We start from the raw sequence: 72,089 nt of genomic DNA on the forward strand, positions 1-72,089 counted from the left end.
TCGTATTTCCGAAAAAATCGATTTTTTCGTATTTTAAAAAAAAAATTGATTTTTCAATTTTTTAAAAAAACTCGATTTTTCGTATTTCCGAAAAACTCGTTTTTTTGGTATTTTCAGAAAATTCGATTTTTTCGAACTTTTGAAAAACTCGATTTTTCATTTTTATGTTTTTTTTCTTTCTGCAAAATATTTTAAAAATTTATATTTTTTTGTGATTTAAAAATAATAGACCAATTAAATTTTTATGTTGGATATGGTTATCCAAAATATGGATTTGGTTAAAACCATATTAATAATATATCCAAAATATGAATTTGGTTAAAACCATATTGATAATTAACCGGTTTTTAATAACCGGTTATGGATATGGATATGGATAAATCCAATAACCGGTTTATTTGAACATCCCTACTAACGCGGATGACAAGAGAAATAATAATCAAACACAAAATCAAACGTATAAGAATATGACGAACAATTCACGTAATAAATCGAGAAAAAAAAGATATTTATAAGAGATGCGGAACTTGAAGCGAAAAGAAAGAAAGACTTTGATCACTTGAAATAACAAATAAATAAAAAAAAATAGATTAAAGACCCTCAGAGGAGATCATTAGGCTGGACCAGGTTAACTCGGATCCAAGGCCCTCACTCGGGTTAGGCATTCACTTGGGAAGGAGAAACCCTAAAAAAACAGAAACAAAGCAGAGCTTCTTCAAATTCGTCGTAATGCTCCTTCTCACTCGACTTCTCACTCTCTCTTAAACCTTCAATTCCAATCCAATGGTAAACACGAAGTATTCATGAACAAACACACAGGTTTGCATTTCTTCTCCATTTCACACTCGTTCTCTGATTTGACAACAAGAGGCAGTAGCGTGAAAGGAGAATCCCGTGATTCGAGAATCCAAATCGCCCCCTATTTTCAGTTCACTTCGATCATTATCCTTTTAAACATGGTATGACTACCAAAGGAAATGAGGAGACGAGATATCTAGGCAAGAAAGGATTGGTTTTTCACTTTAGTCAACTAGTCTCTGTTCCGAATCAAGTGAAAGCAAGTTTTCACGATCGTACTTGGATCATCCTCTGTCTAGTAAGTTTATGATAAAGCGTTTATTAACACAGTTTATATTTCAAAAAAAAAAAACACATCCATAACGAGACTGTTTTATCGCTTATGCAGGAAAACTAAGACGACTTAAGGTAAGAGTGAAGACTTATTCGGAAATATGCATCACCTCAGCACCAAGGAGTTTCATCTAGTGAGCTTCTCCATAGGGCTTTTCATCGGTGAACGAACAGAGAAAAAGAAAAAAAAAACGACAAAGGGAAAAGAAATGAACCAACTGTAGCTACAAGAACTCTCTTCCCACAGTCAGTCTACTGGTTCACATCAAGACAAAAAAAAAATGAGGTATACAGATTAGCTTTTATACCTTTCTTTTCTGTTTTTTGTTTGTTGAATCTTATTCCTCTAGTTCTGTATGTTTGGTTGAATGCAGGGGTTTAGGCTCAATCAAATAGAGTTTCATTGTGAAACTCTATTGATTTTATGGGAGCAGAGCCTTTAGTGAAAGGTTTTTTTTCAGAATTTTCCTTGTGGTGGCTGTCAATCCCCCCTCTTCTTAATGAAACAGTAAATATATAGTACTTAGGTTTGGGGATGATTCTAGGGTTGGATGGATATTGTTTTTAGGTTTGGAAACAGTTTGGGAAAATATGTAGTATTTCTTCACACAGCAGCGTTTTGCCTTTTTGCCATTTTCGTGCTATGTTCTAATTTTCCCATGTGCTTCTGTTTACTCTTCACAAAATTTGAAATTTCTGGTTTGTATTAGTTTGTGAGCATTGGGCCTGCACAAGCAAATCCTTTGTTGATTTATTTTTTATGCACTTATGTGATGGGCCTATCATGAATTTGAATTCATTTGGTTTCATGTTTGACAGATTTGGTGGGCTGGTATTTCTTGCAAGGGAGGATACATGATGAATTATAGATACTCTTGAGGTAGCTTGAGCAAGGGTCCTCCAGAAATTAGAAATTTCTACTTGAATTCTGTTAGGTTTTTCTAGTAAATTGTAAAACCATGTGGTTTGTTGTTTTTTCTTTTGAAGAAATTTGCAGCAACTTTGTAAATCCCTTGCTGTCATTTGGTTGTACTTAATTCGGCCGATGGATGTAATTAACCTTTCAGATTTATTTGATTCAAAATACAACTTATGAACCTTTTCATGCTAGTTTGTTTAGTGAAACTAAATGCTCTTACTATCTAAAGAAACAAAACTTAAGTTTAGTTCAAAAAACCAAATTTGCTTGATGTGAATCGAAGAAAAAAAATGGAAAAGTCTAGAAATGAATGAGAATGAGGATGATAGTTTCAACAAGGGCAACCCTTTAAAAAAAACAGATTTTCAAACTTTAGTTAATACTTTTGACTCTAAGCTTGCAATTGGATCAATTCTTATGAGATTAAAGTATTCAAAAAAACATGAACAAAATAATGGACTTTTGGACCTAATATTTAGGGGAAATGAAAATGTATAATGCATGGAATTGCGTATGATGTAAATTTGGCACATTCCCTAATTAGACTCTTAATAAGTCAAACCATTGGCTATTATATGATGAATGCCTATGAGATCTCACGATCAAGCAAATAGGATTGTGATATGCATATGGAATGTGAGAACCTTTATGCAAATGGATCGGACTGATATTATGATTATATAAAACTCAAATACCTAAACTTTAGACATGAGTAAAAGGAGGGGTAAAAATTGGGGTATGACAGATGCCCCTATTTAATTATCTTCAGCCAGATGGCATTAAGGACATCAATGGCAGAAGGTAATTAAATACTGAAAGACCCAAATTTTTGGCCATGCAAAAGTGCATATGATTTGGTATGTATGAATGCAAATGAAGAAAATTAATGGTATAGGGTGTCACAAGAGACAAACTACCACCAAAGAAACAAAGTAAAGGACTAAGGAATTCCACAAAGGAATATCGACAGACTACACAAGGAATTTCAACAAAGGGATATCCAAATCCACTAGAGAATGGAATCTAACTCCGCTGGAGAAGAGATTACAAATCTATAGGGGGAAAAATACCTCACTGGTAGAGAAACGAAAGATTCACCGACGTTTACTGAAGGTGGACTACCAACTTTTACTGAAGGTAGAGAAACAAAAGAATCACCGACGTTTACTGAAGGTGGACTACCAACTTTTACTGAAGGTAGAGGAACAAAAGAATCACCAACGTTTACTAAAGGTGAACTACCGACTTTTACTGAAGGTAGAGAAACAAAAGATACACCAACGTTTACTGAAGGTGAACTACCGACTTTTACTGAAGGTAGAGGAACAAAAGAATCACCGACGTTTATTGAAGGTGAACTACCAACTTTTACTGAAGGTAGAGAAACAAAAGATACACCAATGTTTACTGTGAAGGATAGAAAAACACTTAGAAAGGGGGGGTTTGAATAAGTGTAGTTTAAAAACTTGGACGATAAAAATAAATTGCACAGTTATTTTTATCCTGGTTCGTTGTTAACTAAACTACTCTAGTCCACCCCCACGGAGTGATTTACCTCACCTGAGGATTTAATCCACTAATCGCACGGATTACAATGGTTTTCCACTTAGCCCACGACTAAGTCTTCTAGAGTATTCTGATCACAACTTGATCACTCCAGGAACAACTGCTTAGATACCCTCTAAGACTTTCTAGAGTTTCCTGATCAACACGATCACTCTAGTTACAACTGCTTAGATAACCTCTAAGACTTCCTAGAGTATTTTGATCAACACGATCACTCTAGTTCCTTACAACTTAATGTAATCAATTCTAAGAGTATTACAAATGCTTCTGAAAAGCTATAATCACAACAATGATATTTCTCTTAACGTTTAAGCTTAATCTCACTAATATATTACAACAGCAATGTAGTGAGCTTTGATGAAGATGAAGTTTCTGAGCTTTGAATTGAACAGCGTTTCAGCAAGTTAATATTCACAGAATTTGGTTCAGAGTTGTTAACCTTGCTTCTCATCAGAACTTCATACTTATAGGCGTTTGAGAAGATGACCGTTGGGTGCATTTAATGCTTTGCGTGTTCCGTACAGCATTGCATTTAATGTTTCACGCTTTTGTCAACTACCTCGAGCCTTGTTCACGCTGTGTCTACTGACGTTGCCTTTAATAGCTTCCAACGTTCCTTTTGTCAGTCAGCGTAGCCTGCCACTTGTACTTTCTTCTGATCTGATGTTTGTGAATATAATATTTGAATATCATCAGAGTCAAACAGCTTGGTGCATAGCATCTTCTTGTCTTCTGACCTTGAAGTGCTTCTGAGCGTGATACCATGAGAACTTCAGTGCTTCTGCTTCTGATCTCAAGTTCTTCTGATGCTTCCATAGACCCATGTTCTGATTCTGCCTTGACCATTTTCTGATGTCTTGCCAGACCATGTTCTGATGTTGCATGCTGAACCTTCTGAGACAAAGCTTCTGAGCGCTGATTTGTGCATACTCTTTATATATTTCCTGAAAGGGAAATTTCAATGTATTAGAGTACCACATTATCTCACACAAAATTCATATCCTTGTTATCATCAAAACTAAGAATATTGATCAGAACAAATCTTGTTCTAACAATCTCCCCCTTTTTGATGATGACAAAAACATATATAAATGATATGAATTTGCGATCAGAAAGAGCAGGCGGCTAATGACAAATTACACAGCTATAGCATAAGCATGTGAATATGTCTCCCCCTGAGATTAACAATCTCCCCCTGAGATGAATAATCTCCCCCTGAAATAAATACTCGAAGAACTTTAATAATAAAAGACTTCCCTGATTATTTCGGTAGAGACGATCACATAAGCTTCTGTCTTTTGATAATTCATAGCTTCTGACTTCTGCTTCCATTGGACAGCTTCAGAACTTGAATTTCTTTAGATCCCTAGAACACTCACAGCTTCTGATTCCTGCTTCCATTTAGGACAGCTTCAGAACTTGAATTTCTTTGATCTTCAGAACATTCACAGCTTCTGATTCCTGCTTCCATTTAGGACAGCTTCAGAACTTGAATTTCTTTGATCTTCAGAACATTCACAGCTTCTGATTCATGCTTCCATTTAGGACAGCTTCAGAACTTGAGTTTTCTGGATCTTTAGAACATTCACAGCTTCTGATTTCTGCTTCCCTCGGATAGCTTCAGAGCTTTGAATTTCTTCTTACATCACTTCATGCTAGATTGTATCAGAACATTGTTGAATGTACCAGAGCATCATCAGAGCATCTCTACATCCTGAAATGTTACAGAACAAAACTAAACGACAAAAGTCAGCATGAATGAGTTAGAACATAACATGTGTATCAGAACACAAAATATGTATCAGAGCCATATAAGCCATATAGAATATATCAGATCCAATAGACAATGTATCAGAGCAAATAGACAATGATTTGGATCATATTCTATTATCAGAATTTCTGATCATTCTTCCTTCTTGCTTCTGATTTTGAAGCTTCCTAGCACTCAGCTTGCTTCAAGAATCCAAGAGCTATTTCTGATCATTCTTCTGCTTCTTATGTTGATCTTGAATCTTTGATTCCTGCAACAACACAACTTAAAAACATAGAACTTTGCAAGTTCTGTCAGTAAATGTGGAGTCTTTTTACTCGGTAACTGATAATATTAATCAGATCATTTATCATATATTTTCTCCCCCTTTTTGTCATAACATCAAAAAGCAATGATGAATGGCATTTAATGTAACATTACGTGAGGAGAGATAATACTGACAAAAGACGAGATTTGCACAGTTACCTAAGTAGACGTCCCCTCAACTGCACGCACGCTTGTCCAGAAATAGTGAACACGTGTTTACCATCTGGATAGCCAGTTACAGCTGTTTTGCTTTTAAAGAGATTCTGAATCAACTTAGACAATGAAACGTTAGTAATAACTGAATCACAATTTCTAATTGATTTCAATCAGAACTTCTTAAAAAAAAATCCAATTTTATTTCAGAAGATACTCATACATAAGATCTTCTCATCTTCTCATTCTGGGCATAAATCCATACTGATATTCTTCAGAATGAACTTAAACCTATCTTCAGCAAGGGGTTTTGTAAAGATATCAGCCCATTGATGGTCTGTATCCACAAAGTTTAAAGATATAACACCCTTCTGAACATAGTCCCTTATGAAATGATGTTTAATCTCAATATGTTTAGCTTTTGAATGTAAAATAGGATTCTTAGATAAACATATAGCAGAAGTATTATCACAGAAAATAGGAATGTTACTCTCATATATCTGATAATCTTCCAGCTGACTTCTCATCCAGAGCATTTGTGTGCTACAACCAGCAGCAGCAACATATTCTGCTTCTGTTGTTGAGAGGGCAATAGTAGCTTGCTTCTTGCTGTACCATGAGATCAGATGACTTCCAAGAAATTGATAACTTCCAGAAGTGCTCTTTCTTTCTATTCTATCTCCAGCATAGTCAGCATCACAGAATCCTACTAAGTTGTAATCTTTGGATCTTCTGTAAACTAAACCAACATTAGTAGTACCTTTCAGATACCTCAGAATTCTCTTAACCGCAGTTAAATGAGATTCTCTCGGATCTGATTGGAATCTAGCACACAAGCAAACACTGAATAGAATGTCAGGTCTAGAAGCAGTTAGGTATAGAAGAGATCCAATCATACCTGTGTACAACTTCTGATCTACCTTCTTACTTACCTCATCCTTACCCAGTACACAAGTTGGATGCATAGGAGTTTTGGCTTCTTTGCTTTCAGAAAGATTAAACTTCTTCAGAAGTTCTTTCACATACTTCTTTTGATGAACATAGGTTCCATCGGAAGTTTGGTTGATTTGAATCCCAAGGAAATACTTGAGTTCTCCCATCATGCTCATTTCAAATTCAGCCTGCATAGACTCAGCAAACTCCTTTCCAAGTGTAGCATTAGATGTTCCAAAGATAATATCATCAACATATATTTGACAAATTAAAATATCCTTTTTAAATATTTTACAAAAGAGAGTAGTGTCCACTTTTCCTCTAGTGAAATCATTTTCCAGAAGGAAAGAACTCAAACGTTCATACCAAGCTCTGGGAGCTTGTTTCAATCCGTATAATGATTTCTTTAATTTGAAAACATGATTTGGAGACATGGAGTCTTCAAAACCAGGAGGTTGGTGAACATAAACTTCTTCATCTATATAACCATTTAAGAATGCACTCTTAACATCCATCTGATAGAGAGTGATGTTGTGTTGAGTGGCAAAAGAAATTAATAGACGAATAGATTCTAACCTAGCCACTGGTGCAAAGGTTTCTGTGTAGTCAATCCCTTCTTGCTGACTATAACCTTGAGCAACCAGTCTGGCTTTGTTTCTTACCACTTCTCCTTTCTCGCTTAGCTTGTTTCTGAACACCCACTTAGTGCCAATGATGTTAAATCCTTTTGGTCTAGGAACCAAGTCCCATACGTCATTCCTTGTAAACTGATTTAGTTCTTCTTGCATGGCAATTATCCAGTCAGGATCTTCTAGAGCTTGATCAACAGAAGTTGGCTCGATCAAAGAAACAAGACCTAATTGACATTCTGCATTGTTCTTAAGGAATGCCCTTGTTCTGATGGGATCATCTTTCTTTCCAAGGATCACATCTTCTGAATGAGCTGAAGCAATTCTAGGTGATCTTCTGACTGTTGGCTCTTCAGAAATCCTGAGATTCTCTAAAGATGCAGCAACTTGATCTTCTGATCCATTGCTTCTGAGACTTCCAGCTTCTGCAGCTTTGCTTCTTGGTTCTGCTACTTCTGATATATCAATATCAAAATCTGCAAAATTCTCAAACTGCTTTGGTTTTTCAAGACCAAGCTTATCATCAAATCTGATATTGATTGATTCTTCTACAATCAATGTTTCAGTATTGTATACTCTGTAGCCTTTAGAGCGTTCAGAATATCCAAGAAGGAAACATTTTTGTGCTTTAGAATCAAACTTACCAAGATGATCTTTAGTATTCAGAATAAAACATACACATCCAAAAGAATGGAAATATGAAATGTTGGGCTTTCTGTTCTTCCACAATTCATAAGGAGTCTTATTTAAAATAGGTCTGATAGAGATTCTATTCTGAATATAGCATGCAGTGTTAATTGCTTCTGCCCAGAAATGTTTAGCCATATTGGTTTCATTGATCATGGTTCTGGCCATTTCTTGTAGAGTCCTATTCTTTCGCTCTACAACTCCATTTTGTTGTGGAGTTCTAGGACACGAGAAATCATGGGCAATACCATTTTCTTTGAAGAACTCCTCAAAGAATCTGTTCTCAAATTCGCCACCATGATCACTTCTGACCTTTATGATTTTACACTCTTTCTCAAATTGAATCTGAGTGCAGAATTCAAAGAACACTGAATGAGACTCATCCTTGTGTTTCAAGAACTTTACCCATGTCCAGCGGCTATAATCATCAACGATGACGAATCCATATTTCTTCCCTCTGACAGATGCTGTTTTGACTGGGCCAAACAGATCAATGTGTAAGAGTTCTAACGGCCTTGAGGAAGAAACAACATTCTTAGACTTGAATGCAGGTCTGGAGAACTTGCCCTTCTGACATGCTTCACAAAGAGCATCTGATTTGAATTTCAGATTGGGGAGTCCTCTGACCAGATTTAGTTTGTTAATCTGAGAAATCTTTCTCAAACTAGCATGTCCTAATCTTCTGTGCCAGACCCATTGCTCTTCAGAAACAGACATAAGACAAGTCACCTTCTGATTCTTAAGATCTTGAAGATCTGTCTTATACACGTTGTTCTTTCTCTTGCCAGTAAATAGGATTGAGCCATCCTTCTGACTTACAGCCTTGCAAGACTTTTGATTGAAGATTATGTCATAACCATTGTCACTTAATTGACTTATGGACAATAAGTTATGCGTTAATCCTTCTACAAGAAGTACATTAGTTATGGAAGGAGAGTTACCAAGACTTATGGTTCCAGAGCCAATGATTTTGCCCTTCTGATCTCCTCCAAACTTGACTTCTCCACCTGGTTTAAGCACTAGGTCTTGGAATGTAGACCTTCTTCCCGTCATGTGTCGCGAGCACCCAGAGTCCAGGTACCATGACATTTTGCTTTCTGTCCTCTTTGCCGCCAAGGATATCTGCAACAGAAATTATCTTCTCCTTAGGTACCCACAATTTCTTGGGTCCTTTTTTGTTAGTTCTCCTCAAGTTCTGATTGAACTTGGGTTTAGCAAAATATTTAACAGGAGGAACAATATGATACTTCTTATTCTGAGTTCCATGATATTTCTTAGATTGTGTCACATGCTTCTTGGTGTGTGTTATGTGAAAACTTTGTGCATGTGATGTGTGCTTAATATCATGGGAGTGGCCAAATTTAAATTGGTTATACAGAGGCTTGTATGATATTTTCATATCATCCACAGATTCAAGCTTGTATGGGATTTCACCCTCATAACTAATGCCTACTCTATTGTTTCCAGATACAGCATATATCATAGAAGCAAGTTGACTTCTGCCTATGCTTCTAGATAGAAATTTTCTGAAGCTCAAGTCATATTCTTTCAGAATATGATTCATGCTAGGAATGGCTTTTTCTGTTTCAGAAGGAGATCCACTATTTTTGGATAGATTTAAAACTTTTTCCTTCAGTTCAGAATTTTCCAATTCCAGCTTCTTAGTTTTAAATTCAAATTGCTTCTTCAGCTTTTTGTATTTGATACTAAGATGAGCTTTGAGTTCCAGAAGTTCTGTTAAACTGGAAACTAACTCTTTTCTAGATAGTTCAGAAAATACCTCTTCAGAATCTGATTCTGATGTAGATTCTGATCCGTCATCTTCTGTCGCCATCAGCGCACAGTTAGCCTGCTCATCTTCCGAGTCTGATTCATCTTCTGACTCATCCCAGGTTGCCATAAGACCTTTCTTCTTATGAAACTTCTTCTTGGGATTTTCCTTCTGAAGTTTTGGACATTCATTCTTATAGTGTCCAGGCTCATTGCATTCATAGCACATGACCTTCTTCTTGTCAAATCTTCTGTCATCAGAAGATTCTCCACGTTCAAATCTCTTTGAACTTCTGAAGCCTCTGAACTTCCTTTGCTTGCTCTTCCAAAGTTGGTTTACCCTTCTGGAGATCATGGACAGTTCATCTTCTTCTTCAGATTCTGATTCTTCAGGATCTTCTTCTCTAGCCTGAAAAGCGTTAGTGCATTTTTTGATATTTGATTTTAATTCAATAGACTTACCTTTCTTTTGAGGTTCATTAGCGTCAAGTTCAATCTCATGACTCCTCAGGGCACTGATCAGCTCTTCCAAAGAAACTTCATTCAGATTCTTCGCAATCTTGAATGCAGTCACCATTGGGCCCCATCTTCCCATCTTCTGGGTAAGCTTCTGATAATCTTCTTTACATGATCAGCCTTGGTGTAGCCTTTATCCAGAACTCTCAATCCAGCAGTAAGAGTTTGAAATCTTGAAAACATCTTTTCAATGTCTTCATCATCCTCCATCTTGAAGGCTTCATACTTCTGGATTAGAGCAAGAGCTTTAGTCTCTTTGACTTGAGCATTTCCCTCATGGGTCATTTTCAATGACTCATATATATCATAGGCAGTTTCCCTGTTAGATATCTTCTCATACTCAACATGAGAGATAGCATTCAGCAAAACAGTCCTGCATTTGTGATGATTTTTGAAATCTTTCTTTTGATCATCAGTCATTTCGCTTCTCGTGAGCCTTACACCAGTAGCTTTAACAGGATGTTTGTAACCATCCAACAGAAGATCCCATAGATCAGCATCCAGACCAAGAAAGTAACTTTCCAGTTTATCTTTCCAGTATTCAAAGTTTTCACCATCAAATACTGGTGGTCTAGTATAACCATTGTTACCATATCCATTGTACTGCTCAGTGGAGCCAGATGTAGATGTGTGTTCATCACCAGCCATCTTTTACTGAAGCGTTTTTCTCTTCCTGAATCTTTTCTAAACACGGTTAAGTGCTTGCACCTTAGAACCGGCGCTCTGATGCCAATTGAAGGATAGAAAAACACTTAGAAAGGGGGGGGGGTTTGAATAAGTGTAGTTTAAAAACTTGGACGATAAAAATAAATTGCACAGTTATTTTTATCCTGGTTCGTTGTTAACTAAACTACTCCAGTCCACCCCCACGGAGTGATTTACCTCACCTGAGGATTTAATCCACTAATCGCATGGATTACAATGGTTTTCCACATAGCCCACGACTATGTCTTCTAGAGTATTCTGATCACAACTTGATCACTCCAGGAACAACTGCTTAGATACCCTCTAAGACTTTCTAGAGTTTCCTGATCAACACGATCACTCTAGTTACAACTGCTTAGATAACCTCTAAGACTTCCTAGAGTATTTTGATCAACACGATCACTCTAGTTCCTTACAACTTAATGTAATCAATTCTAAGAGTATTACAAATGCTTCTGAAAAGCTATAATCACAACAGTGATATTTCTCTTAACGTTTAAGCTTAATCTCACTAATATATTACAACAACAATGTAGTGAGCTTTGATGAAGATGAAGTTTCTGAGCTTTGAATTGAACAGCGTTTCAGCAAGTTAATATTCACAGAATTTGGTTCAGAGTTGTTAACCTTCCTTCTCATCAGAACTTCATACTTATAGGCGTTTGAGAAGATGACCGTTGGGTGCATTTGATGCTTTGCGTGTTCCGTACAGCATTGCATTTAATGTTTCACGCTTTTGTCAACTACCTCGAGCCTTGTTCACGCTGTGTCTACTGACGTTGCCTTTAATAGCTTCCAACGTTCCTTTTGTCAGTCAGCGTAGCCTGCCACTTGTACTTTCTTCTGATATGATGTTTGTGAATATAATATTTGAATATCATCAGAGTCAAACAGCTTGGTGCATAGCATCTTCTTGTCTTCTGACCTTGAAGTGCTTCTAAGCGTGATACCATGAGAACTTCAGTGCTTCTGCTTCTGATCTCAAGTTCTTCTGATGCTTCCATAGACCCATGTTCTGATTCTGCCTTGACCATCTTCTGATGTCTTGCCAGACCATGTTCTGATGTTGCATGCTGAACCTTCTGAGACAAAGCTTCTGAGCGCTGATTTGTGCATACTCTATATATTTCCTGAAAGGGAAATTTCAATGTATTAGAGTACCACATTATCTCACACAAAATTCATATCCTTGTTATCATCAAAACTAAGAATATTGATCAGAACAAATCTTGTTCTAACATACTGAAGGTGAACTACCGACTTTTACTGAAGGTAGAGGAACAAAAGAATCACCGACGTTTACTGAAGGTGAACTACCGACTTTTACTGAAGGTAGAGAAACAAAAGATACACCAACGTTTACTGAAGGTGAACTACCGACTTTTACTAAAGGTAGAGGAACAAAAGAATCACCGACGTTTACTGAAGGTGAACTACCGACTTTTACTGAAGGTAGAGAAACAAAAGATACACCAACGTTTACTGAAGGTGAACTACCGACTTTTACTGAAGGTAGAGAAACAAAAGGGTTTGATGGTAAGACTCAATCCAATAAGTTGGAGAAAAGCAATCAAGTAAGATTCTCTTTACGAGGAATAAACTCAATTGGAGATTTATTTTATCCGAAAATGGAAAGGAAAGCTAAAGCATAAACTCTTCCATGAGGCATTAACTCAGTGGGGGTTTTAGAAAGTATATACACTTTTCCGCTTAGGGAAAACGCATATCATTTGGAGGTAGAACCGACCTAATGAAGTAGGCCAAAAAGAAACATCGGGAAATGTGTATGCACATGAATAATGTAGGTATGGATGATGTAGTCATGAATGAATGCATGTCATGTAATACTGAAAAAACTGACAAAGATAGATGTACTGGCAATGACCAAAATTTTACAGCACAATCAAGTACTCGGCAAGCCTTATTGAGGATGACAAAGATCACCAATGGAGCAAAATTTTGCTATCACACCTGAGTCTCTTGGTGGGAGGGTAACACACATTTGGAGAAAGGTTCGTAGTCCAACCTCCTAATATTGATAATCATGAACTCTGCCATGTCATGATGATAGCCTATTTTGAGCGACCGCTCAGCTTTGTACTTGAAGGTTAAATCATTCTTGAAGTGATTTGTTGACATTCCTTTTTGTGTTCACAAATCAAAGTAAAACCTTTTCATTGTTATTTCGAAAAAACAAGTTTATCATTAAAAACAAAGATTTCAAAAGAAAATACCATCAAAAATAAATGAAATTTTGCAAGAAGTGGAAATAAATAGGAACAACAAACAATAGGGCAAAGGCTCGAATTTTATTTAATAGAATGGTAGTCTACAAAAGGCATGACTCCATAGATCATTACAAAGCTTGGAAAATGGTAAAGCTAGAAAAGGCTACATTGAAATACAATGATCACTATTCTCCCTAACAACTTTGAATTCCAACCATGCTTCTGCTTTAGTCGAAGTCGTCTTTTTTTTTTAGGAGTCCTTGATTGCTTTCAAGTGATCGAGTCCATTTAGATGCAGTTACTTGCCATAATCCTTAACTCTTGCGTAGACCGCCTTTTCAGGTTTTCAATCTACCAGGATGACTATTTTCTATTTTATGTCTCTAACTTTTGCCTGGACCACCCTTTCGGGTTTTCAGTCCACCGAGACGCTCATTTTTGCCTAAGTCGCCCTTTCAGGTTTTCAACTTAGCGAGTTGTTCTTTTATTTTTTAGGCGAAGTATTTCTTGACTGCGTCAGTATTCATAGGTTGGGGAAGCTCCTCACCATCCATAGTTGTAAGGATCATTGCGCCTCCAGAGAAAGCCTTCTTAACAACATATGGTCCTTCATAATTTGGCGCCCACTTGCCCCTAGGATCGGGTTGAAAGGACAGGACTTTCTTGAGTACAAGATCTCCTTCTCTAAATTCTCGAGGCTTGACCTTTTTGTCAAATGCTTTCTTTAGTCTCTTCTGATATAGCTGACCATGACATAGGGCTGTCAATCTCTTTTCCTCAATTAGATTCAGTTGATCAAACCTGTTTTGACACCATTCAACTTCAGTTAACTTGGCTTCCATCAGAACTCTCATTGATGGGATTTCCACCTCTATCGGGAGCACTGCTTCCATCCCATAGACCAAAGAGAAAGGCGTTGCCCCTGTTGAAGTTCGAACAGACGTACGGTATCCGAGCAAAGCAAAAGGGAGCATCTAATGCCAATCCTTATAAGTAACCACCATCTTTTGCAAGATTTTCTTGATATTTTTGTTAGCAGCCTCAATAACACCATTCATTTTAGGTCTGTACGGAGAGAAGTTATGATGCTCAATTTTGAAACCCCCACAGAGCTCTCTCATCATATTGTTGTTCAAGTTAGAGCCATTATCAGTGATGATCTTATTCGGGACACCATACCTACAGATGATTTGGTTTTTGATAAACTTGACAACTACTTGCTTTGTCACATTGGCGTATGAAGCCGTTTTAACCCACTTGGTGAAGTAATCAATGGCGACCAATATAAAGCGATGACCGTTCGAAGCTTTGGGTTGAATCATGTCAATCATATCAATTCCCCACATAGAGAATGGCCATGGGGAAGAAATGATGTTGAGCAAAGTCGGGGGAACATGTATCTTATCAGCATAAATTTGACATTTGTGGCATTTCTTCACAAACTGAAAACAATCAGACTCCATTGTCAACCAATAATAGCCTGCTCGGAGAATCTTCTTAGCCATGGAGTGGCCATTGGCATGAGTACCAAAAGAACCTTCGTGAACTTATTTCATTAACATGTTTGCCTCGTGTCTATTCACGCATCTGAGCAAAACCATGTCATAATTCCTTTTGTATAAAACATCTCCGTTGAGAAAAAAATTGAATGCTAATCTCCTTAAAGTCTTTTTGTCTTTACTTGATGCCTCAGGTGGGTATTCATGATCTTTGAGGAAACACTTTATATCATGATACCATGGTTTGTCATCTATCTCAGTTTCCGTTGTGAAGACATGGGAAGGCCTATCGAGGCGCCTAATTGTGATGCGAGGCACTTCATTATGGGCATTCACTTTGTACATGGAAGACAAGGTGGCCAGAGCATCCGCCATCTGATTTTCGTCCCTAGGTATATGATGAAAAGTGACTTTGTTGAAGAACGGAAGCAAACGTCTAGCGTAATCTCTGTACGGGATCAACCCTGGATGACGAGTTTCCCATCCACCTTTAATCTGGTTGATTACTAATGAAGAATCTCCATATACATCGAGAATTTTAATCCTCAAATCAATAGCTTCTTCAAGACCCATGATGCAAGCTTCGTATTCTGCTATATTGTTTGTGCACTCAAAACACATTCTAGCGGTAAACGGAACATGGGAACCATGGGGAGTAATGATGACTGCCCCAACTCCATCGCCATAAGAATTAGGGAGTTCTTGATGAGAAAAACATTTGAAGATTCCCATTTGAAACATAAAAAAAAAACCATCTCTTAAAAGTTATAAAAAAAAATTATAATATTTTAAAAATCTCTTTTAAAATTTGTAGCAGACAAACTTTAAGATCTTTTAGAAAAAAGTCTTTGAATATTGATCAGTCTTTTTACAACAATGAATAATTTTTTTTTTAAATTTCAAATATTAAATAAATATATTTAAATAACATAATTTAGTATTAATATAAGTGTTATCTAAGATATATGAATTTAAGATTTATATATTAAGAATTAATCTGAATAAATATACTTTTGTTTAGTGTTTCAATCTATCTAACGTACATCACACTAAATTTTGTTACTTTTTCCATTTAAATAATGAGAGATGAGATAAATTTTACCGTTTTTAACTTTTCAATTTACATTTTACTTTTCTGTCAATTTTTTTTTTTACATTTTACTTTATATATATTAAATTTTGACTTAAATAGTTTTTTGGTCACTGTAAGTTGGCGTGATTTTGATTTTCGTCCATGTATCTTATTTTCTTGAAAATAATTATTGAATGTTAAAATCCTTTTGGTTTTAGTCCTAAAGTTAAAATTCGCAGGAAAATCTGCAGGTTTCCTGTGGATTTTCCTGCGGAATTTGATTTTAGAGACTAAAACCAAAAAGATTTTAATCAAATGAAGTGTTGAAAAGGATTGAATGTTGGATTTATGCTCCAAATGCTCCCGTTGATCAAGTTCCTCAGCCTGACTTTCAAGGGTGTTGTTAACTAATGCCCTTAGGGCAATGGTTAAGCATTCCAAAAATGAAAATATTTTATAGAAAATTTAATATTTCAAAGGCATTAAATACACAGATTACCGAGATAAATTTACTATTTTAAGGTCTTAACCATTACCCTGGAGACACTGATTAGCATTTCCCTAATTTTAATTATTGAGTGCCTTTAACACCTCTTACTGAAACTCTCCTTCAAACTATACTTGCAAGCACATAACAACAAGATGTGGAGTGAGATGACTTTATGAAGGCACCCTTGGAAAGAGGCTTTGGTTAATATGCATAAGGATTTCCTTATGCACCGTGCATAAGCCTAATTAAGTCATTGGAAATCCAATATTGAGTATTGAGTATTGAGTATTGAGTAATGAGTATTGAGTATTGAGTAATAACAGTTGATGTCTAAAATTTGATCCAATGGTCCATAATGATCTATGCATGGTGCATAGATTTTTATCTATGCACAGTAACTGCACCCCTAGAAAAGAGGTCCATGAGTACATGATCCTAGCTAATTATTTTAATAGTGGGCTTGGATTGTGATACGCTAGTGTACGTCAATATCGAAGTCGTAAAAAGACACATCGGCCTCATATACCAGAATTCAATTACCGTTTTCTATCGTATCGATGTTTATCTAAGACGATAAAGTATTTAATTATTTTGTGCAAAAATAAAGTAAAAATAGTGACATTCTTAATAATTAAAAAGATTCCACTAATTTGATTCTTGTTTCCCAACTTCACTCAAACAAGTTATTGTATCAATTATAATAAAATTAATTTTTTTAGAAACTACTAAAACTAGTGGAAATGCCCACTTACGTCGGCACATTATCGGGCTCTGAACTCACAATTCATCTGCTTTTCGCAACACAATTTATGTGTTTAAAGACCCATTTATAAAAGAAAAGTACCTTAATTGGCTCAAAAACACTTTCATAGTCTCAAAATCAATTGTCTGAATTTCTAAGTTAGACATCGCTTATACCCTTCCGGTGCCTAAACGACATCTATGTGTTCCTACTTTCATAGCAAACATTTTACTTTAAAAGAGAAATTACAAAATAAAATAAGATTCTCGTTTCAATTTATACTTAAGCGAATTTCACGAGGTATGACAATTCTCATGTCTTAGACTCTAAAATGGATTACTCAGACATGGTTAACGATAAAGCAACGGAGATGTAATATGCATATATGATAACAATATTAGTAATACGTGAAATTAGAACCTGAATAATTCAAAAACAAAAATTTGAATTAAAATACTTTGAAGAGTCTTTAACAATACAATAGTAACAAAGCTTCAAAAGCAAAATGCAAGAACTTAAAACTAAAAGCTAAATTATAATAAAAGTACAGGTGTCTTTTTCCGATTCTAGCTTCTTATAGGCCTCAACACATAATTATAGCCATCAATTTGTGTAATAAGCCTTCAAGAGGTTTCTTCTGATGAATTATGACTAGTAATGGCCATCCCGTAAAGGTCTTGGGTTCGACTCCTACAACATCATTTTTGGGTTTTATTATTCTACTTATTATAACGGTTGAATTAACAACTGTTGTGATATTATTTCTAAATAATTCTCAATCATATGATACTAGAAACAACAATACATCTATTTTTGAATTAAAACTTGTATTACATAAATGACACAATTCCATTAGAAACCAAATAACCAACAAAGTTTAGAGAAGAAACAACAATACACCCGTTATGTGTAAGAAGAAATATCAAAACTTTCAAAGAAAGGAAAAAGAAATTTGAAAAGACATAGAGATGTAATCATTCAACAGCTCGGGGATTCCAACTTCCAAGAGAAGAAAACGTAGAGAATCAAGGAAGCAATAATGAGCATGTTAGAACAAGATTTGTTCTGATCAATATTCTTAGTTTTGATGATAAAAATGTATATGAATTTTGTATGAGATAATGTGGTACTCTAATTCTATGCAATTTCCATTTCAGGAATCACATAAAGAGTATGCACAAAATCAGCGCAAGAAGCACTGACTCAGAAGGTTCAGCATGCAACATCAGAACATGCTCTGGCAAGACATCAGAAGATGGTCAAGCAGAATCAGAACATGGTCTATGGAAGCATCAGAAGAACTTGAGATCAGAAGCAGAAGCATTGAAGTTCTCATGGTATCACGCTAAGAAGCACTTCAAGGTCAGAAGACAAGAAGATGCTCTGCACCAAGCTGTTTGACTCTGATGATATTCAAACGTTGTTTCCACAAATATCAGATCAGAAGCAAGTACAAGATGGCAGGTTACGTTGACTGACAAAAGGAACGTTAGAAGCTATTAAAGGCAACGTTAGTAGACACAACGAAAGCAAGGCTCGAGGTAGTTGACAAAAGAGTGAAACATTCATCTGTAACTGATGACATCAAGACAAATGATATGACATCTGATCCTGATATAGAATAATAGCATTCATCTGTAACTTTTGCATGTAGATAAATCACAGAGTGATAACCAATACAACTTACAAGTTGAGAATGATATCTCAACACAAACAACAATGTCAGGACAAATGTCTAAACATCATCTGTTGACAGGTCATATATTTACCAATCAGAAACATATGCAGAAAATAAATGCAAAATTGTAAATAACACAGTGGAATTGTTAACCTAGTTTAGTGCAGAAAACACTTAATCTGGGGACTACCAAGCCAGGAAGAAAGTCCACTATCGACAATATTAGTTCAAAGCTAAATTCCCGCATTTACAACCTCTCGCCTAATCACCACCCATCGCTAATTCTGCCTAGAAGTCGACATCTAGACCTGAGAAATCACCATCCCACTTCCAATCACCAGTGATAAAACAGTCGCACTAAATTTGCAGAGGCTCTTTTTGAATGTTAGAACAAATCTTTAAGTTTCCTTAATAATTCAATCAACCAATATTAGAAACTTTAATTCTGATGTGATTTGATTCTAAAGTTCCAGATGTAAATCTTCTTTACCTATAAATATTATTGAGATATATCTTAAAAGAAATATCACAAAAACAAATAAAATTTGTCAAGATTTAAAGCAATTTGTACTGATGTTCTAGTTCAGAATGTTATGACATCTGTTAGAACATCTGTCTTCAATATAACCTAAATTCTGTTGTATCAAATTAGTCAAGATGTTATGACATCTTACTCAACATCTATTAAGAAACATGTTTTACATGAATTGTTGTCAGCCCCAAAACCATGGAACTAACACAAACATCAACGAGGTACGAAGAAATAGGGTCTCCTCGTCTAATACCTCGCTGAGGTTTGAAAAACTCTGATCTAGTTTCATTCTATTTCACATTAGTAATCACAGTTGTAATATAGACCATAATAATAGTGATTAAGTCCATAGGAAAGCTTGCCTCCTTCAAGATATTTTCAATGAAAGACCACTTTAGCATATCATATCATATCATATGCTTTAGTGAGATCAACTTTAATCACAACTGCAAACAATTTTTATAACTAATTAAAAATTAAATTACTTTAAAAAGAACTTGTGTTTGACTTATTGAGATTGAGTAATATTACTAAACATAACTAATAAAGTGATATATTTGAAGAGTTAATTTGATATTCTTTTTAACGTTTCATAAATGCATCATGTCATGATGGTGTCATAAAACAAGCAACCATGTACTAAAATATGGTCATGCTTATGGAAGAAATATGCTTTGTATATTTTGTGTGTTGATCCATTTCAAATGGTTTGAGTAAGTGAAGAAACTGTTTTGCCACAAGGCGTTTGGTGGGTAGTGTCCAACAGAACTTGAGGAGCAAGTCAATCTTGGAATAACTAGAGGCTTTTCTATAGCAGCTATCTCAAACAATGACTTGACAAACAACAAACAATAACAACGCATTAATTCGTGCTATATTTGTTTACATGATAAAGGTGAATTTCCTAATCACTCCATAGGTGGATTAATTTCTAAGTTCAGGCTTTTGAAAGTGCTGGATTTTGAGAATTCTCTGCTGAATACTGTTCCTGATAATCTAAGGTACTTGAACCTGATCAGTCATACAAAAGTTAGAGTTCTTTCCCAAATCCATGGTTAAGTTAGAAAGACCTAAGGCAAACTCAAGTGCATGAGTTTTCAAAAATCACATGGGTCATTCCTAACTATGGTCACAGAGACATAAAAAACCATTCCATCCAAATCAAAACTATCACTTTTCCCCCACATTTTTAAACACACAAAACTTTTAACAAATTTTTAGAACTAATAAAGATTTGATTTGTACTCATATTTAGGGTTAGATTGTTAATATTTAAAATAACTTTTAAAAGTCAATCTTATTTTTATTTTTATTATATTTTAATATATTTTTTAAATAAACTACCAAAAAGGAAGGAAGTTTTATTATTTTTTAATGAGAAGTTGTTTTAACAAACTTTTCATTTGATTTTCTCTTTAAAAATCTCAAAATTTTATAACAAAAAAAATGCAATCTTTAAATTCTTTGTTTTAAAAATTGTAACAAACAGGGGCTAAGGTTGTTTAGAAAATAGGTCTTTAAATATTATTCAATTTTTTTTTACGACAATAAATAATAAATTTAATACATCTTTTTGTTTTTGTTTTAATATTATGGATTCAATTGTTCTAAAAATGGATAAGAAGTCTATCTTTTATCGATAAAATTCTAAAAAAACTAAAAAGTTAATATTAATTAATTATCTATTTCAATCTATCTATATAGCTAACTAAACTTAATTTTAGTTTTTTTTTATGTTGTTATTTGTAAAGGAAGTGACCATAGAAGATTTTAGTTTTTTTCTTAAAAATTATATGGGCACTTAACTTTTATTATATATTTCACTTTTCGAAATTTTATTGCATATTTTTATTGAAATAATTAATTAAAATTTTAAAACGTGACCTTTAATTAAAACTAATTAAATTTAAAATAATAAATATAGCTACTTGATAACCCTAACCAACACTTAACTCTAAATTTATGTTTCTTAGTTTATGTTTTAAAATGTTTAGTATTATCAGATAGCCCTAACCAACTATTAACTTTAACTTTATATTTCACAATTTATATTTTAAAACGTTTTGGTTTGGGAAAACAATAAATCCAATAGAAACTAGGTGATCTAAATTCTATTGTTTTTTTTTTTTAATAAGCAATTGATTATAAAGCTCGCACTAGGGGGTGCAACCCTTACAAAAAAACGCTATAAAGCGTTAGAACAAGATAAAGGAAGTTTGAACCATTCATAATAAATGGCACTAAACTTAGAATACCCAAAAGACAACCATCTCCAAGATAGAAAAACGATATTGGAGCAAACCACATCAAAACTAAAAGCTTCCCCCTTAAAAATAATAGCATTCCTCATGAGCCAAATACACCAAATAGTAGCAATCCAAACAATGTTTATCTTCAACCTATGATTAGCGTTTTTCACTTTGTCTTGAATAACTCCAAAATTCAAAAAATCCACTCCATTTAAGACCTCCTCAATGCCCAACCAACCATACAAGTGTGTCCAAATCCCTTTCACCACATGACAATTAAAAAAGAGATGAGAAAGCACTTCCGGATGATTGTCACAAAACACACAATCCGGGTTTGAAATGCAATTTATTCCTCTTTACAACAATTCATCTTTTGAAGGAATTTTTTCAATGAAGAATCTCCATGCGAAAATATGCATTTTAGGAGGAATTTTTAGCTCCCACAACACTTTCAACAAAGGTAACAAGTGGTTTGACCAAACAAAAGATTTGGAATCATTAACTACAACCGAAATGCTACTTACCGAAAACTCCCTTTCCGGATTAATGCACCACCGAAAGCTATCCGCCTCCATATCGTTTGGAATGAAAGAATTGATGTCGGCACAAAAACGGGACCAACAAGGAAGTCCCCGAGCAGCCGCGGTCAAAGAAGAGGTGGCAGCCCCGCTCGAAGAAACCGAAACAGCCCCGGCCGAAAAAACAGTAGCAGCCCCGCCCCGCCTCTAAATAACGCTTCCAACTCCCAAAAATGGTTGCCATTATTCCAAACCAAAACATCCGCAACCGCACAATTTTTTATGGTTGACATATCAAACAAATCCGGATAAAGTTCACGAAGAGATTGATCCCCCAACCACAAACTATGCCAAAAAAGAGTATTCCTACCATCTTTACAACAACACGAAAAACACCCGGAAAAACCACCATCAATAAAGTCATCAATCAAGTTGTTTTTGGTAATATCTCTCCACCAAATAGAATCATCACTTCTATTCAAAACTCCATTAGGAACTTGCATCTTGAGCTTGGGACAAAGGTATCTCAAAGAAAAAAATTTACTCCATATAGCGTTGTCTTGTTGGTTAAGGTTGTGGTGATTGAATTTTACTTCCTTCATGTGTCGGTCGATCAAGGATGATGTCATGACATCATATATCATTACTCTCTATTTTGCTAGTAATTAATAAACCATTTGATAATTTTTGTTTTCAATATATTCTCTTCATCCGGAGTATCTTATTTAAGACATACTAGACACTAAGTCCAGATACCTATTTGGTGGGAGTTTGAACTTTAATTGATCACACTATGGTAAATTTAATTGATTGAGGACAATACTGAATATTGGTCACCCTTGACCTATGATAGGTACGCGTACGGTACCCAATATGAATATGGTACCCGGTACTCGTACTGGTAAAACATACGTCATTTAAAAAAAAGGTAAGTTCGTAAAATGTAAGAGTTTTTTATAAAATACATGCGGAGAGAATAAAATGATTAAGTTTAAAATAAAATATCACTATATAAGATTAAAATATTCAGTCTTGCAGGTGAACTAAATGGTTAAGTTTACAATAAGAACTAATTGTATTCCAAATATCCAAATTTATGATGTTCATTCCTCCATTCTTAACATGTTTACAAACAATATTCCCTGGCACATGACTTCTATTACTTGGTTCCACCCCGACAAATAGTATTGATTTTCTTAATTACAAATTTAGGTAGTGACAAACATTGTAACCAATAATTTGCAATTGTAAAAGTAATACTCTTGAGAAGTTGGACACGACCAGCGTCTTTTGCAGGATTTTTAGCTTTGTTGCATCTTGCATTCCACCAAAATAGATTCGACTTTTGGCAGCATTGAGTATAAGTCCAGTAGCCTCCGTAAAGTTGCTGAACGCATCCATCATAATTTCAACCGACCTTGTATCTCCCCTGAATAAAAAAGAATATCATCAGCAAATGTCAAGTTAGTGATACTCACCTTTTCACACTTTACATGATGGTCGAAGTCGTGGTTTTTTCTCATCTTATACAATACCCTGTCCAAATATTCCATAATAATCACAAACAGGAAGGGGGATATGGGATTCCCCTGCCACGCGTCTCTTTTAGCCTTCATGATGTTACTATATTCCCCATTGACATTGAATCTATAGGAGACCATGGAAACACCAAGCATAATCCATCTTACAAATTTGGTTGGCATCCCAATTTCATTCAGAATGGATTCTAAGGCTCTCCAATCCACTATATCGTAGGATTTTTGTAAATCCAACTGGATCATACATCTAGGTGCCCCTCCTTTCCTACTATAACCTTTAATCAACTTGTATGCCAAAAGTATATGACTGTGAATTTCTTGGTCAGGAAGGATTGTTGCTTGGTTGCAGACTACTATATCTTTCATGATCTTGCTTAATCTCATTGTGAGGATTTTGGAAATGATTTTGTAAAGGGTAGTACAGCCTGCAATAGGTCTATATTTCCTAATTTTCTTTTCCTCTTCATATTTTGGAATAAGAGTAACCAACGTGCAATTCACGACCAAGAACATTCTTTCTTGCTCAAAGAATTCTTTTACTGCTGCAATTACACCCGGTCCAACAATATGCCAGCTCCCTTTTAAAAATTGTGCACCGTAGCCATCGATTCCAGAGGATTTTAAATCTCTAATACTTCGCAAAGCTTTCAAGATTTCCTGTTTGGTGACAGGGGAAATGAGCATATCTGACTAATCAAAGTTAATTTAGTGCCCTTCTCTCATTGCCACAATATTGATAGCCTGGATAGTATCAGCCTGCTTCCCCATTAAGTTCTTATAGAATTTAAGGACCTCTGCCTCTATATCTTTTTTCTCAAAGATGACTAAACCATCTTCCAACTGCAACTTATCAATATTATTTGCATTGTATTTGGCTCGAATTGAGGCGTGGAAATAAGAATTATTAACATCACCCAATTTAAGCCATTCAATTTTTGCTCTCTGTTTCTAGATCTCTTCATCAATCTCATTCCAATTAATGACAGCTTCTGTACACTTTTTAACCAATTCAATGTTATCTTTGTTCATCTTATGATTGCTAAGTGACTGTTGAGCATCTGCAAGGTTTTCCCTGGCTTTAGCTAGATGAATTCTGGTCTGTGTAAGATGTTTGGTCAAGTTACCTAAGGCTTTTTGTAGCCTCTTCAATTTCTTCCATACCACTTGCCAATCACTAGGTTGTTCCAGTTATGAGCAATAATTAATATCATCATACCCAGCCATCTTGGTCACACAATTCAGAAATTTAAATTTTCTTTTCCTGTAGTGTGGTTTTCCTGTCCAATTAGGTGAAGGATAGAGTGGTCAGATACATTGGGAGGCAGAAATAAACAAGGGCTAAGGTCATTTAGAAAAAAATCTTAAAAATTAATCAGCCCTTTTACAACAATGAATGATAATTTTAATTTATCTTTTTGTTTTTGTTTACAAATTATTTATTTAAAACTAAAATATTTAATAAATATATTTAAATGGATTTAATTAATATAAAAATAATTTACACAATCTATCATTAAATTATAACACTAATAATCAGTGTTTTAAAAACCGGACCGGACCGGCCGGTCGGACCGGTCAAACCGGAAACCGCGGTCAGGTAATCGGTGTGGTTCAATAGCTGGATCGAGAATGTCTTTGAACCAGCGTGAACCAGTCAAAACCGGTGTAAACCGTTAAAACCGGGAAAACCGACGATTTTTGTGAACCGGCGGTTTAAATGCATTTTGTAATTTTATTTAATTTTAAAAAATTAAAATAACGTCATTTTGACTATTTTAATTAAAAATTTAAAATTAAAAAATTAAAAAAATTGTTGGAGATGCGGTTGATTTTGGTTCCGATGATTTTGATATTGAAAAAGGAGATCTCAACATTGAAACAATTTTTCTTGTTTATCGATGTTTATCTATGACGATAAAGTATTTATTATTTTGTACAAAAATAAAGTAAAAATAGTGACATTTTTAATAATTAAAAAGATTCCACTAATTTGATTCTTGTTTCCCAACTTCACTCAAACAAGTTATTGTATCAATTATAATAAAATTAAATAAGCCACCGAAAAGGAAGGAAATATATATTTTTTTAATTAGAAGTTGTTTTAACAAACTTTTATTTGATTTTTATTATATTTTAATATTTCATTGTTTTTTTTAATAACGGTTTATATATATAACCAAAAGAAAACCGATACAAAAGGGGGATCAAGTTAGCCCCAAGATTTACGAAAACCTAGAGAAAGGTATACCTAACCTATTCTTTACAAAATCTTTTCGAATACCCAGTGTCTGAACCGATAGCTGATACTGTTAATGAGATCAGCTTTAACAATGTCCCAGCAACTTTTGAAAAATTTGGCACTGTAACCATCCACACCAGGGGCTTTAGAATCTCCTAAATCATGGAGTGCATCATAGATCTCCTTCTCTTTGATGGGGGATAGCAGATGTTGTCTCTGAGTAGTGGATAGCTGAGGTCCATCTCTCATAGCCCTCAGATCAATTTGCTGCATCTCTCTGTCTTCAGTCCCCATAAGTCCCCCAAAATGCATCATAACCTCATTCTCAATTTCTTCTCTAGACTCAAGGTAAGTCCCATCAGCTTTATAGATGTGCATTCTTTTCTGTTTGTTTTTGGCTTTTACCACTGCATGAAAGAAATGGTTATTCCCATCTCCAAGTTTAATCCATTCCACTTTGGATCTCTGCCTTAAAACTTTCTCCTCCATCTCTTGCCACTTGATAATTTTTTCAGAATTCTCCTTGATATGCTGCATAAGAGTATAATTCAGATTATCACCAATAAGAGCTTGCTGCAGATTAGCAAGTTCCTGCCTAGTATCAAGAATGGCCCTTTGAATATCTGTCAAGGGTCTGCTCATCTTTCTAATGGTGCTACTCAATCTTCTCAGCTTCTGCCATAGAATGAAGGGAGGGCTCCCCATAATAGGCTCTTGCCACCTCATAGCCACAGCTTCCTGGAATCCTGGAATTTCAGTAACACAATTGATGAATTTAAAAGATTTTCTCCTGGGCCTCATGGGAGTCATGCTAGTAACCTGGAGGATAACATGATCAGATACACTATGAGGAAGATGTCTAAGCTGCAACTCCAAATTTTGGAACCAATTAGGGTTACCAAGGATTCTATCAATTATGGAAAAGATAGGGTCATTGGTTTGATAATTATGCCATGTATGATAATCACCCACATTGTCCATCTCACTTAAATTGCAACTGGTCATCATATCTTGAAGATCTCTGAACTCATTCTCAAGGACCATTCTGCCTCCTATCCTATCATTGCTCTTGAGGACATTGTTGAAGTCACCAACAATGCACCAAGGGCTGCTCTGATTTCTAGGGATGTGTTCAATATCTCGCCATAGATTTTTCCTCTGCTCCAAAGTATTCATAACATAGACCACCGTCATTAGGAATCTTTCCTTGCCATCAATATCCTCCACTCTGCAATGTATGAATTGGCTAGAGCTATCTTCCACAATGATGTTGGTATTGTTTGAATGCCAGCAAACCCATATACGCCCATTACCATGATGCTGGTAATTATCCACAAAGCTATCATAGTGTTTCAAATTGTCCCTAATAGCATGAGCTTTAATGTGTTTGATTAGAGATATTTAAGTATAGTTTATTAGTCTCAACTACATTTGTGTTTTGATTAGAGTTAAATTTTCTGGACTTAACTTGTTTAATCTCGGCTCCGTGCGTGTTTGATTATTTAAAAGAATTTGTATTTAAATATTACAATTTTTTAATTTAAAAAATATATAATTTATTTATTATTTTGTTAAGGATTGCGATATACTCTGTTTACTTATAGACTAATGTAAATCGAGTCCCATCAACTATCTACCCATTACTAGGAAATTGTCCAAACTTACTATTGTGCCCTTTCACTTTTTTTTCCCTCCCTTGCAAAAGGTTAATCATGTAATTAACAAATTCAATATTCACCTATGTCAATTGTTTCTTTTTTATTGGTCCATTCTAACAACTTGTCCCAAACACCTTTTTCATTTGTTTCTCTTTCTCCTTTACTGATATAAACTTTTTCCTTCTCTCTCCATCCGTTCTCTCTCTCTCTCAGGTACAAGAAGAAACCATAGCACCGAATCCTCATTCCCACCCCATTTGAATTTTCATCAAACGCTTCTTCTGCGAATAACTTGCTTCAGCAAGTTCACATTTTTTTTTACATTTATGATGAGCACTCATTTTATATGATAACCCTTGGTCTTCCCAGACAATAGTAATAGTCTTTTCGTCTCATTGTGTGCATTTACGGTGTTTAGCATTTCATGATTTCAACCGCTTCCTTGATGTTGTTGAAAACGATTCCTTGAAACATGACCATCTTCACCGGGTAAAAATACACACAACATCATTTTGAACTAGATCCAGCTTCTTCCTTCGTCCAGATCAAGCTTCTCCGAATACTGATTTGTTTGCTATTGTTGTGGCTCTACTACGTCTTACTCGCTTGTGTTTGATTCAGCTTTAGATTTATGATTTTCTAAGTTTTGTGGTTTATTTGATTTCTGACTTTTTGTTGTGATTCATTCATTTGGATGCATTTTTTCATATCTGTGAGCTGAAGGTGTAAAGGTGTGCAATTTTATTTATACACGTTCTATTTTCTAACTTCTTTTGTGATAGTTCTAACTTTTTGTTGTTTATAATGGTTAAATCAAATCGGAAGACTTTGTGTTTCTTCATGTAAAGCTCTTCATTTATGGACATGGCTTTTGGTTGTTTACCACTATAACTGGTAAACTGTGTGTTAATCGCTTTTTTCTGGTTTGCATACGTGTTTTTCGTTGCATAATACAAGCCAGTTTTATAGTAGTCCTTGGAAGAGGAAAAGGTATTTACTTCATTTCTAAAAATATTTCATTGATACATGTTTTGTTTCATATGTGTTCTGATTGTTAATTGTGTATTTCCTTTTCCTCTTTCCTTGGATTTGTTATTGAAATGGTGGTTTTGTTGAATTTGTTGGTTTATTTGTTAATTATATTTGATTGGTTTGTTGTTTTGAAAATTTAGGGAATAAGAGAGCATCGCCGGATTTTGATGATGAAGATTATGACAATGCAGCTGATGATTTTACAATATTGTAAATGTTTTAAAATCATCAAAATTTTGATATTTTGGAAACAATCTTCTGTGTTTTGGTTTTGGTATTTGTGTTTTTCAAGGTGATAATGTTTTGGTATTTGTGTTTTCTTACTGCAATCTGTTTATGCATAGTGTCATATGTTGGAAAAAAATTCAGGTCAAGTTGGCTGCTGATGCTATATTGCGAGATGCGGGTGCTGGTTACGACATTCTGGTTGGCTAAATTATTAAAATTCTCTATATATGTTAAGTCTATAATGTGTCTATTATGGGTAAGGACTATTTTAGCCAGTGTCCTTAATTCCTTTGATTTGAAGGCTTTTTCTACATGGTCTAACTCATGTTGCTTGATAGCAGATTATTGTTATTCTAAGAAAATTACACCAGGTAGCCCTCACGCAACTCATCTTCTTGCAATTAAAGAGGTTTTCACTTATCATTGTTCTTTAGTTAATTACTTTTGTGTGCTAATTCAATTATTTGTATTGTATAGTGATGACAAAAATTGTGCTTAGAAGTTTTTCTTCTAATCCTTTAACAATGTAGAGACAATTGACAATTGACAGATTAATGTGATATGCATGTATTCTGATATGCATGGTTGTGAATTCATTATCATGTTATGGTATCCTTTATGATGTATAAAACACTATAAAGTTCATTAGTGTGATATTCCTATCTCATGCTCTATATTATTGAATATTTGGAAGTAAGGAAACAGTGTTAGAGATATACCATGCATTGGTAAAGAGAGTATGACTTAGTATGCCTGTTGTGTTTGTAGTTTTTTAACCAATGACTGTTAGTGCAATTAAATTGTATGGTAAATGATAAATTATGATTAGTGAATAGTAATATACTCATAAGATATATGACTTACTTGAAGCTGCTGCTAAACCTTTAGCCATAGACATGTATGGCATTCAACAAATTTATAATATTGAGCATCTTTTGTTAAATTAATGTTTTTGTTTCTATTTTGTTTGGACATATAATTGTGAAATAGGGTTTCTATTACAAAATATTCTGCCATTGACACTAAAAATGAGAGCATAGCCAAAATTAATTTTAAGTATCGAGCTGACAAAATTGGATATAAAAGTGTAAGATTGGTTTTAACATGTCTAAAATATAAATTTCTTTGTACTAATTGTTTTCATTGTATAATTAATATTGTATAGTGTATACTGAACACGTCTAATGGTTTTATAATTTCAAACTGTGTTACCTGGCTGATATTTCTAATCTCCACCCTCCTTTTTTATGAATTCCCCACCTCACAAAAATAACATAGTTTAATTCAAATTCAAAATACAAATATAGAATAAATACTAAACACATATATTAATGCGATTTTTCAATTAGCATTTAAATTTTAATAAAATTAATAATTTATTTATTTAACGGGACACTATCACTATAATGTATATTTTAATTTAATCAATCATTATCTTAATTTAAGAGACAAAATCCTTATTTTAATTTATCATTATCTTCATAATAATTTATTATCTTAATAATAGCTTATTTTTAATTTTTCTTATTTTTAATCGGTCATTATCTTAATTTATCTCACGGGTCATTATCTTAATAATCTTAATGTTGTTGTGTTCTGTATCCTCATTATCATGGATCATACATTTTTTTTTGTATTTACGCATATTATTCATATTATTCAAAATATACTACATAAAATAATCGAATACCCGTGCGGCACCACGGGTCTCTTACTAGTAATTTATTAATAATTACAATGGAATTTGTCTGAATTATTTAATGTGCGAGTATGAATTATTTAATGTGCGAGTATATGTTGAGTGGATTAAACGAGCAAACAATTTTAAAAAATTAGTTAAAAAATAATGTAGTTGAAAATCTTTGGCAAGAACTTATGTTGGACATATTGAGGTTGAGTAGTATTACAAAACATAACTAATAAAGTGATATATTTGCAGAGTTAACTTAATGTTTCACAAGTGCGCCTATCATATGAAAATAGTCATAAAATAACCAACCATGCACTAAAATATGGTGATGCTAGAGATTGAATATCTTTTGTGTAGATTGAATATTTGTTTCATTGTTGAGAATATTTTGTTTGTTGATCCATTTCAAATGGTTTGAATAAGTGATGATTTATATAAAAAATCTGATCCATGATCCATGATCCATGTAACAGAATATTCTAAGTCGAAACAAGGCGTTTAGAAGTAGTGTCCAACAAAAGTTACAGTTCTTCCTAAATCCATTAGTAAGCTAGTCCACTTAGAAACCTTGGACCTAAGCCAAACTGAAGTGCATGAGTTTTCAAAAAGTTGACAGTTATGAAAATGCATTATCTGCAACAATACAAGAGCTGAAGCACCTTGATAAAATCTTTCACTTGGACTTCAGCAACTGATGGTTTTAATTGTGTAAATTATATTACATTGTTCAACAACAACAAGCACGGAATGCAAGGAAACTTACCAAACATCATGTTTCCTCCTAAACACCAGAAGCTGCCAGATACTAATAAAAGGAAAAGTATCCAACCTTTTCCTATGAATCGCCACCAATGTTTTAAATCACATTTCGTTCGTGTTCCTTGATACAAAACCGCAACTCGACCACATTTGACCGCGATTCCCAATAATATCAAAGATTGGGACGTGGCCACTATTTAAAACCCTAACCTTAGTGTCATGGAGACATGAAAAAATCACATGGGCCATTCCTAACTATGGTCTCAAGAGACATAAATATCCCAATCAAAATTGACCCTTTAATAGAAACCCTTTCCCCCCACATTTTTGAACACATGGAAAGAACAAAATTTTCAATCAATCTCAAACAAACAGTAAGGATTCACATTCACATAAATGACCTAAAGTAAACTTAGAACTTTTTTTATCCCGTTTCATAGATTGGAAAACCGAGATACAAAAATTCATGGACAATAATAACTCTGACAGAATTGAAAATTAACAAAATCAGTTTATATAATAAAATCAATTGATAACTGAATATTTTATTACAAATGAAGAATAAAGAATCAGAACATGTTGCAGTGATCTTTAGTATCTGCTAGTCTTGTGAGCCTTTCTTCTTTTCCTATCCTCAAGTTCCCACTCATCCTTCAATGACTTCCATTTGAGTTCAAAATTGTAACTGAACTTTTTTGCAATTTGGTAAATATGATTCCTTGGAGGAGACATCAGCATTGCATTTGAGAACACAAGCCTCATGTCCCTTGCAAACTCATCTGGTGTTGCATACAACCTCATTTTTCTCTCTATTTCCTTCAAACCTATTGCCTTTGACTTTTTTTCCAAACTCTTTGACTCCATTGCTGGAGGATCTTTCAAATCCCAACCATCTCTACCCGCCAACATCCTCTTCAAAATCAACCAACATTGCCTCCTCTTAACACACTCCATTGGTTTCTTCAACACATATTCTTCATCTTTTGTGACAGAGGTATTTTTTGATGAATCCTTCACTATCAATGAGGTCGTTCTTGAACTTTCTTCAGATTTTGCTATTTTTGAAACTTGATTCTTGACCATCTCCTTTGTTACAGATGATGTTTTTGATGAATCCTTCGTCAACATGCTTTTTGAGCAAAGTCTTGAACTTTCTTTCACACCCTTTGGTTGAGACAAAGAGAAAGGTGTTGTTGTTTTGGTCTTATAACATGAATCAACCCAATAGCAGGTTACAGTTGGTTGTTCAGAATGTTGAATTTTTCTTCTCTTGTTTTCATCTGTGTCAGAAGAATCTGAATGACGTTTCATAGTACCAGGAGGATAACTAAGTTTAATAATGAGTCTTTTACGGGGTTCTGTGTTCGAAAGGTTTGTGTTGGATATGGTTGAGGAAGACATGATGCTGAGACAAAAGTGTTATGTAACTAGTAAGAAGGTTTTATGGAAATCATGATTGCAGCGATGATGACATTAATATATATAATAATGCCATTAGTAAGAAGATTTTATTAGAATTAATAAAGATTTGATTTGTACTTATATTTAGGGTTAGATCGTTAATATTTAAAATAACTTTTAAAACTCAATCTTATTTTTATTTTTATTATATTTTGATATTTCATTGTAAATAAGCCACCGAAAAGGAAGGAAATTTATTTATTTTTAATTAGAAGTTGTTTTAACAAACTTTTCATTTGATTTTTATTATATATTAATATTTCATTGTAAATAAGCCACCGAAAAGGAAGGAAATTATATTTTAATAATTAGAAGTTGTTTTAACAAACTTTTCATTTGATTTTTTCTTTAAAAATCTCAAAATTTTATAACAAAAAAATGCAATGTTTAAATTCTTTGTTTTGAAAATTATAACAAACAACGGCTAAGGTTGTTTAGAAAAAAGGTCTTTAAATATTAATCAATTTTTTTACAACAATAAATAATAAATTTTATATATCTTTTTGTTTTTGTTTTTTTTTTTGTTTTTGTTTTAAAAAATTATGGATTTAATTGTTCTAAAAATGGGTAAGAAGCCTATCTTTTATCTATAAAATTCTAAAAAAAAACTAAACTTAACTTAATTTTAGTTTTTTTTGTTGTTGTTATTTGTCCTCGGAAGATTTTAGTTTTTTTTTTCTTTTGAATTATGGGCACTTAACTTTTATTATATATTTCACTTTGAAAATTTATTTAGCCACCTCCCTATGGGGAGTCACCCCCAGCGAAAATCCCAAAATACCCCTGCTTCGGAAATGAATTTCCGAAGCGCTTTTTTTTTTTAAAAAATTTCCACAATTCGGAAGTGCATCTCCGAAAACACCTCATGGGGGTGTCTTCGGAGATGAACTTCCGAAAACACCTCATGGGGGTGAATTCGGAAATGAACTTCCGAATTATGCAGAAACTGTGTTTTTTTTTTTATGTTTTTTCTTAACAGTCTTGTATTTTAATTAAAGGAAATCGAAAAATAAAATAAGCGACATATAAACTGAAAATACTAATATGATAAATCCAATCCAAAAACACTGTGCGAAAGATACAATCCGAAATCAAAACAAAACAAAACAAAACACATCAAACAAAACAAAAACACGTTATTCTGCCCGACGAGCGTTACAAAATACACATCAAACAAAACAAAAACACGTTATTCTGCCCGACGAGCGAACTCCTCCGAATGAAGATACTGATACCAATCCTCATCCCACTCAGTCTTAGAACCATCAGCGTTGATCATGACTCTCACGCCTGAAGACTGAGCCTGCACGTCCGAGCCATGGACCTCCAGGGGACGAGAAGTAGAACCAGTCAAAACCTTATTCTTCTCCTTCACCTCCTTCACTCTGCGAGAGCCCGAGGTTGAAGAACCCTTTCTTCCCTTAGCGCCACCCATTCCTGCGTAAAAATGAAGAAAGAAAGGTCCATGAGACCTCCTTTTATAAAAGAAGAAAGGGGATAAAAACGCTTGGGAAACGGACAAGTCATTAAAGAACAAAGATGTTAGAAACCAGCGACACGCCGTCAAAGAAGTCAGAACGCATGCACACAAACTTCAAAGAAACAGGCACAATAAACAAAGGCGTTAAAAATAAAGTACTTGCAAATTAAAACGGACACTCCCTACCCTGTCTAGCCGACGCAGTCTGGGTCTCCCTACCCTGTCCGATACGTGCTGGTTGGTTGCCTGACATGTTCCTGTAAACAATTGAAATCGATTAATATGCGAGACAAAATAAAAAACTAAAAAATTTGAACTTCTGATACAATTCGGAAGTTCATTTCCGAAAACTGGGATGGAGGTGTTTTCGGAAATGAATTTCCGAAACACCCCTGCGATGGAGTTTTCTGCAACTTCCATGGCAGACCCCAAAATCAAACATAAAACCAATTCAAAAAGCTTCTAAACAACCTAAATACTACTAACAACCAGTCCATATATCATTTATGCAATTGAAACCATAAATAACATGCATTTGAATTTGAATAATGAATCTAACAAATTTAAAACTTACAAATTGAGTGATTTGTGGGCTTTTGAATATTGTATAGCAATGTGATTGGAGCCTTGATGCAGCCTTGGAAGTGTGTTTGCACAAATTTTCGCCTTTGCTTGTTTTTGATTTGAGTTAGGGTAAATAAATGGGGGAGGGGGAGTGTTTTGATAAATCTGCAGAACGCGCAGTATTTCGGAAGTTCACTTCCGAAATGCTGTTTTCGGAAATGAACTTCCGAAATAAGACAATTTTTTCAAAAAAAAAAGGCGTTTTCGGAGATGCATCTCCGAAAACACATTTTTCTTGCATTTCGGAAATGCATTTTCGAAGTCAGGGGTAGTATGGGGTTTTCACCATAGGTGGACTAGAAGGTAGGGAGGTTGGCAAAAAAATTTCTTTCACTTTTTGTATTTTTAAATTTTCTAGTTCATAATTTAATTGAATTTTATTTTATTGCGTATTTTTATTGAAATAATTAACTTAAAATTTAAAACACGACTTTTAATTAAAATTGAATAAATTTAAACTAATAAATATAGCTTATAAGTATTTTCACTTGAGATAGCCCTCACCATTCACCAACACTTAAGTTTAAATTTATGTTATGTTATAAAATGTTTAGTATTACCAGATAGCCCTTTAACTTTATATTTCACAATTTATATTTTAAAACGTTTTGGTTTGGGAAAACAATAAGTCTAGTAAAAACTAGGTGGTCTAAATTCTATATATATTATTCAATGCTATGAAAACAAACATAATTTAGGGAGTTCTTGATGAGAAAAACATTTGAAGATTCCCATTTAAAACATAAAAAAAAACATCTCTTAAAAGTTATAAAAAAAAATTATAATATTTTAAAAATCTCTTTTAAAATTTGTAGCAGACAAACTTTAAGATCTTTTAGAAAAAAGTCTTTGAATATTGATCAGTCTTTTTACAACAATGAATAATTTCTTTTTATTTTTTAAAATTTCAAATATTAAATAAATATATTTAAATAACATAATTTAATATTAATTTAAGTGTTATCTAAGATATATGAATTTAAGATTTATATATTAAGAATTAATCTGAATAAATATACTTTTGTTTAGTGTTTCAATCTATCTAACGTACATCACACTAAATTTTGTTTCTTTTTCCATTTAAATATTGAGAGATGAGATAAATTTTACCGTTTTTAACTTTTCAATTTACATTTTACTTTTCTGTCAAAAAAAAAATTTACATTTTACTTTATATATTAAATTTTGGCTTAAATAGTTTTTTGGTCACTATAAGTTGGCGTGATTTTGATTTTCGTCCATGTATCTTATTTTTCTTGAAAATGATTATTGAATGTTAAAATCCTTTTGGTTTTAGTCCTAAAGTTAAAATTCGCAGGAAAATCTGCAGGTTTCCTGTGGATTTTCCTACGGAATTTGATTTTAGAGACTAAAACCAAAAAGATTTTAATCAAATGAAGTGTTGAAAAGGATTGAATGTTGGATTTATGCTCCAAATGCTCCCGTTGATCAAGTTCCTCAGCCTCCTTTGACTTCTTAGCAAGCATATTTAATTTCAAGGGTGTTGTTAACTAGTGCCCTCAGGGCAATGGTTAAGCATTCCAAAAAAAGAAAATATTTTATAGAAAATTTAATATTTCAAAGGCATTAAATACACAGATTACCAAGATAAATTTACTATTTTAAGGTCTTAACCATTATCCTGGAGACACTGGTTAGCATTTCCCTAATTTTAATTATTGAGTGCCTTTAACACCTCTTACTGAAACTCTCCTTCAAACTATACTTGCAAGCACATAACAACAAGATGTGACAAGATGTGGAGTGAGATGACTTTATGAAGGCACCCTAGGAAAGAGGTCCATGAGTACATGATCCTAGCTAATTATTTTAATACTGGGCTTGGATTGTGATACGCTAGTGTACGTCAATATCAAAGTCGTAAAAAGACACATCTGCCTCAGATACCAGAATTCAATTACCGTTTTCTATCGTATCAATGTTTATCTAAGACGATAAAGTATTTAATTATTTTGTGCAAAAATAAAGTAAAAATAGTGACATTCTTAATAATTAAAAAGATTCCACTAATTTGATTCTTGTTTCCCAACTTCACTCAAACAAGTTATTGTATCAATTATAATAAAATCAAATTTTTTTAGAAACTACTAAAACTAGTGGAAATGTCCACTTACATCGGCACATTACCGGGCTCTGAACTCACAATTCATCTGCTTTTCGCAACACAATTTATGTGTTTAAAGACCCATTTATAAAAGAAAAGTACCTTAATTGGCTCAAAAACACTTTCATAGTCTCAAAATCAATTGTCTGAATTTCTAAGTTAGACATCGCTTATACCCTTCCGGTGCCTAAACGACATCTATGTGTTCCTACTTTCGTAGCGAACATTTTACTTTAAAAGAGAAATTACAAAATAAAATAAGATTCTCGTTTCAATTTATACTTAAACGAATTTCACGAGGTATGACAATTCTCATGTCTTAGACTCTAAAATGGATTACTCAGACATGGTTAACGATAAAGCAACGGAGATATAATATGCATATATGATAACAATATTAGTAATACGTGAAATTAGAACCTGAATAATTCAAAAACAAAAATTTGAATTAAAATACTCTGAAGAGTCTTTAACAATACAATAGTAGCAAAGCTTCAAAAGCAAAATGAAAGAACTTAAAACTAAAAGCTAAATTATAATAAAAGTACTGGTGTCGTTTTCCGATTCTAGCTTCTTATAGGCCTCAACACATAATTATAGCCATCAATTTCTGTAATTAGCCTTCAAGAGGTTTTACAACAAAAAAAAAACAACTGGAACATGAAAGAAAAGATAAAATAGCTGAAAGAAAAAGGAATATGAAGCTTCCGTCTAATGAATTATGACTAGTAATGGCCATCCCGTAAAGGTCTTGGGTTCGACTCCTACAACATCATTTTTGGGTTTTATTATTCTACTTATTATAACGGTTGAATTAACAACTGTTGTGATATTATTTTTAAATAATTCTCTATCATATGATACTAGAAACAACAATACATCTATTTTTGAATTAAAGCTTGTATTACATCAATGACACAATTCCATTAGAAACCAAATAAACAACAAAGTTTAGAGAAGAAACAACAATACACCCGTTATGTGTAAGAAGAAATATCAAAACTTTCAGAGAAAGGAAAAAGAAATTTGAAAAGACATAGAGATGTAATCATTCAACAACTCGGGGATTCTAACTTCCAAGAGAAGAAAACGTAGAGAATCAAGGAAGCAATAATGAGCAAACTTGACATACGTGAAATATTTTGGCTTTTAAACTTTCAAAGTTAAGAGAAAAGGAAGAATTAGATGATCCAATATAGAAGTTGAATTTCTCTATGAACCAAAACACAAAAAGAACTTCATCCAAAGGAATCAGAGAAGAGGAAGAATCAAAATGAGTAATTTTATTGAAACTTCCAACAATGCTGAGAGAACAAAAACTACTGTGGCAGTAGAGGCCAGAGCTCCTATGCAAAACCCTCCTCAGGATCAAGAAGAAGTCTATGTTATTGAAAGCTGATGTGGTTGTAGCAAACCTTTGAGACCCAGGAGAGCTCTCAAGAAGAGGAGATCAAGAAGAAGAAGAGTGAAAAGGAAAGTCATCATATATATATATATATATATATATATATATATATATATATAAACGGGTGTGATTTCAGGTTTCGGGCGCGAGTTTCACGCTACCCAAACTCGTACCCGAAATATCAGGTGGCAACAGAATCCAAACCTAGTCAACTCGGGTTTTCACCTGTTGACTCGGGTTCAGGTATGGGTGGGCCCCGCGGGTTTGGGTCCGCCTGCCAACCCTATTTAGATATGATTAATAAACAAAATAATTGACCTTTTTGTAAGTTTTCAACTTAAGGTTTGTTTAATGAAAGTTGTATTCAAGGAATTTATAAACGTTTCTTATCTGTCAGCTTAAGGTTACAACTAATATATCAGCTTATTTTGATGTACACATTAATCTAGGGCTTTCATCCTATGGTTTCAAGGAATTCAAGAACTCCTTTCTCATACACAATAATCTATCAACTTTCATCTTATGGTTATATGCTACAGAATCTGAATAAAACCAAAATACAATTGCAACAAAATGAAAATAAAGGAAATATGAATGTCACAAAATCTAAAACATGAACAATACACATTAATAAGAACATAAACGGATACGGTCACCCTAAACATTTATAAGCGGTATAGGGAGAGGGAATGAATCTGAATAAAATCAAAACACAGTTACAACAAAATGAAAATAAAGGAAATGCGAATGTCACAAAATCTGAAAGATGAACAATACACATTTATAACAACATAAACAAATGCAGTAACCCTAAACATTAATAAGCGTAAGAGTGCGTGAGAGAGAGGGAGAGAGAGAGAGAGAATATTGATACACTAGAAATGATATTCGAAGAGGATGGTGAAGATTTCACATCTAGAAATGATATTTAAATAGGATGGTGAAGATTTCGCTTCCATAAATGATATTCGAAGAGTATGATGAAGATTTCGCTATCATTGTCATCTCGTTCATTAGGGCACCCCTTTGTGCTATGAAAGAAATAAATTATCCTCTATGTTTTAATTTTGTGGGAAAAAATTTCACAACGGTTGCGAGCTTCAATCGTAGTGATATATGAAACTTATAACCATTGTTGAATAAAACAACCGTAGTTGTCATACTTTCAATTTTTAAATAAAAAATGTCAAGGGATGTGCGTTTATTTTTATTGTAAAAATGGAAATGTGTTGATACTGATGAAAATGTTAAGGGACATAAGCTTGTCACCCAACTATATAACAACCTTTCTCTATAGGATCCGTGATGAAAAGTTTCTTAATAATAAAAAAACATGTGTGTAGAAAATGTGATATGACTACGGTGGATATATGGCTATGGTAATATAGTGTCACCAAAGGTGTATTCCATAGTAGTGCTTGTAAAACCTAAACTAAACAACTGACAGTTAGAAAATATATTGTTAATAAAATAAGTTAGATTAGTATCAATATGGTTTCCCCCAATTTTCTCTTTGTCACAGGTGACAAAATTCAGATAACCAAAAAAAAAATCAGTTAGCATAAATATTCCTATTGGCCAAATATTCCTATATATATCAGTACCTCACCACACAAATATAATCAACAGACATGTTACAAAGATCAATCAAATATTGATTAAAATCAAGGATGTAAAGGTTTAATTCTTTGCTCCATAAAAAGAAATAGAACCATATTTACCAATCTCATTACTAACATAATTAACATTTTGAATATTGGTTTAAAGGCCAATATTCAAAAGCAACTTAAAAACTTTATCAGTATAATTATTTTTACGTTTAGTTAAAAACAAAATATATGCGGAGTGAGAGATTATCATTTGTTTAAGAGATCTGATGGTTTAGGGGTTTCCCAACCCATGCAGATCCCAGAGAGAAGATTTATTCTTCATATGCAAAAAGATCTCTCTAGAAGATGAAATCAGAGAGACATCATCGATGCAAAAAGAACTTGTCATGCAAAACTCCATCTAATACACAATATATATCAAAGAAAGAGGATACGACATGTTGATGTTAGGTTTTTGTGACCATGAAAACGTATATGGAACTCATATTAATATGTTGTTGTTGGTCTTATCTGCCACCAATGCAAACTATGTTGTATCTGACCTCTTGATAAATGACAAAAGTGCATGTAACTTGGTGTACTTGGAGATCTTTTAGAGATTAGGTCTGTGATTGCAAGATCTAAAACCATGTGAAGAGATAAGCCTTATGGAACTTAATGATTCCATTTCTCAAGAATGCAGAAACATAGATATGACAATTTCACTTGAAGAAGGAGAAGACGAAAGAAGTACAAGTGTACACTTCTTGTTAGTTCCTTGTAAAAATGTCCTTAAAGACATCCTTGGGGGACTTTTCTTTGTAACATTAAACGAGGTGGTATCCCATATGAAATTAGGTTTTATAAAGGTTTATAGCCGAAACTTTATCAACCAAGAGCATTACAACGTCACCCTCACCGCTTCCTGCACTACAACAAATAATGCTTTTTATGACGAAGCTTTTATGTCATCTAGAAAAAAACTGAGGTTTTATTCCAAGGCTTATATATATATATATATATATATATATATATATATATATATATAATAACTTGTTACCTCGGGTTTTATAAAGACCGAGGTGATATACCATTCAAGACATGCTTCGAACGCTAACTATTGCACTTTATGTTTTTATTTGCTAATAACTATAAAGTAAATGAATTAACCCTTCGGTTTCTTTAATAAACCGAGGGATAAAATAATCATATTTTACTATAAAAGACTCGTTGGACATATTTTACCCTAATATTATCTTATTTGTAGCCGCCCCATCGTCAAATACATCATTTTTTAGGATGGATGGTAAAATTGAAAAAAAAAGTTCTACTACCTTGAAAAAAATACTTTTTCAAATTTTACAATCCATCTTAAATAATGGGGATGTTGTTTAAGGTTTTAAGCAACTATGATTTATTCCTAAAAGTCTTTACTAATGGATTGCAAGTGCTGAAAAAATATTTTCCTTTTTATGATGCACACACTTGCTTAGAAGTTGGATGCATTCCAAGCGTGCATCAACAATCTTGGTGAAGTCATGTGTGACAATCAAGACAGATATCTACCACCTTGTATGGGACCTGGACATGTTGCATTTTTGATATTCTGGGTAAAAAACCTTGATATTTTGCGAATATTTGTTGCATACAATGTATTTTCTATTTTGGGTAAAAATGTAACCATTTTAAACAAAAAATCTAACCCCTTGGTTTTGGTTTAAAACCAAGGGGTTAGATTAAAATAATGTTTTTTTTTCTAAAAATGGTAATTGTTTACCTAGAATATTAAAGTTACATTGTATGCAACAAATATTGTATGCGAACTACTCATGCTGTAATTTTAATATTTTGGATAAACAATTTGATATTCTGCAAATATTTGTTTATTCTGGATAGACAATGTAACCATTTCTGAAAAAAATTAATTAATTTTACACTGACCCCTTTGTTTTATTGAAAATCGAGATGATAGTTAAGTGTTTCTCGCATTATTTTCATTCAACGACCTTAAACAAATCTTTGTCGGCCATATAAAGGTTATCAACGCTCAAGAATCCACCATTAGTGATCCGCATGAAACCTAAGCGACGTCTATTATATAAGTTCTCTTACGATATTGGAAATCTAAATGAAACATATGAAGCGCTTGAAACATAAGGAAACTTGGAAAAGTTCTCTTCGATGGATTGCAAGAGCAGAAAATCAACTAGGTTTAAGATTTGTTCAATAAAATTTTTATTTATACCAAAATTATTTTTGATTATTGATATTAATTATCTTACCCATTTATTTCACTATAAACAAATTCATGCAAGATCCGCAGAGAATATTCTTTAATAAACCCTTTTGTTTGTTTTGAGAAAAAAATTCCCAGTATTTGATCGTGTCAAGAATATCTAAGAATTGAAGATCCAACATATGATCTTCATGGACAATTAATATAATATTCTTGGTAAATACTGTAACAGGTTTTGTTATAAAAAAACTAATGACTCCTCAGTTTTTATGTTAAACGAGATAAAAAAGGCACTAGTTTTGGTAAATAATAAAAGTGTAGAAACTGAGATTTGAACCTATGCCATTAGAAACCTTTACCTATCCATTCGGGACGGCTACCATCAAGTTTCCAACACTTTCTAGCACGCCGTAGAATGTCAGAAAGTCTTGTTGATGTTCTGCTACAATAATTTTTTTTAACAACATTCTCGCTCATTTCTTCTCACGTACACTTTTGTTGATGACATTAAAATAAATAGTTAGAAAATTATAATAAAAAAGATTTAAATAACAATGACTCAAAAGATAAATTAATTATACCTTAAACAATGTAAACCAAACATCTTTATTTGAAACTTTTCCAAAACTCTTCCAAGTTTGTTTATACATTTGCTTAATCACATAATTTACACATCTGCCAGCAGTCCGACTTGGCCCGAAACTAAACAACAATAATTTGAATTAGCATGCATTAAATATAAATTTATATTAAAAAATAAAATGTATACTTAATTAAAATATTTTAAATAAGATACTTACGAACTTTCAACGGGCGAAATATAATATCTTCCGTCAATGATATGAATCTCACTCGGATCATCCCCCTGAAGATCATCGCCATCCAATTGAATATCGTCCTCATCCAAATTAATGTCGTACTCATCCGGATCCACATGATCATCCTCACATGCATGTGTAACACCCCTTTTCTAACCCCAAATTTATACTTATATATAATCTTACAGAGTAATCATGCATAAGCAAAAGTACGTCACATGTTATTTTCATCACAATGAAAACCTAAAACAAACATCCAACATTCTTAATATTCAAATATCATATTGTAACATAATGTAATCTCATGCTTTCATACATTATGTATAATCGCTTGCGGAAAACAATTGAATTACTATTAAAACTTTCAATGAATATATCCCATACTATATTCATCCGCCAAATCCAAATTAACATTTATATACTAATTTGAGATTCACAATATTGGCCACATAGCCTTAAACAACATAACATAGGAAATAACAATATCCAATCATAAGCATAGGTCCAAAGAAACCCCCTTAGTGTTACATGATCAGAGCATATGACTCGTTACCTAATCCAATAACATACTCAGGAGCTCCTCGGCTAAATCCTCGGACTAGCTACTACTCGTCGGAACCTACACGTTACCAACGAAGGATAACATTCAAACAAAAGGGTGAGAATTCAACTTCTTATAGAAAACATGATAATGGGAAATGCAACATAAACAAGCCTACATTTCACAATTAATCACTCTTCATAAAAACATGCCTTTATAACAACACATCAAAGTTAACATGTTTCATCATTACATCACCAAGTTCCATCATTCAAGTAATTATATTTAATTACTAACTCAACAATTATATTCCACTAAGGAAATACCACCAAGTACACAATTATCTCACAATCTCCACATTATGCATCACTCACCACATAATTAATTCAAACCAATCTTATTGCAAAATCTCACAAAACACAATTCACACCGACACGTGCGACTCAAGGGTGACTCTATGCAATATGCATGTGGATCCCATCCGTTATCATTTCCGGTCACGCCGATTGTCTTTCCTCTATAGACTAGATAACCACCTCAAAAGCCTCATTCCGCATTAAGCTTTCAAATCTCATTCGGCGCTAGATTTGGGACAAGTAAATAACCTTCGCGAGATTACCCAACATTGCCACTTTCAAACACTCGTACTTGTGTACGTGTGCAACAAAACAAGACTCATGCATTTAAGACGATCTCTCTAACTCTTAAACTACTCAATCATATCTTTACAGATTTGCACAACATTACACAACATGACATTCAATCCAATCGCAAACATCCATTAGCATTTAGAAATTAATCACATAATTCATGACATTAACATCTCATAATGCATCCATGAGCATTGATCATACAAGATTCATCCATAACATACAAACATTATTACATGTTATTCTCAATTAACATCATAATTAAATTAAACAAATGCCAACCAACCCTAATTTATCATACATACAATCTCATTAGCTTCCTAACGTTTCGAACGATGCATAAAAAGGAGTTACGGGTAAAAAGTTATGGTCTTTACAAAAATCAACCAAAAATGGAAATCTACAGGTCATCGCAAGGGATTCATAGGTCGACGCATGGAAGTTTTCCATCCCTCTTGGGTTAGCTCAGGTCGACACATGAGTCGACACAAGGACTATATAGGTCGACTCACATCTTTCATAAGTGCCGCCACAAATTTATTGATTTAACCAACCTACACTGTGTAAAACTCATAAAATCACCATTTTTATTTTCCATTCCCCTCTTACAACACCTATTAACCCAAACAAAATAAATACATCAATTGAAAGAAAAATTAGCACACATATAATGTTCCTATACATGTTTCTAACTATGGGTCATTCATACAACATATTAAACATGAACAAACCACAAAAATCCAATTGATTTCACATAAATATTAGGGTTCATACATTTTCATGGGATTTCAAAGATCAAAGAGAATCACACAAACACATACTTTACCCAATCATATAAACTATAAGAACTTGGATTCTAACCCTTACCTCTATTCAAACTCCTCCAATCTTCAAGAATCTACTCCCTCTTCTACTTTCTCCTCTTCTCTTCTCTACGCCTCTTTTCTCTTCTCTTATCTTCTTTCTATCTAATTTAGGTTGACTAATAAAATTCTCTTCTAACTCTCATTATCTCATTAGGCTTAACCCATCCAATATTCTCATTTCCATTTCCCACTAAGCCCAATAGCTAATTATAATATAATTCTACCATTTATTAATTAGCTAAATAGCATATTACCACATAATTAAATAATTATCACTAAAACAATAATTAAATAAAACACACAAACAATACCAATTAACAAATAATCCTAATTAAATAAAATCTAATAAAAATAGGGTGTTAGAGCAAGTATATGTGTGGTAGGTAAGGTGCGCGATTAGTTTGACTAGAGCTTGTTAGATCAATTTAAAATTTAATATTTTACACAATTTCAAATTTAAATAAAAATAAAAATAATTCTATTGGTCTTCTGGGTCGGGAAAATCGTTTGGGTTAATATCATTGTCATTCTCTTCATCCATCGGCGTACCTTCAACTCCTACATTTTCATCAAACGTTTGATTACCGCTTATTTGGAATTGCATAAATAGTCGCACTTTCTCCTTCATGTATGCTTGCCACTTCGTCATTGCCTCCATTTGGACTTTTAACGCTGACTTGCATCTCACATGACTTAGTGCCAATTGTCTTACTGTTTCTATCATTTGCGGTGTCAATTGTGGTGGGCGTGACAATCCTTCCCCATCTCTGACTCTTTGAAATAAAATTCTATCCCACTTCTCAAGCTGCCCACCAAATTTCGACCACAAAAAAATCCAATAGGCCCATTTCCGCCAACGACTTCACTCCAAATATAAAATCCACGTCTGGATGAAGCGGCTTTGACTCTGTACAAGTATATTGAGGATTATTGACCAAAAATTGTACAAGTAATGTATGACAATCCTCCTACACATACAATAAAAATATTCAATTAAATATAAAAATTAAATTAAATTAAATAATAAAATAAAAATCAGTTGCCACGTGATTTTCATGCCACAACATCTTTGCTGCCACATGAAAATCACGCCGCAACTTCTTAGTTGCCACGTGAAAATCACATCACAAAGTTGCCATTAAATAATTTACCAAAGCTTTTCGTGTACGCTCGTCAACAAAATCACCTGATTTTTTTGTTAGAGTCTCTTAAATAAGCACAATCAGAGTGGTTGTGTCCCTAACTTTTTAGCCTAAATAATAAAATTAAATTTAATTAAAAACATATAATAAATCAAAACACAACTTAAAAAGTGGTAATAATTACCATGCGTCGAGAATGTTCGTAAGTACTTATACTTCCAACTGCGTTAAGGCTACCCCTTTTTTAGATGCCTTTTTTTGTTGTTGCATTTTCAGATTTAGGATTAAATTCTTCTGTATCCCAATAGAAAAGAAGTTCCTCAAAAACTTATTTGCCTATCCATTCGGGATGGCTACCATCAAGTTTTCAATGCTTTCTAGCACGTCGTAGAATGTTATAAAGTCTGTTTGATGTTCTGCTATAATAATTTTTTATAATAACCTTATCGCTCATTTCTTCCCACGTACACTTTTGCTAATGACATTAAAATAAATAGTTAGAAAATTATAATAAAAATATTTAAATAAAAATGACTCAAAAATAAACAAATTATACCTTAAACAATGTAAACCAAGCATCTGTATTTGAAACTTCTCCAAAACTCTTCCAAGTTTATTTATACATTTGCTGAATCGCATAATTTACACACCTGGTGGCAGTCTGACTCAGCCCGAAACTAAACAACAATAATTTGAATTAGTATGCATTAAATGTAACTTTATATTATAAAAGAAAATGAATACTTAATTAAAATTTTTTAAATAAGACACTTACGAACTTCCAACGGACCAAATATAATATCTTTCATCAATGACATGAATCTCACTCGAATTACCCCCCTGAAGATCGTCGCCATCCAACTTAATATTGTCCCCATCCAACTTAATATTGTCCCCATCCAAATCAATACCGTACTCATCCGGATCCACATGATCATCCTCAGGTGCATGTTTATGTGTGGTAGGTGAGGTGCATGATCATTTGACTAGAGCTTGTCAGATGCATTGATCACACCTTCAGAGATATATTCTTGACAACCTTCAAGATTCTGCTGTCAATAAATTCCAGAATACTATTATTCTAGCTTTTTCAGAGATATACAGTACCAGAAAATTATCTACCTGAAGCTCACCCAATAAACATATATGGTATTTGTTCTGATGCCAATTGAAATTCTCTGGTACAGTGGCATACTCAACATGTTGAGACTAATGTTCCAACATCAGAACATGACATCAAGACAAATGATATGGCATCTAATCCTGATATAGAATAATAACATTCATCTGTAACTTTTACATGTAGATAAATCACAGAGTGATAACCAACACAACTTACAAATTGAGAATAATATCTCAACACAAACAACAATGTCAGGACAAATGTGTCTATAATCATCAATATCATCATATGACCATCTTCAACAAGTCAACATTTAAGCATCTTTAAAAACTCAACGTATCATCATCACAATGCATAAACGACAACTTCAACCAACAACAACTGACAACGACTCAAATGCGACTCCACTGTGCATATGCATGTGGTACCATTGGAGTAAAACTCCCAACATAAACATTGCCAGTAATTCCGAGGCATTTCAACAAGGCATAAGCCTTCAACATGGTGCCATCAAGGCCAAGGCATAAGCCTTCAACTTTCAACATGGCTGCCATAATTTTCAGGCATGCTTTATGCAAGGAATGCAACAATCACAACAACGACAACAACTTAGCAACAACAACATAAAGACAACAACAACAACAACAACGGTCACATATCAACATCACACCGTTCAACTTTAGCCAAATGCTCTCAACACAACTTAATCAACTCATAGAAACATTTATACAATATTAAAATTCGCTAGGATTCACACCACAAGACTATCCACATGACAATGCACAATAATAATCATATTTTCAAATCACAATATTAACCACAACAAAAGCATCCAAAGAAAAATCACAATTTTCGGTCAATTATCTAAATAATTGCAATATGCCAATATACCAAGTATGTCAAACAACTTCCAAATTAACATTTAACTAATTAGATAGCGTTAATTATCAAAACATTGTCATTGACATAATAATATTTTGTTCTCAACTCAAATATTCAACCAAAACACAATTACGGTCGATTCGTAAAATATCACAATTTTAACAAAATAACACCACCACGTTAATCTACTAATTAAACTTAGCTACCACGTAAATTTTCATCAAATTCAGGACAACTAATTATACCGCTTAATTCACCTATTTCAGTCAAACAAAACTGTTTTTAATTACATTTTGTTCTATAATTGCTACTGTTCACAATCATTTACAACTATTTCAAATTATATATACATCATCTCATAGATTATGATTCATTTTCATTATTTTCCATTATATATTATCTAACAGAACACATATATTGAAAACAGTAAAGAAAATAAAAGAATAGCACCTAATGCACTTTAGCATGAAACGAAGCATCATGGCTTAAGGGGGTGGTCCTTTTCCATTTTATGTAATCATGCAATGTCATGGAGTAGCAGTAAATACCATGATATTTCATTCTTAAATAGCAGTAAGTGACATGGTAATAAACAGGGTACGTTGGAAAATAGCAACACAATATATTAGGGGTGGACAAAAAGCCACCGTCCGTTACTATCCGTCCGAACCATGCAATCCGAATCGTTTTGGTCTGTTCAAAGTAGGGTCTTTGGTTCAAACGGGTGAAGCTTCCGGTTTGCTGTGGATAATCACGGTTCGGTTCGGTTGATTAAACTGAATCCAAAAGTAACCGAATCCGACCGCCGCATGCATAATAGTCTTTTTTTATTTAATATTTATACTGGGCTGGACTGTATTGTTTGAGAAGCCCAAACGTAATACCATACCTCTATATAAACTTAACACAAGTAATGAATCTTAAAAACCCTAGCCGCTGCAATCTATTCTGTCTCCTCTCTCTCACAGCTTCACCTTTCATACAATCTCCTTCACAACTTCACAAAGTCGAATCTCTTTCACAAAATCAAAGAAGTGGCAAAGGTTTTTAACTTAACCATTCATAAAGTTCTGTCTTTTTCAATCTATGGGTATTATTTCTGTTTTAACTCAACCATTTTTGTTTTCTTCATTTCCTTAATCTTCTTCTTCTTGTTTTTATATCTCCTATATATTTTCTGGGTGTTCAAGAGCTGAAAAGAAATTGGAGTCTAGTTATTATTTTCTTATGTTATTTTACAGTCTTAATTTTTAACTTTTCCTTTAATTTTATTTACTAATACTGTAATATTTCTTGTATTCTGATTTGTTATTTTTTATTTATTTTTTAGGTATCTATTTGCAAGAGGTTCATCAATACTCTGTGACTATATGCGGTCCTCTATATGGATTAGGATGACTTATTTCTATTATTATATTTTTAAGGGTTGAGACTATTGTAGTTTAATTGTGTAATGACCTATTATATAACTTTTTTGTTTATATGTATTTTAAATAATTTTATACAATATTAAAATTTGTATATCTGACCACTATATGTAATAATGATAATTTTAATTTTATTTTGTTGAATAATTAAAATACTGTCTGTTTAAAGGAAAAAAATTACTACTGTCCATATTTAAATTAAAAAAAATGTAAAAAAAGTGCCAGTTAAATTATTTAAATTAAAATTAAATTAAAAAATATATTGAAACAAACCGGATTAAACCGAGCTAGAAAACCGAACCCGAAAAAAACCTAATCCGAAATAACCATTAATGAACCGAACGGAAGTGGGCCTATATTTCTAATCCGAGGTTGGGCTGGTTTGGGGTTTTGGGCCCGAAACCGAACCGGCCCGACTGGTTGTCCACCCCTACAATATATGAACAGCATATATAAAAAAAAAGCTCACGAAAGCATAAACGCAATTAGTATAGGATTGAGTGCAGCTCTAAGAAGTTTCAATGGAAAATTGGAGAAAAATGACACTTGAGAGCAACACTTCGGGTCTCCTCCTTCTCCTCTTCACAATCCTAACCTCCCTTTTTCTTTTCTTTCCTCGGTTTCCTCCTTTCCTCTATGCTACTACTTTCCGAAATTACAAAAAGTGATACCACCACCACTTAATTACCACCACTAATGGGCCTAATAGAAATACACCTCTAATACTGAATAATACTATAATATAAGCCCAATATAATTTCTACACTTAATGTAAAAATAATACTTCCACTTAAACACCATTAAAAAAAATCGAAATATTTTAGTATACCGATTTATTACTAATGTCTCATATTACCAGACTAATTTTAATTACTCGGAAAATTCTCAAAACGCTAAACATTAAGTCATTAATATTTTTAATACTAAAAATATTAAAATCCTCGATTAAATATCGATCCTCTATCCCGAACTAAAACCAACTAAATTGTTCAAAAATGTGAAAATTTCAATAAACATCTCAATAAATAAATAATATTAGTCATATTATTCTTCCGACTATCCGACTAAAATCTGAATTTAACTTAATAAATCCAAATACGCCTGTTAAAATAATACCGACCATCCAAAATCGGCTAAATCCAATATTTAAATCCTTTAATAATTTAACTAACCAAAATACCACTTCTAATAATATTTCATTGATATAATAGTTTACTCTCTGATATAACCACTTATTCACCATAATATAATTACCAACCGGTAATTCCAAAAATAATATAAGAATATTCAATTAAATAAATAATTAAATAATCAGGGAGTTACAACTCTCCCCCACTTAGAATATTTCCGTCCTCGAAAATTTGCCCAACACAATCATCCTTAACATCGCATCCTCATCCGACTTTCTTATTCTCAAGTTGCGCTTGACAACACTCCGACTATTACTATTCCGATATATATATATATATATATATATATATATATATATATATGTATATATATATATATCAACACAACTTGAATCCAAAACTCATGCGTGAATCTCACAATTATCCTTGCAACATAATCGTTTCTAACTTGCTAACCATTTCGGAAATATCTTGGAACAACATCTTACGACGTAGCAACAATGTTCACACGCACATACTTGACGATACAACATTGCTTCATCATCGCAACAACATACTCAATACCGATACAAATATACGATTCTTATTTTCCATATTCAGGTGTCATTCACTAACTAAGCACCAACAATAATATTACTGCAACATCGACAAAATTATCATAACACCAACCTGATAACATAACTCGACTTATGACCACACAACTCATCATCGACCAACAACTTACAGGAACATCCTAATTCAATCAGCATTATCCACAAGAAAACTCAACACTCTGGCACAACATGTTTCAGCTGCGCAACTCTGGTTATCCATCTTAATTCATTGTCCTTATGTGAATTTCTATCAACTTATATGGTTCACAAGCTTCAACCAAGTTTCAGTCTTTCGTCAATATCCACAACTTATGCACCATCGAGATAGTAAGATAAGTCTATAACATCCAATACAATTCCATCTACTATCAACAAGAGATTAAGGGTGATCAAGTCCTATCAATTTGTTAATAGACAGCCGACAATCATAATGGAGTATAACCATCATTACCAACTATTACAACGTTCCTTTAGAAATTGTACTGAGGTCACCAAAAGTACCATACTTCAACAACTTATAAAACCATTCGAACTTTCTAACACCGATGTCTTGCACCTACTTACTAAAACACCTCTAACGACACATTAGAACAAAATTTCTTTACACCATTATCAACACTTCTTATCATTGAAATCATACTCATCTCTTCGCATTTCCAACTCTTACTCGCGGTCCATAATGTTTCAACAACTTTGACAACGTCTACCACAGTTTCACTCACTTATCAATAATTCTACAGCAAGGCCTACAACATTACTTCACTTATTTGTTGTTCCTTCGTCAACAGCTTACACATGACTACTTACACAACAACATGCTCGACTTAACTTTGTTTCGGACAATTGCGGAAATAACTGATCATATTCAACATACTTCACTTATACTATATCCATAACACTCCTATAAGGTAGAGTATAGTCTCACCTCTTCGTAGGCTTAAACGGTACGTCAATCTGAATCTCAAAGCTCAAGATACAGTTCTTTGACGTTATCCGAAATACAAACATCAATGCCATGGTGCGATAATCCTTACGATATCTCTCAAACTCTTCAAATGACACACTTGATCTTAAAATAGCTCCTCAACAAAGTTTCGAATTGCTTCTTCAATTCACTCATTTCTGATGTTGACGTCCTGCACGATACCAACGCATAAGTCCGTTTTCCAAGGACAAACATAACTGCTAACTTCACATCTTTCCAACACCATCTTATCACAAATAAATCTACTTATAGTTGCGGCATCCATTCTTGTATTAAAATTCACCCTGTTATCTTTCTGATGCTTCAAATCGGATATCCGACAATCACTTATGCGAGTTCAACATAAAGTCCACCGCAACTTCATCACTCTATCACTTTTCCAACACCAGTACCTTTCACAAAGGCTAATCGCAATGAAAACTTCATAGTTCATCCACAATGCTGAACACAACAACTTTCTAAATTCCATCTTCCAGGATGTATTCTTGGTACTTAACGGTTACCTCCCGAAACATCATGAGTTTGCACCATACTTGCAGATCAACAACTGCTACACTGTTCCTCATCCTTCGAAGAGTAAACGTCAACAATTCTAGATCATTCTCCTTCTACATTGCTCCAAGCTTGTTAAACAACCAAAATCTTGAATCCACGTCAACAAGATCCAACAATACTTGCACTATTTCTTTAAGCAATACATTGCACCAAAAACTTCCAACTGAAACATATCCGAGGAGCAAAGCTTCTCCCCCACTTCGCTCAAACTACTTCCTGCGACAAAACAAATAAGTATCAACAGTCTTTCACACACATGTTGGGTACTATAGCATAAAACATTGACAGCATTCAACTGTTGCACAACTCAACTGATTCGACAACTTGGTCGGACGGACCGACCTGCTCTGATACCACTAATGTAACACCCCAAATTCTACCCGGAATTATAATGCAAAAAATATCAGAGTATTTAAAAATTTCAAACAACACATTGGAGTATCACATATCAACTTAAAACTTCAACTTGTGTTTCATTCATAATAATACATAGCACTCGAATTAACAGTCAACTATCAGCTTTATTCAACTAAAACAACTTGGAAGTATAAAACGTACTTCATAGTATTCAACTCGGATTCAACGATTATAATGACAACAACTAAATCATAACAACATAGAAACAACAATATGAATACCCCCCCGAGTGCTATGTATCAGAGCGACGCACCAACAGGTCTCGATGAAGCAACACACTTCCACAACTATACTTGAGTACCTATCATTTCCCATGGTAGGGGAAACATCAGCAAAAAGGGTGAGATATCAAACTATATAAATAGGATCATGATAAATCAAATATCAGGTAAAGAATATAAATGAATCACCGCTTCGCACGACATCAACGTAAACCACACCAATAACATCATCAATGAATAGTCATAATATCAACATATAAATATATTCAACAAGTCATCATATACGTATCTTCAGAAAACTCAACATATACGAATCTTCAACAAGTCAACATATAATCATCAATATCATCATATAAGCATCTTCAACAAGTCAACATTTAAGCATCTTCAACAAGTCAACATTTAAGCATCACAATGCATAAACAACAACTTCAACCAACAACAACTGACAATAACTCTAATGCGACTCCATTATGCATATGCATGTGGTACCATTGGAGTAAAACTCCCAACATAAACATTGCCAGTAATTCTGAGGCATTTCAACAAGGAATAAGCTTTCAACGTGGTGCCATCAAGGCCAAGGCATAAGCCTTCATCTTTCAACATGGTTGCCATAATTTTCAGGCACGCTTTATGCAATGAATGCAACAATCACAACAACAACAACAACTTAGCAACAACAACATAACGACAACAACAACAACGGTCACATATCAATATCATACTGTTCAACTTTAGAGAAAGGCTCTCAACACAACTTAATCAACTTATAGAAATATATATACGATATTAAAATTCACTAGGATTCACATCACAAGGCTATCTACATAACAATGCACAATAATAATCATATTGGAAAATCACAATATTAACCGCAACAAAAGCATTCAAAGCAAAATCACAATTTTCAGTCAATTCTCAAAATAATCGCAATATGCCAATATACCAAGTAAGCCAAACAACTTCCAAATTAACATCTAACTAATTAGATAGCGTTAAATATCAAAACAACATCATTGACTTAATAATATTTTGCTCTCAACTCAAATATTCAATCGAAACACAACGGTCGATTCGTAAAATATCACAATTTCAACAAAATAACACCACCACGTTAATCTACTAATTAACCTTAGCTACCATATAAATTTTCATCAAATTCCAGACACTTAAATATACCATTTAATTCAGCAATTTCAGTCAAACGGAACTGTTTTGAATTACATTTTATTCTATAATTGCTAATGTTGACAATCATTTACTACAATTTCCAATTATATATACATCATCTCATAGATTATGATTCATTTTCATTATTTTCCATTAAATATTATCTAACAGGGCATATATATTGAAAACAATAAAGAAAATAAAATAATAGCACCCAATGCACTGTAGCATGAAACGAAGCATCATGGCTTAAGGGGGTGGTCCATTTCCATTTTATGGCATCATGCAATTTCATGGAGTAGAAGTAAATACCATGATATTTCATTCTTAAGTAGCAGTAAGTGACATGGTAATAAATATGGTACGTTGGAAAATAGCAACACAATATATGAATAGCACATAGTGAAATATATATAAAAAAAAAGCTCACGAAAGCATAAACATAATTGGTATAAATATTTAAATTTGAATGCACAACAACATCAATTTCAACGATAGCAGGAAACAAAATTAACACAACACAATGAAAATCTATACCCTAAACCCACATAAAATTCAACATATTCCCAATTAGGTAGAAAGAATCCCCCGTTACCTTGGATTGAGTGCAGCTCCAAGAAATTTCAATAAAAAATTGAAGAAAAATGACACTTGAGAACAACACTTTGTGTCTCCTCCTTCTCATCTTCACAACCCTAACCCCCTTTTTCTTTTCCTTCCTAGGTTTCCTCCTTTCCTCTATGTTATTACTTTCCAAAATTATAAAAAGTGATACCACCACCACTTAGTTAGCACCACTAATGGGCCTAATAGAAATACACCTCTAATACTTAATGATACTATAATATAAGCCCAATATAATTTCTACATTAAAATAAAACCGATTATTTTAATATACCGATTTATTACTCAATGTCTCATATTTTTGGTTTAATTTTAATTACTCGGAAAATTCCCAAAATGCTAAACATTAACTCATTAATATTTTTAATACTAAAAATACTAAAATCCTCGATTAAATATCGATCCGCTATCCCGAACTAATACGGACTAAATCATCCCAAAATGCGAAAATTTCAATAAGCATATCAATAAATAAATAATATTATTCTTAATATTATTCTTCCGACTATCCGATTAAAATCCGACTTTAACTTAATAAATTCAAATACGCCTCTTAAAATAATACCGACCATCCAAAATAGACTAAATCCAATATTTAAATCCTTTAATAATTTAATTAACGAAAATGTCACTTCTAATAATATTCCATCGATATAATAGTTAACTCACCGATATAACCACTTATTCACCATAATATAATTACCAACCGATAATTCCGAAAATAATATAAGAATATTTAATTAAATATTTAGATTAATAATTGATTAGTTCGTATATAAAAATATTTAGATCAATAAAAGATTTTTCTGGTATACGAATTTTGGATTAAAAATATATAATCTTAAATATCATTTCTCGTATATAAAAATATTTAGATCAACAATACATTTTTTTCCATATACAGACTTTATTTTTGTTTAGGTATCATTTACAAAAATATTTGGATCAATATAAATTCCGTATATAAAAATATTTATATCAATAATAGATTTTTTCTCATATACCGTTTTTGAATAAAAAATATTTGGATTATAAATACCATTTTTCATAAATAATAGATTTTTTCCATATACACATATTATTTTTGTTTAGGTATCATTTACAAAAATATATGGATAAATACTAAATTTTCGTATATAAAAATATTTAGATCAATAATAGATTTTTTTCCGTTTATCATTTTTGAATAATAAATATTTGATCATAAATTCTATTTCTCGTATATAAAAATATTTAGATAATAGTCTCACATTAGATATGCATGTGGTGACTTGAGCATATATCAATGGGAGAACCCACTTACCTATAACCTTAAGATTTTAGATAGAGAAGTCGTGTGTCTTCCACAAAGTGTGTTGCTCAAGTGGATTGTCCTAGAAATAAGAATTGCTCTTCGTTCGACCCTCCCCAGATTGTTGGGCTAATAAAATTGATTACCTATTATGAAGAATTTTTAACAGTACCACTTAATTGAAATATTCTAGATGAGTTATTACCTAAGCATAGAGGTATCAACTGGAAATTGTGATGTTCTTGATAATAAAATGTCTGGGTTTATTTACAATTTACTATGGATATAGGGCTTGATTTAAATACGAAAGGTTTATTCACTAATGACTTGAAATAAATAAACTTAAGAACCAGAAATTGGTAGGATTAAACCAAAGTTATTACATGGTTATTTTAGGATATCAAATGAGTTCAAATTCAAACTCTCATTTCTAGAAAGCATTTCTTTTATTATTTTCTACGCTATTAAATTTGTCTTGGTTTTATCTTTTCCAAACAAACAAGTTTTAAAACCCCTAAATACCTTTTTTTTTTTTTCAATTAAAATTACACTAAACTCTAAAATATAACGTTGTCCTTGAGATCAAGACTCCGATAACTACCTGTATTCCTATTTTGCCAAATTATTACACTTGCTTATATACCAATTACATCTCATCACACACTTAGTAAGAGAATGGTCTACACGCGAAATTGCCTCCACACTCTTTCTTGAATCAACATTTTTTATATCGATGGTATCACATTCTTATAGATTTTTTTCAATATATAGATTTTTATTCTAATAAAATACCTTTATCAATGATTTTTTATTGATACTTTTTAATTACCTTTTTAGCATCTAATTTAGTTTTAAAAGTTATTTTTATTTGCAAATAAATGTAATATCTCAAAGCTTTATACATATATAGTTTGTATGTATAAAATGTGTAAATTTTTTTAATCAAATTAAAGTATACCACAATATTATTTTATAAAATCAATTTTTTGTATATTTATTTTAAGTAATTTATTAGGAGGAAATTGAGAATTTGAGTGGATAAAATAATTTAATGAATATTTCATGGGAAAATTATTCGGATAAAATAATTTAATAATTATAATTTAATGCAAAATATTACATGTGAAAATTATTACGAGACTTTAGAAAAACACAGTACAATATTGATCACAAATCATTGTGGAGTTAAAATTAGAAATCAAAATAATTACCATAGTTCCATTAATGAAAAAAAAGAAGGTGTTTTTCGCATGTTTTCTTTTTATTATTCTAATCAAACAAACTACTAAAATGGAAAACAAATTACTGTCGGTGAAATCATTAATTTAATTTAGACGTTTGACTTTATCTTTAAATTCTATATAAAGTATTTTTTTAAAAGGTTGTGATGCATTCACCGTGTAAAATATTTTACAGTGACAGTGCACTACCTTTAAACTCTTTCTATTTTGGTTTAATGGAAATACAACGACAGTGTAGTGTAGTTTTACACTGTCGGTGAAATCATAACCGTTAATTTTTTTTGACGTTTGACTTTGTCTTTAAATCCCACCATATAAAGTATTTCTTTTTAAAGATTTTGATGCATTCGCCGTGTAAAATATATTTTCCCTAACAATGCACTATCTTCAAACTCTTTCTATTTGGATTTAATGGAAATACACTGACAAGGTAGAGCAGTTTTACACTATCGGTGAAATCATAACTGTTAATTTTTTTAGACATTTGACTTTGTCTTTAAATCCTATATAAAGTATTTCTTTTTAAAGATTGTGATGTATTCACCGTGTAAAATATTTTACACTGACAGTGCACTACCATTTAGATAAATAATAATTTTTTTCCATCCTATAAGATTCTTATGCACCATGTGCATTGTAAAAAATGTCCTCCTGTTTTCGAAGATGTATCTCCGAGGCTCCTTTTTATTTATTTAATATTGATTTGTTGTGTAGATACATCTACGGAACCATTTTATCAATGAATTATTTTGGAGTTTTTCTCAATGTTTTCCTATTTAAAATATTTTCGCAGATGCACCTCTGGAAAAATCTGAATTTTGAAAAAAAAAAAGAAATTGCTTCTTGATGTGTATCTCCGAAAAAAAAGAAAGTGCTTCTTAATTATTTAAACCTAAAAATAAATATTACTCTAAATTATTAATTTAAATTAAAAAAACAAATTATTTTATAAAAAAATATTTTTGAGTGATTTATGAAAATAACATGAATTTAATGGTTTGAGAAAAAAAATTAAGGTTTTAGTGAAAATTTAAATAATAAAACAATAAACCAATAATTAAAAAAATGAATTAAAGAAAAACCAGAATTTGATCTGATATGGTGTGGCTGGAAGTCCATGGGATGCTGATCGGTCACTAATTTCACTTATACTTCGCAATTTATTTGGTAAAAATCGGTCATTTCGGTAACACTGTGAATGGTTTGTTCTTTGTTTTAAGTAGTTATTTCATGTTTTGTTAGTCTAATTGTTAGAGGTAATTTTTAGTAGAATAGTTACTTTTGATCACTTTATTGGTAGTGATTGGTTATTTCAGGTGTAAGGAAGAATCGCCGAAAAAATGGGACGAGAACAGAAGAAAGCAAAGCCAAAATTGCAAGGAAAGAAGCTGACGCGGGCGCCAGCGTCGTGGGACACGGCCACGTCAGCTGGAAAAGGAAAAAAATGTTGTTGGGAGCTGACACGGGCACCAGCGTTGTGGGACACGGCCGTGTCAGCTGATACATGGAAAAAGAGCCTTTTTAAGAGAAAATAGAGGCTGACGCGGGCGCCAGCGTCGTGCGACACGACCGCGTCAACTGTTGCGGCCAGAAATTTTTTTTTAGCTGTTTCATTATTTCAAGTCTCATTAAGGGCGTTTTCGACTTTTTACATGAATGGAATGTAACCTAACACTACTTAGTCCTAGTTTGAGAGTTTTTTGGATTATCTTGGATCATATTGAAGAATTTTATGATGAAGGAGAGGAGCTAACAAGAGTTTCGAAGAACGGAGATCTTCAACGGCAATCGCAGTTGAAGATCAAAGACTTCCATAATTTTGGTAATGTCTATCATCTTTATCTTTAGTTCTTCGAATATTATTATGAGTAGCTAAACCCCCCATTGCTAGAGGGTGTCCCTGAATTGCCATTGTTATGAACCTTATTATCATCAATTTATGTTATTAAAGTTTTATAAGTTTATTTTTATTGTGCAAAATTCTTAATGCCTTTTCTATCGGACAAATAGTTTTCGGATTCACGGTTGAGATTTAGGTCGGACAAACCAACTCAATGCAATTTGCACAATAATACTTCGGTGAAATTTCTTAGGAATGAGGATTTAACCATAGTAACCGTTTAATTCTTGATATTCATTATTATAGCGCTTGTTGTTATCTTTAATAGCTAAGGAATTAGGATTAAAGATAAACACCAAAGGTTTTCCGTTAAGGAATTAAGGAAAACAACTCTTGAGATTCGGTAGTAGCTCATTATAACTATATTTCATAAATTGGGGAATAAAGTTCATTGCGCGGCAATTTAAACACCTAACCTAGCATGCTTTCTCATATTGTCAAGAACCATTATTTTACTTTTGCTTTCATTAGTTATAATTAATATAATTTCTCTACAAACAAACAAATCCCATGATATTTTGTTCAATTGAATAATTGTGAAACTTGTATTTCCTACGCAGTCCGCGAGTTCGATACTGGGTATAAACCTCTTTTTAAAACTACATTGATGAAAAATAGTACACTTGCTAATTTTCCGATCAGATGCCAATGGGATTTTCGAAGAGGCAAAAGCTTTATGCCCTAACAATGATAAACTCATATTCCTGCACCGCTTCTCTTTAGCCAAAGGAAGTACCTACAAAAATAGGATAATAATAAGAATAAGAATAATAATAGTAATAATAATATAATAAAAATAATAATAGTATAATAGTAATAATAACAATAATATAATAATAATAATAGAACCAATTAACAAAAATATTACTAATAATAATAATTATAATAAAAAAAAGGTTAGTAATGATAATAGTTATAATAATAAAAAAAATATTATGAAAAGGGTTTGGCCTCATATAATCTACAATTTCACTAAGAAATAAGAAAGGTTCAGAAAGTTACATCAGGGCTAAAAGGTCAAAAATCCCCCAGGGTTTCAAAAAAAATTATAATTGTAAAAACATAAATTTAAAATAAAATGTAGCAACAATGACCAAAACAATGATTTTTAAAAAACAGGCCTCATGTATCATCATTGGCCAAAAATATTGTAATTCTAGACAAAGTATTTAAAAGAGGTTTTTAAAAAGGTTGAAAGAAAGTGTTTCAAAAAATAAAGAGGAGGTCAAAAAACATAGTAATTTTGATAAAAGGTGACCTCAAGTATTATCATTGGCCAAAAACCACAAACCGAAGTCTTCTTGAATATAGTAAAATCTTTTGAAAAAAAGGAAGGCCTCAGGTATCTTCATTGGTCGAACACAGAGATATTGAAAGCTTTTGAAAAGATATAAAAAAAAGTTGAAAAGGTTTGTAACAGAGTTTGTGAAAATTGTTTCTTTAGAAAATTGTTGATGGAGAAAATTTTAGAAAATAGTTGGTTGGGAGAGAATGAGAATTGTTGATAATTGTTAGAATGAGGGCTAGAAAGTAGTTTGTCTTTTCAAAGTGTAAAACCTAGTGCTATTTATACATAAAAATTAGGTTAGTCAAAATATTAAAAGAATCAATTAATTAATAAATAAATCATAACTCTAAATCAAATATAATTTGATTTTAATTTCTGAAATATTTAACTAATTATGTTGATTCTTTCCTAAACTATACAATTATGCAATATTAAAAAATATGAATAAAATCTTTGCAAATTATTTTTGGACTAAAATTACAAAAAATAAAGATTTTAATTAAAAAATAATATTTTAAAAATGCCTAATAAACAAATACGAAAATAATAATTAAATGATGAAAAAAATACTATCTTTAATTTTTTTTTTTAAATTTTTTATGATTTTTGGTAATGTTTTGACTAAAAAATACATAAAAGTAAAAATTAACTACTTTAAAAGATGTCTATTTAATTAGTACGAAAATTAAAATTAAAATGATAAAAAATATAATTTTTGTGATTTTTGAATAAATGGAAATAAAGTTAGAGTTAAAATTAAAAAGCAAGTGAAAGGGAAAATGTTAGAAGTGGGATTCGAGCCCGGGACATCTCGCTCTTGTACCTTTTAACCTCAAATCCTTACCAACTGTGTTATGTCAATTATTCTAAAGAAAATAACATTTGTAAATATATGAGGGAAAATTTTAGGGTATGATAGCTGCCCCTGTTCAATTTTCTTAAACCTGAGGATGTAGATTGGCTTGTGTGCCTGTCGGAATCTGAAGGTGGAAGAGGATTGAACACTAGAATACCAAGAAATTTGCCCTTGCTGATGCAGGGACTTTTTCCGTAGATGGGCTTAAAGATGTCATCCAGGCAAAGTATTGTTGGAGATGGGCTTAAAGATGTCGCCTGCCTTGATAGGTTGAAAGTCAGAATGAGTCGTACGTTAGACTGTATCTGAAAAGATATACTTAGGATAAGTTGTACGTTAGACTGAATCCATTGTATTGATAAATGTCAAGGTAAGTCGTACGTTAGGCTGTTCTTTAGGAAGAGTCATACGTTAGACTAGGTCCAATTGCATCGATAGATGTCTGGAAAGCCATACGTTAGGTTGTAGGATGGGTCGTACGTTAGACCGGATCCAATTTGAATTGATAAATGTCTGGATAAGTAAGTTGTACGTTAGGCTGTACTTTAGGACGAGTCACACGTTAGATTGGGTCCGATTGCATTGATAAATGTCTAGATAGGCCGTACGTTAGGTTGTAGGATAGGTCGTACGTTAGACCAGGTCCCCTGTGTTGATAGTTGTCAGAATTCACCGTACGTCAGGTTGTATCCTAGGATGAGTCGCACGCTAGACTGGATCCTTTGTATTGAGAAGTACCAGAATGAGCCGTACGTTAGGTTGTATCTTAGCTCGGTGTATTGAGAAGTGTTTGTTGGAGATTGATCATGTCAGCACCGTTCGTAGTAACTGAATTAGATCTTGGAAAGATGATCGTGTCTACACCGTTCCTAGTAATAGAATTAGATCTTGGAATATTGATCGTGTCAGCACCGTTTGTAGTAACTGAATTAGATCTTTGAAGGATGATCGTGTCTACACCGTTCGTGATGATAGAATTAGATCTTGAAATATTGACTGTGTCAGCACCGTTCGTAGTAACTGAATTAGATCTTAGAAAGATGATCGTGTCTACACCGTTCGTGATGATAGAATTAGATCTTTGAATGTCTCTTGATTATCTCGGAACTATCTCTGGAGAATACCCAAAACTAAGTATTAGAACTAAATCATTGTCTTGATTATCTCTGAACTATCTCTGGAGAATACCCGGAACTAAGTATCAGAACTAAATCATTGTCTTGATTATATCTGAACTATCTCTAGAGAATACCCGGAACTAAGTATCAGAACTAAATCATTGTCTTGATTATCTCTGAACTATCTCTGGAGAATACTCGGAACTAAGTATCAGAATTAAATTATTGTCTTGTTATCTCTAAACTATCTCTGAAGAATACCTGGAACTAAGTATCAGAATTAAATTATTGTCTTGATTATCTCTGAACTATCTCTGGAGAATACCTGTGGTCCGCTGTCGCGGGCGGATTAATAACGAGTTATTTTGAATAAAACCGTAGATAGCGACAAGTGACTCAAGTATCGTTCTCACGAGGATTCTTTATTATATTAGCCAAAAGTAAAATCGAATTTGGGGGGTTTGGTTTGGTGGTCGAATTATAAAAAGTGACTATAAGTGATTATCAAAATAAGCTGAAACGATTAATCAACTGTTTTGGCTTCCTAACTTATCATCGATCCAAATAATTTCCAACTCACAAGCGGATTCTTTTCCCTTTTCGATTATAACAACAATTATACAAGCTCAATATATATTATATGATGTATGTTCCTAATTCCTGAATTAAGCAAACGAATTATATATAGCAATCGTGAATTAAGCAAACACGACAACCATACGCGGATTAAGCAAACGCAATTAAAGTATAGGAACATGAAACCATCGAAATAAATCAATTTCACCTTAGATAATATCGAATTAAGCAAACAACATATCAAAGATTAGAATTGAAAGGAAATAGATTAATTGGAAAATATAAGAACCTCAAAGTATCGGTGGAAACCGTTTACAACAGATTAACCTCAAAGAGTTAGTTCTTCATGATCAACGTACAAGCTCTCAATTGTGAATAGTAAAATCGTGAATGGTCAATCCTCAACAGTGTTTCGTGACTGCTAAACCTATTAGGAATCAGCCAGAAAATGTTTATGACCCAACTGGGTGAAATTACAAAACCCGACCCACTTCTAGCAACCCGAAACACAAAAATAAAAAGTGTTGCAGCTTTAAACGCAAAACTGGGAATTATCGGCTCCGAATCTGACTTCGATTCCAACATGAAAGTCGTAGCTCTCTCTATTAGCTTTCCGGCGATTATTAGAGCGCCTCAACCGTACTCCTGGAACTCCAGTTATGATCGTTTCCGTGCAGACTGCTAAAGCTAAAAAATAAAGTGCAAAAATTAAATAAAACTAAAAATAAAATAAATTATAAAAACATATTAAAACATAAAAATAATTAAAACAAATGGAAGAAATGTTTGATTACAAACATGGAAGAACATGCATCAAAATGCACTGATCAAATTCCCCCACACTTGAACTTTTGCACTCCGAGCAAAATGAAAAACAAAACAAAGAAAGCACAAATACATCAACAGTTACTCATCCTAGGCTACAAAATTTCTTTGGGTAAGTTTGCATCGACAGGTACTAATCTTGCACATAAAGGACATCGTAAGAACACTAATCCACAATTGTGCAGACATAAGTCTCCTAAATACACAAACCAATTCAAATCATATTATTATACCATAGCCTAACTTACTCATCCTTTTTGCTCTTTTTCATTCAGGCGCAATCACATTAAGCCCGTTATCTCCACACACTTATTGCAAGACGATCACTTAGTGATTCTGATCCTTTTCTGCACGGGGTTCTGGTACTTACGTGGCATAACCTTTTGTTTACTCAGTTGTAGTTGCAGGGGATCAGATCGTAATCCTCCCTACCAACTTCAGCACCAGAAACCGCTGAACCAACTAACAAAGAGTTTTGAATTTTTTTTAAGGTTCCACAACCGTTGGGTTAAGTGACCGGGTGAGGGTCACCAAACTTAGAAGGTGCATTACCTTTTTTTTTTTGGAACATTCACTTATATTCATCGGCTTCCCTGTGTAAAGTGTGTGAGAGATGGTGCCGACTGCTGAAATAAACTACTCAAGAGTTGTCAGAGAATGAGAATTTAAGGCTAAAACATAATAAAAAATTCAAATCAATTTCCATATGCAGGAGACTTACGGTGTTAAAACGATACCGGTCTTGTGAATTTTTCCCAAGTCTCCGCAAACTCGACTCAAATCAGTCTGTAGCCTAAAACTTTCAAAACGATGCATATTTATTTTTTTATTTTTTAAACTGAAAACAAAACAAAGAACAAAAGAAAATTATAAAAAAAATGATTCCTTCCCCCACACTTAAAATAAGCATTGTCCTCAATGAAAGAACATAAATATAAAATAAGAGTGAGAGAAAGGAAAGAACACACCCGAGTAGTCAAGGAGGATAAGTGATCACATAGGCAGTATTTCCTAAAGAGATATCTTCTACATTCTCTTCTTCCAAAGTGGGGCTCTCATGGAGTAGCTTTGGGTAATGTCCATTGAACTTGTAATTTTTATTAATGTCTTCACCTTTTATTCCAGGATCAAAGAAGAATCTTCGAAAAGTAAAAGTGTCGAATGGGCACGTGATCTTCTTTTCCACAACATCAAAGCTCAAAAGATTGAGGGGTTGCCCCGCTACTTTTGTTTTATCTTCCCCTTCAATTAAGACCCTATGCAAATTCATGGACGGGCTAATATCGGGAATGTCGGCCAATGTCCATCCAATCGCCTTCTTATGCTTCTTCAAAACCTGAAAAAGCTTATTTTCTTGATCAAAATCAAGGTTAGAAGAAATTATAACCGGGAGTTTTTCATTACTCTCTAAATAAGTGTATTTCAAATTTTCAGGAAGTTGCTTCAGCTCGGGGGAAGGTGATTGTTCAATGGAAGAAGTGCTTGGGGCATCCGGGATGTCAAGAGTGTCAGCTGCATGAACACCTTCATCGATAACAACTTCACTTCTAGTAAATATGTTACCCTGCAAGGCAGCATCAATCTCAGCACATACAACACAAATATTAGTTTCAGTACAATCTCAACATGAGTAAACATCATCAAAATCAAACAATGATGGAAAATCAGATGCAAGCAAATCATTAAAAGTATCATCTACATTTTCAGAAAGCGACTCAATTTGAAAAATAGAATGCTCTTCCAATGGTTGTTGGTTTGATCCTTGAGCTTGCTACATGACATTCATCAAAGTGGAAAGTTGTCCAATCTGTGTTTGCAAAGTCTGAAGAGTAGAATCTATTTGTTGTTGATACTGGAGATTATTCATAGCCATTTGCTTGACAAGGTCCTCTAGTGAAGGTCCGGAAGATGCAAAAGTGGTAACTTGGGGAGGAAAGAATCTTTCTAAGAACACTTTTTTGAGATCATTCAAGGTAGTATAACCAATCTTTTGCAGCACCTTAAAGTGAGAACGGGAAGACTCTCAGCTTCATATGGTCTTCTGTTATTCCTTTAGGTCTCAATAATGTAGAACAAACAATCTGGAATTCCTTTAGATGCTTATGTGGATCCTCACCTGCAAGACCACTAAACCTTGGCAACAAGTGTATTAAACCACATTTCAGTTCAAAGGGAACAACAACATCAGCATATTCAATATATAAACCATTATAATTAACATCAAGCGCAGCTAGCTGCCTTAGTGTTCTTTAATCAACCATGTTATCAAAATCACGTTCAGAATCAAAATCAATTAAGCAATGCAGCAACAAATTCAAAACTGCCAACAATGTCCTATAACAGTCATAAACAAATTGAATGACAGAACACGATTAAAATAAGTTGAGAAAAATATAAAAACACAAAATTTAATCTAATTAGATGAAACAAGAATTTTGAGAATTTTTTTGGGTTTTTTCGTCTCTATGAAAATAGTAAAAAATTCATCAAAAGTAGAAAAATGATTAATTTGGAAATTTTGGCTCGAATTTCCTTACTCTTATAGAGTAGGGAAGTATTAATCGCACGATTTTTCTACTTCCAGTAGGCAAAAACTTTTTACAATCGAACACAATTTTTTCAAAAACTGAATTTTTCGACTCTAAACGTGAATTGGCCAAAACCGTGAGGAAACTACGGCCTAAACGCGAGAACACTAAACCTATGACTCTAAAAACGATTAATAATATCAAGAATCCCCGGCAACGGTGCCAATTTGGTCCGCTGTCGCGTGCGGATCAAAAACGAGTTATTTTGAATAAAACCGTAGATAGCGACAAATGACTCGAGTATCATTCTCACGAGGATTCTTTATTATATTAACCAAAAGTAAAATCGATTTAGGGGGGTTTGGTTTGGTGGTCGAATTATAAAAAGTGACTATAAGTGATTATCAAAATAAGCTGAAACGATTAATATATTATTTTGGCTTTCTAACTTATCATCGATCCAAATAATTTCCAACTCACAAGCGGATTCTATTCTCTTTTCGATTATAACAACAATTATACAAGCGCAATTGATATTATATGATTAATGTTCCTAATTCCCGAATTAAGCAAACAGATTATATATAGAAGCAATCGTGAATTAAGCAAACATGACAAACATACGCGGATTAAGAAAACACGATTAAAGTATAGGAACACGCAACCATCGAAATAAATCAATTTAACCTTAGATAATATCGAATTAAGCAAACAACATATCAAAGATTAGAATTGAAAGGAAATAGATTAATTGGAAAATATAAGAACCTCAAAGTATCGGCGGAAACCGTTTACAGCAGATTAACCTCAAAGAATTAGTTCTTCATGATCAACGTACAAGCTCTCAATCGTGAATAGTAAAATCGTGAATGGTCAATCCTCAACAGTGTTTCGTGGCTGCTAGACCTATTAGGAATCAACCAAAAATTTTTTCATGACCCAACAGGGTTGAATTACAAACCCCGACCCACTTCTAGCGACCTGAAACACTAAAATAAAAATTGTTGCAGCTTTAAACGCAAAACTAGGAATTATCGGCTCCGTATCTGACTTTGACTCCAACATGAAAGTTGTAGCTCTCTCTCTTAGCTTTCCGGGGATTATTAGAACGCCTCAATCGGACTCCTGTAACTCCAATTATGATCGTTTCCGTGCAGACTGCTAAAGCTGAAAAGTAAAGTGCGAAAATTAAATAAAACTAAAAATAAAATAAATTATAAAAACATATTAAAACATAAAATAATTAAAACAAATGGAAGAAATGTTTGAGTACAAACATGGAAGAACGTGCATCAAAATGCACTGATCAACCCGGAACTAAGTATCGGAATTAAATTATTGTCTTGATTATCTCTGAACTATCTCTGGAGAATACGTGGAACTAAGTATCAGAACTAAATCATTGTCTTGATCATCTCTGAACTATCTCTGGAAGATATCCAAAATTAAGTATCAGAACTAAATCTCTGCCTTGATCATCTCTGAACTATCTCTGGAAGATATCCAAAATTAAGTATCAGAACTAAATCTCTGTCTTGATTATCTCTGAACTATCTCTGGAAGATATCCAAAATTAAGTGTCAAAACTAAATCCCTTCCCTGATCATCTCTGAACTATCTTTGGAAGATATCCAAAATTAAGTATCAGAACTAAATCTTTGTCTTGATTATCTCTGAACTATCCCTGGAAGATATCCAAAATTAAGTGTCAGAACTAAATCTCTGCCTTGATTATTTCTAAACTATCTCTGGAAGATATCCAAAATTAAGTTTCAGAACTAAATATCTGTCTTGATTATCTCTGAACTATCTCTGGAAGATGTCCAAAATTAAGTCTCAGAACTAAATCTTTGTCTTGATTATTTCTGAACCATCTCTAGAAGACATTCAAAATTAAGTATCAGAACTAAATCTCCATCTAGAATGAGTGTCATAATTAAATAGTTGACTTGATTATCTCTGCACTATATCTAGAAGATAATGTTCATTTGATTGTAGAAATATACTGAAAAAGAAACATTAGTTTTATGCAATGTCGTGGTGCACGTATTGTAATATATATTTTTTGAAATGAATGAGAATGTATGTTATGAATGCAAAATATTGTTAAGGATGATAGTAGATTGTAGTAGCATCAAGTGGGGAAAATAAATCCTTGACTATTATGGAGAATACAGATTACAAGTCTTCCTTTTTAGTAGGAACTCCCGCTTCATGCTCTAGGATGCTCAGCTGGGGATTTTTGACTTCTTCTTGTGGATGAAAGCAATTTGAATGATTGATCCTCGATGCACCCTGACTGGGGATAAGAGAGATGAATAGACCCTGTTGGAGGAGGGATTGAAAATAGCTATTTGAGGAATACCCTGTGGGGATATGATCTTGTGAAACCGACTCTGGGGGAAGACATGCATACCTTGAACATTGCCCCTAGTGGTTATAGTAACCGTCATTCCTGGACTTATATTGATTGGGATCTACCAATGAGTATTGATCGAAGTGTCAGACATAGTTTGAATAACTTTGCCCCAGCTATGAGGACCTTATGAGATGTGCATTGTGGGTGACATACTCTTAGTATGATGTCCCTGATTGTTTAGCCTTCTTGAGAGATTCTTGGAATCTTGACTTGATTGCCCCCATGTTGATTGGACAAAGCATGTCATGCCCCTTGTATTCATTGACTTCTAATCAACTGAGTCAGATGCGAGAGATGTTGCTGCTGAAGTGGTTTCGTCTGTAGGGATGACTTTTAGTCATTAGTCGTACCCTGTGCAGGTTCTTTCTGATGCTAACATTTGAAATTATGTAGCAGAATATGTTTAATAATGAATTCATGAGATGCAATGCATACGTCTGTCTAGAGTTTTATAAAAAACATTAAAACAGAAGATGTAAAAGCGTGATGTTTGTAAAAACATGATATCGATTCAGCATTTATAGTAAACTTTAAGGAGTTAGGATAACTTTTTGGTGATAGTATGCTTTCGAACTAACCATGCTTCAGTTAGGACTTTCAAGGGTTGTAACGTGGCTTGGTTCACGGTTTAAGAAACAAAGGATAACGGCTCGAAGTTTATTTGTACCCATCCCAATCTTTGTGATGTTCTTCGATCCTATGCTCAGTTAACTTTTCGTTTTAGTCCTAGTAGAGTTTGAAGTCATAACTTTGACATTTGATGATGGTTAAGCAATAGAAGTTTACTTGGACAGATAGACAATCATCCCTTCTCTTTTTCTTTTTCTTTTTTGCAATGTTTTCTTTTGTCGAGAATTTGTGGTGATGTTGAAAAGTATACTTTCGGCAAATATTTTTGTATCGTATCCACAGAGATTGGGTGATATTACCGCCGTTCTATAGTTGTGACTGTTTTAAGTTGGCAAATAAAAATTGGTTTGGTTTGTGTTTGGAATTAATCTTGATTTTATGAAATAAGATCAAAATGAGAAAATATAAATTCCTTCAAATAAAAAGTACTTCGCCAAGATTTGGATTCACTATTCCAAACTCATGTATCTAATCAAACCAAGTATGTGAAGTCAAATATCATGAACATAATCTAGTATTCCCTCAATAATACTTATGTCTAAGTAATATTGTGATACTTGTTAAAATAATCTCTTGGCAATTTCTTCACTCAAAACATTATTTTAACAATCTTTGGCTAGTAATACATATAGAAAAACAATGCATAAATCTATTTCTACAACTTATGCATTACTTGAATAAATCTCTAGAACAGAATTTATACTATCTATTTCTATAATAGTATAGATCAAAGATAAGAATTTAAAACAAAAGATTCATTCTACATTCATTCAATAAGATTCACATACAAAGATGTTCAAGAGAGATACATAGAGTAAAAGGAATAGCTTCCTCTAATCTTAGCAAAGAGGATGGTTTAGCTACTCATCACCATGGTAGAAAGCTTGCAAAGATATGAAATCCCAGTTTTTTTACCTTCAACCTTGTTTTTCTCTTTGTTTTTTTGCAATGGAAAATGTGTAGCTTTCTTAAATATGAAAACACAATTTATATTAAAATTACATCCATTTTCTTTCTGATGAGACAAAAGGAAAATGATTGCCATCCCTTTTGCCACCCACATGACCAATAGAAGTGAATAGCCCAAAAAAGTGCTTTTTTGTTGTCTACCACGCCACCACTTCATATGTCTCCCCAAAAGTCAGAATCTTCACTTAAACACGCTGGCTGGATTCGCTCAGTTCGTGGCGCCAACTGAGCTGACTTCGACACTTCCGGTTTTGACTCAATTCGCGGCGCCAACAGCTGGTTGCGGCGCGAACTGGATTGATGATGACATCTTCTTTGGTTTCTTCGCAGCCTTCTTGCGTTATTTCTGCTTGTATCCTCTTTGATCAACTCATGCTGTAAAATTCTACAAAACTAGTAATGAAAGTGAAATACCTACTCAAATAGAATTAAAACAAGAACAATTACATATTTGCCTATTGTGTGATAAAAAACAAATGATTTGAATAGAAATTGGTTAAAAGGGACCAATAAAAAGATGTGAAAGTTACTATTATTTGGTCCCTAACAACTCTCCCCAAATTGCCACCAAAGGAAACAAAGTATAGCAAGAGAATGTCTCACAAAATTTCAAACAATTGGATGATTCAAAAGTACATGGCCTTTTTGTGATACATTTACTGCAAGGCTAGACAAGACAACAGCGGCATAATGGTTGTGTACAAAAATACAAATCAAAAAGTTCCAACAAGTACATGTCAAGTTTGAATCACCAACATACAATTTGTGAACAATGAAGATATGAAGGTTTCTTTCACTCAGCCGAACAATTAAATCAACAACAAGTCAAATTATGCATTCATCAAAACAAACACCAGTTATGTGAACAAAATGAGAATCGAGAGGTCTTTCAAAGGTTATAGTGTGGCTTGGGTTACAAAGAAGGGATAATATTTTGGAAAATCGAACAAAATCCTAAGGGAGCATTTTCTTCTCAATTCACTCAATAGCACCTCTCCATAATCCAATTTTCTTTTACTTTTTTTTTTCACAACACACAACCGGGAGCCTTTTCTTATTACTCATGACAAGTGTTACTTCTTTTTCCTTGGCTCCACTTTGGTTTAAAAGTACTCACTTGTTCTTTTTCACAAGGAATACTTA

General features: G+C 33.2%; 2 protein-coding genes and 1 long non-coding RNA gene across 3 annotated transcripts; 1 reads left to right on the forward strand and 2 right to left on the reverse strand.

Moving 5' to 3' along the window:
• The first annotated feature begins 580 nt into the window (after positions 1-580).
• On the forward strand, positions 581-2,535 carry LOC131646287 (uncharacterized). Its single transcript, XR_009297394.1, has 3 exons — positions 581-1,096; positions 1,187-1,417; positions 1,951-2,535. It is a non-coding gene; the product is annotated as an uncharacterized LOC131646287 (long non-coding RNA).
• Positions 2,536-14,861: 12,326 nt separating this feature from the next.
• Positions 14,862-15,434, reverse strand: LOC131649350 (uncharacterized). The gene has a single exon (XM_058919112.1). It carries the CDS (start codon positions 15,432-15,434, stop codon positions 14,862-14,864), a length of 573 nt encoding a protein of 190 aa, XP_058775095.1.
• A 16,395-nt stretch (positions 15,435-31,829) lies between these two features.
• LOC131649351 (transcription factor GTE9-like) lies at positions 31,830-32,639 on the reverse strand. Its single transcript, XM_058919114.1, has one exon. It carries the CDS (start codon positions 32,637-32,639, stop codon positions 31,830-31,832), a length of 810 nt encoding a protein of 269 aa, XP_058775097.1.
• Between the last annotated feature and the right edge of the window lie 39,450 nt (positions 32,640-72,089).

Source organism: Vicia villosa, linkage group LG2, assembly GCF_029867415.1.
Source record: "Vicia villosa cultivar HV-30 ecotype Madison, WI linkage group LG2, Vvil1.0, whole genome shotgun sequence".
Lineage (NCBI taxonomy): Eukaryota > Viridiplantae > Streptophyta > Magnoliopsida > Fabales > Fabaceae > Vicia > Vicia villosa.

Coding starts and splice junctions, on each gene's coding strand:
- LOC131649351 (XM_058919114.1), bottom strand. CDS start 32,639: ATGTCTTCCTCAACCATATCCAACACAAACCTTTCGAACACAGAACCC.
- LOC131649350 (XM_058919112.1), bottom strand. CDS start 15,434: ATGTGTTTTGAGTGCACAAACAATATAGCAGAATACGAAGCTTGCATC.